At 41.2% G+C, this 72,089-nt stretch overlaps 1 protein-coding gene across 1 annotated transcript; it reads right to left on the bottom strand.

Moving 5' to 3' along the window:
• Window positions 1-24,132: 24,132 nt before the first annotated feature.
• Window positions 24,133-47,864, bottom strand: LOC149279847 (protein Wnt-11). The gene is made up of 5 exons (XM_089500844.1): window positions 47,788-47,864; window positions 37,938-38,173; window positions 32,786-33,063; window positions 32,054-32,346; window positions 24,133-24,307 (listed from the first exon to the last, which is right to left on the bottom strand). The coding sequence occupies exons 1-5, from the start codon at window positions 47,862-47,864 to the stop codon at window positions 24,133-24,135; spliced, it is 1,059 nt and encodes a 352-aa protein (XP_089356970.1).
• Window positions 47,865-72,089: the final 24,225 nt, after the last annotated feature.

The raw sequence follows: 72,089 nt of genomic DNA, 5'->3' as shown, positions 1-72,089 counted from the left end.
TATTCGGTAACCTTGATTATGAGGGTGGATTCCATTGTGAAGAGATCATTGTGTCCTCTGAGAGAGATAATGAAAAGTTTGACTTTATAGTCCAAAAAACAACCTATCTGAAGCATTCTATCCCCCAAAAATACGACGGTAATTTAACTAAATGTCCAGGGTCTTTAAATTATGGTTAAATCACGTCCCCACTCTTGCTTTCTATTGGTCCTCGGAACTGTCCAATGGAAACTATCCCTCAAAATCCCAGTAGTGATTATTTATGCCATCGATTTTATTTTAAAATCTCGTAAAAACGAATTTATTGAAACTACAGTCCGTTCATTTTTAGCTTTTCGGTGTAGGAGTTTTAGAGACGCATGGACGCAGAGGTCTGTGGAAAAGGTGGCAAAGTTAACAATTTGGGGAAGTTCACTCTCCTCCCTCCCCCCCATCCTTACAAAGGCTGCCTGAACCAATCAACAACAATCAGCAACTTAACAATATGGAAGAGATAACTTACTGGGGAGTATAATGCAGATCCTGGGAAGAGGTAATTAAAGGGATCCCGGAGCTATTGGTGGAGGGTCACATGACCAGGCCTGAGTCTGAGGTTGGGATATCTCCTCTGTGGGGGTTTGCCAGGGCCAGGGGATGGTGGTTCTTGGGTCTGAGGGCAATGAACTTTTTAAGGGTTGTGTTGCCTGTGGTTCCCCCTCCTTTGTTCGCTAACAGCGACAGAAGAAGACTATTGTTAGAAGAAAGTGTAAGCTAACCCTTTCAAATTGGGGGCTAAAAGTTTGGGTTAGAGTTAAAAGTTAAAATAAACTGTTTGGGGGGGACGTTTTTTTATTATGTTTTCATTAAGTTTATTTTGTGCAAAAACAAATAAAGATGCGTCACGATGTTTGTTCTATTTTTCAATAGGATTTAAACACAAAAAAAAACAATTTCAATTTTATATTTTGGATCTCAACTTATTCTCTTATCTGCTAAAATAGATTTCTCTAATATTCTATTAATTGTTAACTTCTTATTTAACTTTCAATAACAGAACATTATCTAAAAATCCAGAAATATAAAGCAGTTAATTTTTTAGCATTTTTTTTACATTAAATTAAAAAAAAATTTTATGGACATTAAAATTAATAATTAATGAATTATTTATTTATTTATTTGAAAGGGTAAATTTAAATACCAAATACTAACAAATATAATATTGTTTTATTATAGTTTCAATGAGGTTTGGCTTACATTTTGAAAAAAAAAACATTGAAAAATATTTTATAATTTTTTTATTTTTTTGCTTTTTGTATTTTCATTGTAAATTTTCAATGTTATCGCTACATGTCTGAAACCTTTTGAAAAATGGGACACAATTTAATTGTAAGGGTGCAGCTAATTCATCTGGCTTCTGTTATCTGATTCACTTTAAGTGAGAATGGTGGGATGCCATCTACAAATTTGCTCTGGCTGACAAGATATATCAGTCAAGCCCCAAAAAAATACTAAGCAGACGCAGTCCATGGGAAAAGACGCAATCAGTCCATCCTCTTCAAATAATCTTCCTTTAAAATGCCCGTGGCCATTCAACATTTTAAGATGGTATTTTCCCTTTAAATCCCAAAGGGGAGTAATGACACATACAGAAGCCTGGTATCCTTAAAAAAAAAAAGAAAGAAAAAAGAAAGAAAAAAAAAAGTCTTAATGCTTTCAAACACTTTGCTAATGTTTCTTCTCGGATTCCCGGAATATTTATCGCTTGTCACTGGGGTAAAAATATTTTTCTCCTTTTCATTATATGATAATGATTTCAGAAAAAAAATTGTGCCCCCTGCTCCTGTTCTAATAAAAACTCCAGAGGGGATATTTTCTGTTTTTGTCCCAAAAAATATTTACTGGAAAACATACCAAATTTTTTTTGGAAATGTAACTTTATTTTAGGAGAATGAGCTCGCTTAGAAGTTATCTTGCGACAACAATCAGAGAGCTAAACTGACCTTATTATAGAAGCTGGACAGCCATTTTTGTCTCTTGAGGAAGAGCGTTTGCATAGGTTATTGAGATAGCGCGATAGGTTACGCCAGCTGGGTTAAGGATTCTGGAATAGACATTCGGGGAAGACCATGTTTCTTGCAACAATGTCACCAGTGGAGGTCAGGATAGGCCTTAGACCCCAAGGAGTGTCCCTCTGGCTCTTCTGGAGTACCCTGTCCAGGAGAGAGCTGCCTGTGTTGTGGATGGGCAGCCTAAAGGTTGGAACGAACAGCACTGTTGGAAAACCAGAAAGCTTTCATACCAAGTTCCAAGAGACCACATAACAGGCACATAGGTAGCTTGACTAATGGGAAGTAGGTGCACATCGTTAGCAATCATGGGCAACATGAACCGTCCCAGCCGAGACAATCCTAGATACACAATTCTCATCAGTGGCTGACCTTGGAGATCAAAGCAGAAGGACCCAGGGTTCTAGATCAGCAACATAGATAGGATTGCATACTTACTGACCGGACGTGCCACCATCATGGTATGGTTGACCTCTTCCAGAGTTGACTTGGTTTGTGACCAGTTCATAAATAACTGGGAGACCACCCATGGAGATATTGGGGAGACCTTATGATCAGATGAACATTAGTGTTAGGTTTCCAGAAATATATTGTTCATCGTACCCTGAGTTGTTGACCAAAACTCGTCGACGGGAGCTGGAAGCAAGTTCCTTCAGAGTTCCGACGCTGGATAGAACTAGAAAGTTTTATAAGGTGTTCGGGGGATCCCAGGATGATAGACTTGAGCTCAAAATAAGTAAATATTTAAGAGTGGAATAAATTCTGGGTTAGCTGAGAAGGATTTCAGGTCATTCCGCACCTCACGGGATTTTACCAGCCTTTGTAGTCCGTTCAGTTCCATCTGCATTCCCGTGACGAGGTCATCACGGAGATTTCCCCTCGTCTAATCCTCATCTATTGGAAAATTAGCCTTTTAAATTTTCCTAATTGCGTGCACCTGCTTGTGAGTTTGACCGACCTTGAACGCGAGTACCTCTTACGGTAATTTGATGATATCACTCTATAAACAGATGCCTTTTTTTTTTTTTTTACATTACATAACCGTTTGGAAAGAAAACAAAAACGATAACAAAAAAAAGGATATTTCAGACAAAAAAAAAAGAAGAAAAAAGGACCTTGTTACCAAAGTAAAACTTTTAAACCAGAATAATCTGCATCGATAGAAAAATAAGTGATGTGAGCAAAAAATTTTCCTTTCTCACAAACTTCTAACCACGGCCCGATGCACACAGTATATTCTCAAAGGTCTCTAACTTAAAATTCCGGGGCAATTTGACCAAATTCTTCCGTTGCCATTGATTATAGAACGCTGACAGCACTTCAAACGGCCCAAAGAGGAGCACTTTAAGGGAGGGGGGTATTTAAGTGTGGCAAAATGTGTCAGGTCTCAGGAAATAATGAAATTGACTCCGGGGGGGCTCTGACCCCACCACCAGTGTGACCGTGATTTAAAAAAAATGAGCAAATACATACATTTACAGCTCTAATTTTGTTCTTGCCCTAAGGGGTGGCAATGGCATATTCTGGCGGCTAAGTCTTCGGGATAAAAAGACGAAGGGCTGTTAAAGAAATGTTTACATTTCTAATTAATAGAGTCTCCGCGGATACATCTGTGCCGTATTTTCGCCCCTCTTTTGCCTCTCTTGTTGATTTTTGTAAATCTCGCTGGCTGTTTTCACAGCGGTGCGGCCTGAGCGAGGAATGCGCCGAATTATTTTCCTCAATAAGGAGCAGCGGGAGGCTTATTTGGCCGGGGTCCACTTCAGAAGCCGATTCGGAGATCAGAGGCGTAAATATACTCCGGTTACTATACGTCGGAAATCAACGGAACCGAGACACCTACAGCTCAGTAAATGTGATGGAATGTCGTCCCCCCCCCCGCGCGTGAAAATAAAGTCTCCGAAAACACTGCTGGCTTTTTACCCCTAGATTATGTTTATTGCCAAAAAGCATGGCCCGTTTTGGTTTATGAAACTATCCAAATATTTCCCGTCTTCCCATCGACGCCCAAGATTTAATCCTGTAATCTTGCTTTAAAAATGGGGAATTTCGCTTATATTTACCAAAATCATAGTATTTCCATCGTACTCAGCAAGATTCCAGAAGCCGGGGGGTCTCCGCCATATTCAGTTGTCGGGTCTTCGGCTAACTAGCCTTTGGATCATTGAAGAATTTAATACATTTTACCCAAATCAATAACCAGAGACCAAAAAATGGGTTTTCTGAAAGGAACAGTCCAGGTTGGTCCCTCTGTGAGCCCTAAATACCTTTTGCCTCCTCCCCTGATGCCCCTCTCTCCTCCACTGATGCCCCTCTTTTCTAGGAGGTCAGAATGTTTGCTGGGTATGAGGGGATCGCAGGGTTCTACGGCCCTAAAAGCCCCGATAATGTGTATAGAAACAGCAGGAAACGGCTTATTAAATGAAACTGGCCCTTTAAGGCCGGTGGCCTCTAAATTATGTAGCCAAAGGTTAGAAACGAGAGAAGTTCTTATGCCACATGCTGCACCACCTGATCTGGCACTAGGGTGCCACCCGACTACCAGGAGTTAAGGACTGGCACAAAGTCACATAAAAAATGTTTAGGGAAAAGCCCCCCCCCTAGCCCCACCTCTCACCACACCCCCTTATAAAAGTGTCCCTCAGAAATGCGAGAAGTTTGGGATACAAATCGGAAATCTATAAATCAGGGGTCATTGATGTTGCTGCCGACCTGATTTGAGAAAAAAAAATTAAATAATAAAGTTAAATAATACATGAAAATAAAAATGCTAATAAACACAATAATAAATGATAATAAAAATGATAATAAATGATAATAAAAATGATAATAAACACGATAATAAATGATAATAAATGAAAATAAAAATGATAATAAACACGATAATAAAAATGATAATAAAAATTATAATAAAATGATAATACATGAAAATAAAAATGATAATAAACACAATAATAAATGATAATAAATGAAATTAAAAATGATAATAAACACGATAATAAAAATGATAATAAAATGATAATAAATGAAAATAAAAATGATAATAAACACGATAATAAATGATAATAAAATGATAATAAATGATAATAAAATGATAATAAACACGATAATAAAATTGATAATAAATGAAAATAAAAATGATAATAAATGATAATAACCATTTAAATAATAATTAATTATAAGAATAAAAAATTAAACATTTCTGTATCTAGAAAACTATTTCTTTGAATTACTTATGGATTGGCCATTATGCTGGATTTTTTTTTAACCAACCAGAGCTTTCTTTGCAAATGAACCTTATGTTTTCACGTCTCGCACTAATTCCACATAACGCACTGACTGCTATTTGACGAGTATATTTAAAGCAAACCTTCTTTTCTGTAAAATGGGTTCTAAAGCAGACATTCTAGAAATGTGGCGGCGAAGGTTAATTTATCAAAGTAATTGTCTTCCCTTCAGCCTGGTGTATCTCACAATTTGATTTTTTTTGGAGGGGGGGTGGCAAGGAAGCGTTTGTTGTCAATATGAGATGAGTGATTCATGTAGCGTCTGAGCTGGGAGTCGGGATGAAGGACCTTTCACTTTGTCTACTGTTTGTCTGGATACATTGTATCCGCTGATTCACGAAATAACAAGAATTATCATTGCAACCTGAAAAATAATGCAATAAAAAATGTAAAAAAACTAAAACTGGTTACAGTCCTATGCAAAATAAAATAATGCATAGTGTTTACAGGTTCAAAGAAACAATATATATGTATTAACCCCCCCTTATGTGTATCCCATGGGAGCAGTCATCTTTATTTCCCGTTTTCAGCATCCGTATCATTATTCCTCCCCATTAAGTTATCTCTCCCCTGTTGTTAAGTTGCTGATTGGTTCAGGTCATGAGAGGCGAAGGGAGAGAACTTCAGGATAAAATATTAGTAAGTAGACAGTATTGGCAGGAACCCTTTACACCGTGGGGTAATTGGCACTTCACACGTCCTGATGTTGGAAAAGTCCGAAAGGAACTTCTTTAGAGGGTGTGGTTAGGGGCGTGGCTGTGGGTGGGGCTTTACCCAGACTTTTTATGTGACTTTGTGCCATTTTGTGGGATATTTGTGAGCGCGGCATTTAGAAGAAGAATAATGGGTTTTATTTGCCCCGTTTAATGTATAACGCCGTTTCCTGATGTTTCTGTACACATTATCGGGGCTTTTAGGGCTGTAGAACCCTGCGATCCCCTCATACCCAGCAAACACTCTGACGTCCTAGAAAAGAGGGGGAGGAGTGAGGGGTATCAGGGGAGGAGAGAGGGGGCATCAGGGGAGGAGAGAGGGGCATCCAGGCAGGAGAGAGGGGGGCATCAGGGGAGGAGAGAGGGGCATCAGGGGAGGAGAGAGGGGTAACAGGGGAGGAGAGAGGGGTAACAAGGGAGGAGAGAGGGGCATCAGGTATTTGAGGTACTGGCTAAGCTAAATAGGGACATGAGACTGATATCTGATGGCCATCCCGGTTACCGTTTGGTTATATGTATCATATGGCTTCCAGTTCCCAGATTTGTGACCATTATTACTACTTTCTTTTATTTATATAGCGCCAACAGTTTCCATTGCGCCTCCTACGATACATCTATTCAAGGGGTCTGAAAAACCTAGAACTGACAGACTAAGACCACCCGGTACATTAGGTGAAGAGGGCACGGCTCCTACGCTTACAATCTAAAGTAGGTAGCCATACGCGGTTAAAAGACACACCGGAACTCATATATAATAATATCAGATTAATCTAATTTACTAATGTGATCTGGTATAGGCCCGGTGCACTGGGGCGCTGGCCTTAAAGTGAAAGTGCGGCCTGACCACCATCCCCTATCTTAATACCCAGATCCCCTTCGAGCAGAGGTAGCCAACATCTGCCCCATCATTTGCCACATACACTTACTCACATCACCTCAGCCAACCGCCAATGGAGGTTCCCGCCACAGGCTAAAATATTTTTCCTTATATATATATATATATATATTTTCATATTATTCTAGGCCAATATATATATATATATATAATATATTATTATATCTAGGCCAATATCTATGTAATATGTACAATTTAAAAGCAAATTGTTTTAGACGTATTTAAATGAGGCGCGCTTAGGCCCAGATAACGGTATTTACTATTTATATCGGGAGAAATATATTCACAGATAATAGGAATTGTGCCTTTAATTACCTGCAAATCCTCTTTTTTTATAGACACTTCAAAAAAAAAAAAAAACACAAAAAAAAAGAAGAAATTCTGGGCTTTAACACCGAGACATGTGGGTTTAATAAAGGATTTTGTAATGACTGGGCTTTCGGCCCCTGTATATTGTTATGCATGATGGATCTTTTCAGACTGTCATCTTTGTCTAAAATTGGGAATATAACGGGACGGATTTTTAAACAGCACCATATGCACCGTACATTAACGCGGGACGCAGGAAGCAATTATGGGACAGATTTAAAACCATTCTTTTTTACATTAAGAGTATCGCTTCCCAAAGCTTTTCTGCACGTATCCAATAAAAAAAAAAATAATAATAAAAAAAAAAATATATATATATATATATAAAAAATATATAAAATAGGCATCTAAGAGACTCAACTCATTAGCGAACCGTGCTATGGCGGTACTTGGCCCTCTAGTCAAATTATTTAGTGACAGTTACAGCTATTTACTATAAAACCCCCAAATTCCATCTCATTTCCTGGGGTATTGTCAGCCTCGTGGATCTTATCCAATGGGAACGCTTCGTCTCCGCGAAACGGTTGATTTCGCCGTTTCCTTCGCGCCCGTTCGCAACAAAACCCCCTTTTTGTTATTGTTAGAGAAACAATAAATCCTCAAGAGTTGGCGAAATGCTCCCTATAGACATCGCGGATTTCTGTAACGACATGGCTTCGAATAAAGGAGAAGGGGAGGGAAAAAAAGGAGCAAAAAAAACGTTAGGGAAAAAAAAATGGTAGATCAGTCGTAAAATCTGTTTTTTTCTTCTAACAAGCAATGTCTGACTAACGAATACATTGTAACACGAGCTACCCACCCAAGCTTTAGACGTGGCTTCCTAAAAATACATTGAAGGGGTGCATTGTTATACGACTAAGTCACCGTGTAGAAGTTTAATATCATTTTGGATACATAGTAGCCTTTTTTGCCTTTTTTTTCCGGCAATCTAGCTCCTTCCCAGAATCTTCCGACCTCTCTACGTCTCATTAATATCATGTAAAGCCCAATTGTTGGGTTTTTTTTGTTTTTTTTTGGCATACTCAATTCTATGGACTCATTTTATTTTTTTTTAAGTTAAAAAACATACTTTTTCTCCCGAGATCAGGAGATGCGTACCAATTTTTCAACATATTTAGATTACACCGTGAATTAAAGGTGCGACCGTCAACGCTTGAAATCCCGTAGTAATTAATTCTTTTCTTTTTTTTATGCCAGTTGAATTGAAAACCCGGGTTTTGGGCCAAGAAATTGTAATCCGCTCACCATGTCCCACCTTAACTACTGTGACCTCTGTCTCGTTGGCTTAATTCAGTCCATCCAAGATATTGCTGCCAGACAAAATTAGCTCACTTCGTATTCCTTTTCTGCCAAACCACTATTTGGATTCCTAAGCTGACGATAAAATAAATACCCCACAATGTAACCGGTTCCCACTTTATAATAGCCTTTGACTTAAATGCCCTTTTTTGACTTTTTTTCCGCAGTTCTACTGCTGCCATCACATTTCTCACGAAACGCATTCACTGCTGCTATGTAAAGCTTGCGGGGGGGGGGGGGGGGGGTCTGTTTGGCCGGTGTAACTATTTTGGAGATAATTCGTCTAATGAATCAGTGGCAGTCTGTGGCAGAGCCAGTATTATTTAATCAATGTCCTGTCCTTAACTTATCTATGTTCTCCTGTCCACCTACACAAAGTCTGAACGATCAGCCACACGTGTCAGTTACACGTACACATCATTGTTTTATGGCGTTTAATCAATCCATCTTTGACCTCTCTTTGTGCTCTTTGTGCACATGCGCAGGATTCCTTCTAAGCCCCCAGCACACATTGGTTGAAGGTGCAACATGATGCCCCATTTCAGTTCCTCTAAGAGTCACCATTAAAAGGGGAGGTTTGGTAAAGGGTTAACAGGGTTACTCCTGCAGGAACATATTTCCACTTTTTGACCCATTTCTAGTGGCAGGGAAAGCAAAATTCTGACGGATCCACTTTGTTGTGCGCAGGAGTGTTGAGGGGCTGCCAAATAGCATTGTGTGCGCAGGGTGAGGAGGGTGAATCAATAAAACAGATACAGAGAGAGAGAGAGTAGAGAGAGCAAGAAGAAAGAAGGGACAGGGGGGACAAAGGGAAAAAATAAACCGGGAGAGAGAGAGAGAGAGAGAGAGAAGAAAGAGGCAAGGAGGGATAAAAGGAAAATAAAGGAAAAGTAAAGAGAAGGGAAAAGAGAGAGACCTAGAGAGAAAGATAAATGATAGAGGGAGAGAAGAAAGAGAGAAATAATGAGAGCGGGATATAAAGAAGATAGAGAAAATTGTGTTTACGCGATGAGGGCCAGTGAAGGGATGCTGGAGAGTGTTGCGTGTGAGGGAAGAAGAAGGGCTGTTGGCTACTGTTATGTGCGGATGGAGGAGAGGGGATGCTGCATAGTGTTGTGTGTGAGGCGGGGGGGGGATAAAAATGAGACAGAGAGAGAGAAGAAAGAGTTAAAGAGGGGGAATAGAAAATAAATAGGGATGGTAGAAAAAGAAAGACAGAAATAGAGGGAGCAAGAGAGAGAGAAATGCAGAGGGTGAAAGAAGTGACAGAGAAGAAAAAAGATAGAGAGGGGGAGATTATATAAAATATATACTTTGTATAAACATAAAAAAAGCAGAAATTTACAGAAAATCTGGTACACAGGTTTTCCCAATCAAGTGTAATTATTATTATTATTATTATTCAGATATTATTCGTTATAATATTTTTATAGTACAATCATACCTGGGAACTCTGACCTGGAGTCTCCGGGTAAAGCTCAGATTCTCCATGTCTCTGAGTCAGTTTCTTCTTTCTGTGGGCCTGGACCAGTTTTTTTGGCTACAGCCACTCACCACCCATGTCCCGCCTACTCCCTGCCCACTTTCCTTGCCAGGCTCCCTCCCTCTAAATTCTTCTTGAGGCCACTCCCACATTTAAAGAGCTAGCCACGCCAATACACAAACCCAGAATACGGGCTCCAGGTAGTTCACCCTGTGAAGTTCCAAGGAATGCACATAACAACTATGTCCAAAGTGTTAAAGCTGCTGTCCCACCATTAGACAAAACCATTAGTATGCACTCCATGTAGTCACATGAAACAACAACGTTTAAGACATCCTATCAGTGCCTTCTTCTGTGTCACATGACAATCAAGCGTGTTCCCTATCATTAAAGAACCCGATCTATATTGCATTACATCATCAGTTTGATGGTATACGGCCCCCAGTGAAAGGCATTGCCGTTATTCAATCATAAAAAAGATGACTGAGGATTTAATTAACCCCTCAGCTGCCAGTGGAGGAGCTGGCCGCTTTGGCATCCGTTCCGTCTGACTCTCCTGCCAACGGACATTCTTATTTCGGGAGTATTTTTTTTTATCAGCCCATAAATTCATCTTTAGTTCACCCGAGTTAATGATTAAAATTTGGCAACATCCACATGAACTGAACTAATTGTTTTCCTCCCTCTTTATTGTGTCGTGACCTGCTTGTCAAACTCTTACTGCTCATCTGTTCTACACATTCCAACGCAGGTTTTAATAAAAAGACATTATGAGTCATTTTTACCACCGTGAAGAGCGAGGGTTAGACTTTCCCCTCAAAAATCTGACAAATTTCCTTTGATATTTTACTTTTTTCCTGTTTTCCCTTTTTTCTCTCTCCTTTTTGTGGCTTCAGTGTCTCTCTACCACTAGTTCCCTCTCCTCTTTATCTTGTCTCTACCTTGTTGTCCCGTAGAAAGGTTGGAGACCAAGCCTTGTCCTGGGATCCTGGTCAGTAGCGTCGTCCGATGGGACCGCAAGAGGTTCTAGATCAAGAGGCGTCAATCAAGAACAATAGATGATGATAAAGCTGGAAGCAGGAGGAGAAGTGGATGCAGCCGACAGCTGGATGTGAGATGCCGTATGTCTTTATGCTCATATAGTGTGTGGCCAGCAATTTCTAGCCGGTACTTGCCCGGTGTGTGACATATGGCCCACCCTGGTCTCCTAGAATTATAGAAGAAATGTCCTTATAGAGTAAAGAAGAATGACAATGAAAACGATACTCTATTTCTTTTATTTGTGCTTTTCTCCTTCGACCTCTTTCTCTCTCTCCCTAACTTAAAAGTATATCGATGGAACAAAGTGCTAACTCTCCGTAGTAGTGATGAACATACCCGGAAACTTCCTAGGTCTCCCTATACCAGGAGAGTAGTTTCAAAGGAGGCAGGGCTAGTTGCACCCATGGGCGGGGCTATCCCTAGATAGTCTGACGTGGGCTGGGAGTAGGAGTGAAAGTGGGTGGGGAATGAGGATGGCCACTCCCCTGCCCAGAGAAACTGAAATGTTATCTGGAGACCCAGGGAAGCAGGGCTTCACCCATAGACTCCAGGTCAGACCCGGAGAGACTTCCCAGGTGATAAACCGACGTCACAAGGGTGTGAATCTCCATGACAACCCTTTGGTTATTTTACATTGTGGAATATGAGAAATGTGGCAAAAGGTGCCAAAACTTTCAGTTTCTAGTCCTGTCCAGTTTTTTGTTCTTTTCCTTCCTTCTTGAGCCAAACAACTTCCAGTAACATAAAGGGGAGGAATAATGAGACAGAGAGTGATTTGGTGGTTTAAGCGTATGGACTTAGTTCAGGCGGGAGCCGTGAAGTGGATCGTTCCCATAGAAACAGCAGTGTCAGACTACTTCGGATGTGTCAGACTACGTGAGAAATGTGAGGTTTGTCCTTAATTCATCACTCAGATGGCTTTCAGCCCCTAAAGAATGACTCCCAGCCCCCCTTCTGGTAGCTTCAGAGGGAGCGCCATTTAATAAATAATGCCCGCTGTCATTAGCCGGTGTCGTCCCCCCCCCCCCATTCATCCCTATTGTAGTGAAAATCATGGCCTGAAACTGAAAACTGAACGCTGAGCCCCGCTTCCAGCTCCGATCCGGAGGACTCCATGACTGATTCCATAAGAAACGAAGGACGGTTTCCTGAGCTACGGGCGGGGGGGGGGGGCACCGAAAAAATAAAAATAAGAGACCCTGTGGATTATTGCGTCGGACCAGCAGATAACTTTTCTCATAAAAAATTATCTTTAAAGGTTATTTCTAATTATAAAAACATCTACTTTTTGAATTAACGCTGAAATATGAAAGGATACATTTGTCATCTACCTGATTTATCTATACATTATACAGGGGGCCGGTCACTGATTTATCTATACATTATACAGGGGCCGGTCACTGATTTATCTATACATTATACAGGGGCCGGTCACGTATTTATCTATACATTATACAGGGGGCCGGCTCGCTGATTTATCTATACATTATACAGGGGGCTGGTCACTGATTTATCCATACATTATACAGGGGCCGGTCACTGATTTATCTATACATTATACAGGGGGCTGGTCACTGATTTATCCATACATGATACAGGGGCCGGTCACTGATTTATCTATACATTATACAGGGGGCCGGTCACTGATTTATCTATACATTATACAGGGGCCGGTCACTGATTTATCTATACATTATACAGGGGCCGGTCACTGATTTATCTATACATTATACATTATGGTTTCTAGTATTAATAATATGGATGTGAGTGCGTCGGGGGCCAGCAGGCAGCTCTCCTTCGGCCTCGAAACACAAAACCCTTCCTCCATTCCATTAATATTTCAGCACAAAATGAAATGCAGCTTTAATGCAAAGAAAAAACCCAGCGTTTAGAGGATCTTCGTCATATAACGGCGTTTTCTCGTCACTGAGGAACATTAGTGCGTTTTTACTTTAATTTCACAAACTGGCTATAAATTTAGCGAAGGCGTCGGGGACATCGGAGAGTCATCAGAACCCGAATGTACGCGGAATGAACCCGGCCGGGCTAAACCTCCGCATAAATTATAACCGCAAACAATAAAGGAAATCTCTGGAGGGCGGATAATGTGAGGAGGAATAAATACAAATAAATAAGTGAATCACACAGTATCAAATTGCTTTTAATTAGATGCAGCGGAGAATATAATAAAGTGCAAAAAAGTGAATATTAAAAGTGTTGAAATTAATTGTTCAATGGGGCAGCAGCATATTTCCCAAAATTCCAAATGACCAAATAAGGGCATTTTTGTTGCAGGTAGCTGGGGGGGACTTTCTAAGCGACTGAATGAGGCATTAAGTTGGCTTTTTGGACCTCATTCACCCGTTAAAGCCTTCATGACGTTCCAGGCCAACAAATGTGCCGGAAAACCTACCACGAAGGCTTGGTACGCGCCCATGCGCGCCGCTACTCTCACCCAAAGCAGCCCCCGGGAACCGGCATTCACCCCTCGCAACAAGATGTGGGTATCCACCGAGGGTTAATTTATGAACGGAAGCCTTGCGTATAACATGAATGTGATGCTCCTTTCATGGGGAGTGAGTGCTGCTGATCGGTCGCCGACTGATCAGCAGCCTCAGAAATGTTTTTATTTATTTATTTTTTATTATTGGTGCCTGAAAGATAAAACGGCTGCCTGCTATCATGTAATAAAAAGTTCAAAAAATAATAATAAAAAAATAAAATGCTGATCTGTAGTTAAATTGTCATGCAGGGCATCAGACATCATGCCACCGCCAGCCACCTCTCCGCTAATTTCATCAATCAATCAAAATCAATCACAAATAAAATCAATAAAACTAAGAAAAAAGTACCCAAGGCCCACACTTTATAAAAAAAAAATTTTATTATTACGATTTTTTATTTTTTTTTAGATATGGTCTGCATGTCTGCATTTGTGAAAAATAACAAAAGGGCCAATATTGCGCCCATAATCCACTTGCAACCCCCCGATTAGTCAAACAGAAATAACACGGGTTATCCGAACGAAGAAAGGCCTCCTAGACGGGTTTTTATTTAATTTTTTATTTTTATCGCTCTAAAAAAAAATAATAAACAGAATTAATATCCAATTAAACAGTAAAAAAAGAATATTCTAGAATTTCTCAACTTATTGTGTAAAACACAATCGTGAAATTTAAACTATTCAGTTCTATAAGTAAACATTAGAAAATATCTTCGGACAACAAAAAAATATTCCATTCCTTATCTATAGAAAGAAAAAAAAAATCGTATTTTTATGATTTTTTTTAAATTCATTTAAGGCTTTTTTTTCCTGAATATATTTTGTTACATTTATCCGAAAAACCATTTCCCGGAGTGTTTTTTTTCGGCGATACAAATTCCAGCGAAATGTTTGGCAAACAGTGAACGACCTTTAACAGTTAGCATGAGATAGTCGGCCGCTATCTGGAATCCGTTTCCTTGCAGGAAACAATGATGAGCCTTCAGAGACTCTTTCATCATATCTCTGACATAGGCATTTTTAATTGGTTTTAGGGGGGTTTTTTTGTATTTTTTTTCTTTTTCTTCTTTCATGGCTGCTTAAACGTGATTGCTTTCCACCCAGCAAGTCTGTATAAACAGAACTACCCGCTACAACGAATGTCTTCCGCAAACGCAAGAACCCTACCGCATTTCAGCCATTTTTAACCCCTCTGTGCTTCCTCCGCGAGCCGTGAGAATGTTTTTTATTATTTATATATATTTATTTATATTCTTCTCTACGTAATACGGGTAAAATTATTAAAATTAAGCAATTGATAAAAAAAAATAAAAAAATAAAAAAAAGGAAATGGTAGGACTTGGGTAGCATTTTAAAAAATTCTGTTAAAAGTTAATAAAATTCGATTTTTTTCATGATATGTCATTGTACAGCGTACCAGAATATGATGGCGCTACAAAAATCAATAATATTATACTTTGAACTTTTCATGCCCTAATTTTACCCAGGGTGCCATAGTTTGGTTTTTTTTTTGGGGGGGGCGATCCATCCGGCCCCCGTCTAGTCGCCCGTTGCTCCTGCTGTAAAGATTCAAACCTTAATCAGTCGTCGGCCTCGTCTTAGATTCAGGAGCCGTATGTCTATCCCATGCATGTTTAATACCCTCACTGTATTACCCTCTACCACTTCTGCTGGGAGGCTGTTCCATTTATCCACCACCCTCTCAGTAAAGTATTATATTACATCTAAACAACTGGGAATTCCTACTTTGCTCATCCCGATGAATATGGAGTTCCCTTAAAGAGAATTCCCCTTTGAACCGCCGAATTATATTAACTCAGGCCCTGGGCTGCCCAGGGGCAGGAAAGATGCCCAAAACAATGCGTTTTGATCATGATCACACCGGGGAACTTTTTAGCTCTGGCTACCATCAGTGGGTGGTCTTGCTGACATCGCCGGTGGTCTACTGAAGTCCATGGGCGGTCCCGCTGACATTGATGGACACCCAGTTGTTGAAGTGGGAAATGCGCAGGGAGTGGAGTGGGAGTGGGAGTGGGAGTTGGCGACCTGGTGGCGACCCGGAGTAGTCTCCGGGTTTCCCAGGCATGAGCATCATGCAGCCGACTTGCGTTACTTCATTTCCCCAATTGGGCCCAAAAACATACATTCCGTTGCTTTACTTAGTGGTATCTGTTAGTCCATGTAAAGGGTTTGTGAACAGACATTCTTAAATGACATCATAATACTTAAATGACATCATAGAGTGAGAATTTTCAATCTTCATGTTTAGAGTGCTTTTTATTTAGATTTTTGTTTTAATTATGTCCAGATTCGTTTATTTTTTTGTTCTAATTAATTCCAATGTATTTTTATTTGCCAACCAAGCATTTTAAAATTTACCCAAATTCACCTTTAAAAAAAAAAAAGGTTAAACTTTTCCTGGTTACTTGTATCTTTCGCATAACTTTCCTGTTAATAATTGAAGTTTAAAATAAGGGGTTTGGAGATTCCATTCTCTTGAGATAATTAACGCTGAGTTATGGTCAGTAATGAAAAACAAAAAAAATAAAAATGATTTTCAATTTTTTAGGTTTTTTGGCGTGTTTTCATCCAGATGTTTTTGCCCTTTCTACGCTTGGCATCACATCACATCGTCATTTGGCAGGATCTGGGGAGATGTGAAGCCTTCCTCGCCTCTTCTCCATCACTATGACAATAACGATACGTCACTGGGGGCCGAGAGACACTTATTTGTCATTGGGATTTTATTTTATTGGCATCAGACTGTTTGCTGTTTGGATTTCTGGAGAAAAATAACTGAAGAAAACTTCAGAAATCTTGAATTTGCCGGCGTATCGGCCCCATTCGGCCCCTCTAGTCTGCTTGTTTTTCCTGAAGACATACGTTTCTATCTTTACATACGACATTGTCCCGTCTCCCCGCATGTATTTATATATTATGTATAATGCTGATAGTTTAGTGAATGAAGACGATGTAGTTTTAGTTTATATGATAAGATCGGTGTTCGGAGAGATGAAGCCCATAGAGCAGCGCAGCTTAGTGGAGCGGGCCTTTGACAGAGCTAGTGGGCGGGCTTAAAGGAGTAGTTTGATTTAATTGGTATAGGTTGTTGTGGGTGGGGTTAAGGGTGATAGGTGTATAAAGGGGGACCATTTGTATGAGGTTTTTCCTGACCTGGGTTGTCCCACCGGCCCTCCATTTATTTTACGGTGGTTTTTTGTGGTTTGTTACCCCCGTTGTGTCTCAGCAGTGCTGATAGGTTGGTAACGGTCGCTTGGTGGAGCGGGTTTTGGTTTGGAATAACTCATTTGACTCGGTTCAGGTTGTTGTTGGTAGGTTTGGAGCTGGCCTGTGGCTCAGAACCCGGGGGGGGGGGTTTGGGAAGCCCCTGCGTTGGTTCTTTGGTTAGGTTGGTGGCGCTTTGTATGTGGTGGGGGTGCCAATAATGTTAATATTGTTCATAATATTGGGGTTAAATGTTATTGTTGTTCAGTTGAATGTCTGTTTTGACAATGACTTTGGAAAATTGTTAATAAAACTCCCAAGAGGATCCCCGCATTAATGAAATAAATAAACGGAGATTCACGATAATTATGTTGAGTTTTATGCCTTTTACAAGATACGTGAAAAAAAAAACTCTTAGTACAGGGGCGTCCAAGTTTTTTCTGCAGTGGGCCACTTCATCAGAATCGTATCCGTGCGCGGGCCGCACTCATTTTTCACTGTGAGAAAATATGGCCTTTAATAAAATATGCATAAAGTAAATGACACAAAACCTTTACTTTTCCTCTCACTGATTTCTGGGCCTACAAAGTTTTGTGACTACAAATTCAGGATTCTGGATAATTAAAAATGAAATAGTTCTATTTATTTTAGGGATGCACTAAAATGAAAATTCTGGACCAAAACCAAAAATTCAGGGTTCACTTAGCCGAAACTGAAAGTGACCCCCACACTTTTAATAAAAGTAAGTTACACACCAAAATTGTACAAAAAATTATATATTATGATTGTTAACAGCAATCTCAGGCATACCCAGATTCCAGCATGCACTGGTTGGCTGGGCATTGTACCGGTAATTTTTGTCCAATTTTAGTGTGTAACCATGCTTTTATTAAAAGTAACACACCACAATTGGACAAAAAAAAATCAACAATATGACTTGGCATGATAGGAGTGGGATTGCTAACAGCAAACACACTCTTTTCATACCCAGGCAACCAGTGAATGCTGGAACCTAGGCATGATGGGACTTTGATTGCTGTTAGCAGATTGCTGTTAGCTGTTACACTCCTATCATCCCAAGTCAGCCAGTACATGCTGGTACAGGGTGGCTGTAAGTGCAGACCTCATACTGCTGGCAGCATCAATACACAAGGGGGGCAGCTAGCCAGGTTTCAGCATGTACTGGCTGACTTAGCATGATAGGAGTGTGATAGCTAACAGCAATCACAGTCCCATCATGCCTAGGTTCCAGCACTTACACATCGGTGCTCCCTTACGAAAAAATTACTGCAGTTTTTCTGAAGTTTTACTGCAGTTATTTTTGTACGGAAGTACAAATGCAATAAAGCTGCAGTACATTGAAGCACAACTGTAGGTTTGCAGTATAAAAAAAAAAGTGCACTAAATGTGCAGTAATATTCCAGTACAACTGCAGTACAGTGAAGTACAAATGCAGTAAAAGTGCAGTATTGCAGTTTTTTCATGTCCAAAAAACTGCAGTATTACTTCAGAAAAACTGCAGTAATTTTTTGTAAGGGTATCACACACACACAAATTCATTCATTCAGATTCATTCCCTCACAGGCATACTCATTCAAACAACCTCCCCCACCCCCTTACCTACGATGCTGCTCACAGACTTCAGCAGGGGGCGCGGCCTCCCTCATTTTTCCCACATTGGAGGCGGGACTGGAGCAGAGAATAGCCCCTCCCACAAGTAAGCAGCAGGGCTCTTGTGATCCTGGCTGCCGATCTCACGCGGGCCGCACCTCGAGGTCACGCATGTTGGATGCCCCTGTCTTAGTAGGTTCTTGGGGTGAGTTTTGTGTTTATTTGTGATCAGAGGTACGCGATCAAGACCCCCAGCACTGTATACAGTAATATACCCCCCAGCGCTATATACAGTAATATAACCCCCCAGCGCTGTATACAGTAATATAACCCCCAGCGCTGTATACAGTAATATAACCCCCAGTGCTGTATACCGTAATATAACCCCCAGCGCTGTATACAGTAATATAACCCCCAGCGCTGTATACAGTAATATACCCCCCAGCACTGTATACAGTAATATACCCCCCAGCGCTGTATACAGTAATATAACCCCCCAGCGCTGTATACAGTAATATAACCCCCCAGCGCTATATGCGGTAAAGGGCCTCCCCGACAGTAGGAAAAGGGGAATATGACTGCCGGGCCGCTTTAAAGGATCCCAGCAGTTTAGTGATTGGTGCCGGTAACATTGTTTCAGGGTTTTAAGGGTTCATAAAGGCGGTGCGGTCAGGGTTTTACCTTTTTCCCGCCTGGATCCTCCCTGGACAGGTTAATGTGTTGTAGATTTTGTTGCTGTTTTCTTGTTCTTTCTGATTATTTGTGGTCTCAGCAGCGGAAGAGTCTCCCCCGTTGGCCAGCGTGGAAGTTCTGGTACCTGAAGAGGTGCCCAAACTGGGCTCATGGCACCCCCTGGACTAGGACTCTTTGCAAGTTGGGGTGAGAACCGCGAGTCCCTGCAGCTGGCGGGTTGTTGGTTAATGTTTGCGTTCGTTGTTTTTGCTGGCATGGGACAATAAAGCTGTGGCTAACGCCCTACCCACATATTGGTGTCTGTCTTTATTTAAGGGGTTTTATCTCATTTTCTCCCAATAAACCCCATTTATCTACAGACCTGGAGCCGCCATTGCTGTCAGTCATGTGATATTTTGGGTGACTTTCCCGGCTCAAACCCCACACTGAGCCGATGCTTTATGGCGATGCTAATGAAGTCCGTCCCTCCGTAGACTTTCATTAGTCAGAGAGTCTGACTGGGTGATTAAGACTGAGCCATTCTATTGTTCCCCACAGGCAGTATGATATGGAATCGGGGTGTTTAGTACATCGGGGGTCAGGTAACAGAGCGAGAACAAATGGCTAATATGCAGCTGCCTGAAAACATTATATTGTGGGGCAAAAACTAGATCTGGTTTAAAAAAGAAAACAATAATAATAATATTCTTGGAAACGTATTTTTGATCTGATACCAGGAACAAGAAAAAATAACTGTTAGGAGTTCCCTTTTAAAGAATGACCTCTTGTCACACGCCAAAGCCAATTCATCAAGTGAATAAAAAGACACATAGCGATTGTTTCCCCTTAGATCTCGTTTCCGCGTACAATGCTCCTTTCTTTACCCGAACAGCTGCCCCAGACACCGACCGCCGCTGTGTTGATTTTAAATTAAACGCTTGATGACATTATTAACAATTTTCTGGAGTTAAAAAAGAAAAAACCCTCTCACATGCGCGTCTTACGTTTCATACTTAAACATACGCCGTTTAAGGGAACATTCCAGGAGATTCCCAGAAAATAACCGGTTAATATAAAAAATATAAAGCCATATGTTTCTTATCGTCTAAACACCAAAAGCCAGCCTCGCGGAATTTCAGCGTTGGAAAGGATTCCGTACGACAAGAAAGCACAAGGTTGAACAAACTTTTCAAGCTCAACCAAGGTTATAAAAATTTTTCCGGAATTTGCCATCCAGGAATTTATTTTATTCTTTTTTTTTTTTTTTTTACATTTTTATTTATTTATTTATTTATTTTTTTGACAATTCACATTTTTTTTTTACATATCCCGGTGATGTAGAAGTCAGTTATTTTTTTTATTTTTATTTTTATTTTTTTTTAAATCCTTTTGGAAAGAGCAGCAGGAGGTTTCTAAGCGACTAAAGATAGTTTTACAGCCTGCGTACGAAAGAAATAATGATTTATTTTGCGTGTTCGGTCTGGTGCCATGAATGAAATAGCGTCCGACAACAAAAATTTGTATTTCCATTTAAATTCAGCGGCTAGATTTTTTTAACATTTTTGTTTAAGGTCTATATATGTCCCTGTTTTTATTCAAGTCTGTGTTTTGACTGCTATGTTATTGGAACTGGGGATCCGAGTGTCCGTGAAACAGAGGAGTTCTTAGTAAAAATGCCAAAAGTGCACTCTGGATGCCATTGTGGTTTCGTGGAAATTACCCAAAATCTTACTTTTTCAGTTTGATGAGAAACTCAAAAAAAATCCAAAAGTCATGGATAATTAAATGCTTGGCTGTATGGGGGGGGTCATTCTATAGCCAGGGGAGTTTTTAATATCATCTGACGCGGAGAGTTGGTCAAAACATCTTCTCTGGAGTGAATTTCTAAGACAGTTGTAGTCTTTTGTAGAAGTCGATTCCTTTTTATGGGTCCAAAGGGAAAAAGACGTAGTCACATAAGCATACCTGGGAACTCTCCTGGGTTTAGCGCCACTTCTCTGGATCTCCGGGTCAACACCCGACTCCTCTGGGTCACAGGAGAGGGGTCTTGGCACGCCCCACTCCCCGCCCATTTCCCCCTTAAATGACGGGTTTCCTGCGATGTCAGCGGCACCGCCCACTGTTGTCAGTAAGCACTACTCGCCGCGTCCCGCAAGGGTAGGCTCCGGGTAGCTGGAGCCTACAAGCTTCCGGGTATGCACAAGACCTTTGGGGACCCCAGATAATGGCGTATTTACCATCGGCCTGCCCTAACCCAGGGCTGCACCACTGTTCTTACTACTGGGCGTCAGGATATGATGTCATATCCTGGATCTCCACTTTTAAAGGAAACGCAGCACGGAAGGAAACTATGGAGCACACCGTGCCGACCTGACGTAGCCCTCCATGGTATTAATGGGCCAGTTGGGAAGATCCATAATCTCCATTTTAACTGTTCCATTCAGTAGATGGTGTTATGAGGAGCCTGATCACCCCCGCCTGGACCTGCTACCCTACACCACCTAAGTCAGCGTACACCACCTACCCCAAAGGTCTCTTTTTCAGATGGACATCTAAAGAAAAGACCAATAAAAGGCATCGACTTCTAATATAAGCTGTTGTTCTATGAATCAGGGACTAACGGGGTTAATTGGGTGTTGAAATTGTTGCATTGCCCTTGTGTCAATTTAAATGAAGCGTCAGAACTTTAACCTTCTCCTCCCTCTCACTCCCACCGGAGGGGTGAAGCCTGACGTACGCCCAGAGGCTCCGATCAAAGACTGATTAAGATCCGAGCTCCAATAGGAAACGACATTTGCTTCTTACCCAACATAGACGTAAAGCAGACCCCCTAACATCCCATAAGCTTAATGTTCCTGTAACGGAACCTCACGGGGCGTATATAGAGGGCTAACAATTCCTATATATGTCATGATCTAAAACTAGAGGGTCAGAGGCTTAGTACGTTTACTTAGCACCTTTCCGAGAAGGTAGTAGGTAAGTGGAACAGCCTCCCAGCAGAATCAGCAGAGGTTAATACAGTGAGGGGCTGTTGAGCAGTCCCTTGGCTAAGTCAAGCTAATTCTCCTGGCGTTGAATGATCCGTCAAACGAATTCCGTGCCTGGCTGTCGCTTTAAATAAAACCTAACACTGGATCGAAATTAGTTATTTTCACTAAACTATTCCAAAGCGAGCCTCGATAGTTAACCTTTCTTTTTAATCACCGTCACTAAGCAACCGTTTTCTAACAAAAAAACGGTTACTTTCTGAAATTTAACAGGCTCCGCCGTACCTTTCCCCGGCCCCATTAGTAACCCCCCCCCCCCCCCCCCGGGGTGAAGGCGTAAAGCAGATTGACAAATTCTGCTTTATTTTAGTTAAATCGGGGTACTTTTCTCAGTAAAGCAGGAACAGAGTCTTCGTGACAATTCTAAAAGTGGGCAACCGCCATCATCTTTCATCATGGACGCTCCAGACCATCAGCCCTCTTTCCCAAACCCACCCACTAATACTACGGGGGCTTCCATAGTTGACTTCAGGTGAGCGTAGGGGACAAAGTACTTTAATATCAGTGTTTTGCCAAAATCTATGACTCTCCGCACCTGACCCCCCCAAGAAGTAAAAACATTTGTGTCTGTAGATCCCAATTACATGACGCGCTACTTGTTATGTCTCGTTAAACAGCCCCGCAGAATGCGACGGCGCTATATAAATAACGAACGTAAAAATACGGTGTCCACCAAAAAAACACAACATTATTTTATTGACATTTTCACCTCTGGGAAGAGTAAACCTGACGCGTCAGGAGCGTACATTTCGAACAATGGAAGGTCATACAATGGTCCGTCTTTTATGAACAATGGACGTTCGACCCGCTGACACCGGAAAGGTGACCGGTTGATCATTAGTCGTCCAAAAATGATCTTCCAGGAGCGGATCTCCTTTGGAATTCAGCCGTTTACGTTAAAAAAAAAAAAAACAACTGCATTTCAGTGACACCCCCAAGAACTAATTTTTTTTTTTAACCAAAGTGAACACCTCATAAAATATTTACAAAGCTTCATAAAATATTATAGAAAATTAATATAAAAATATATCGTAAAAACCGTTTTATATATTTACCTTTAGCAATTTTTTTCTTACAAATTTTGAAGCTATATACTTACACTTTTAATTATATATATATAAAAAAAGGTAAAGTAACAGAAAAACAAATAAAATAAAATAAAAAAAAAGCAAATGCTATATTTATAAATATCTCTGCATGTTATGCATACAAAAGAAAAATTTGTACATCCGCCGACAGTGGGTCTACGCCGTCGTCAGGACAACCGTCTGCTTGGAACTTGGCTGTTCACAAATAAAGTCTTCTTCTGTGGCATTCCGAAGGTCGTAGAGGACCCCCCTGGTAACGTGAGACTGAAAGGGATTGATTGCACCTTTCCTTCATCGCTGCTATTCCCCGTGTCTCTTTTCGAAGTCGTATCTCCAATTTCCAACCCCCCCCCCCCGAACACCCATCTTAAAAATATCATCTTTTTTTTTTGTATTGGTGCTGAAAGTGAGTGGTTTCTAGGTGACTATTTACAATGTTGGGTACGTTTTCCGTAATCTAGAGCAGCTACAAGTCTATCCGTCCTTAAAAACCAGAGTCCTTTGGCGTTCATGTAAAGAATGTTCTTAAAATCTAAGCATTTTTTCCCCCCATCTATTCAGCATTTTTGGCACATATATAGTTTTCCTTTTTAGTTCTGCGTCCATTAAAGTTGGTCGAGGAGAAGTCCTTTCCGGTTCTGCTTTTCCATTGATTTTTCTAGAGCCCAGGACTCAGTACAAGAACCTCCTTTGGCACATTTAGTTTTCTTTTTTTTTAGGTATTCTTCCTTGAAAGTTGGTCAAAGAGAAGTCCACGAGAAAGTCCTTTCCGGATCTGGAGAGCGCTTTATGGATTTTATTCTTTTATTCTTTTTTTGTTGTTGTTGGCGATTCTGGAGTCAGGAGCAGACGCTTCATTTGCAGACATAGCGCTCGACAGTCCTCTCGCATTTTTTGCAGGTCACGTAGCAGCACCAATGGTATTTGCAGTGACACCTTTCCACTACTTTGTCCGTGTACGGATTGTATCCGCGACCGCAGCACATTAGATCGCAACTGTCGCTGCCGTTGGATGTTTTATTGCATTGTCTGGAAGAAAAAAGAGAAAAGAGAACGTTAATCGTTTGAGCTTCAACATGTGGCGTTATTTGTGCACAAAAGAGGGGCTCGGAAGAAAGCTGGCAGGAGATGTATCAACGTATCAAATAAAACAACCACATCAGGACGTATAAAATACATTGTGTGTGGCTTAAATGTCCTTGCGTGCCATCGGAATAAAGAATGCGCATGTCCAGAATACAGCGGGATTTCAGCACCAGATGGAACATGGGGGGGGTACCATAAATGTATTTTTTTTTTTAACTTCCAATGGCACTGATACTAATGTGCTCCTAAAATCTCAAGTAAATTAAGGTTTTTAAATGTAAATATTTAAATACAATCGCAAAATCTCACTCTAAAAAAAAAATCCCCCGAATTATTACACTGAAAAACAAATAAAAAATCCACGAAACTTTTAAAGATAGTTGGTTGTTTTCTTTTTTAAACCGGTTGAAGTTCTTGCCCCATAATGTTTTCAGGCAGCTGCCTTTTAGACATTTGTATGTCCCAGCAAGCTTGGTTATCAGAGAGTCCGACTGGGTGATTAAGACTGAGCAATTCTATTGTTTCCCACAGGCAGTATGATAAGGAGTCGGGGGGGGGTTGTCTAGTAGATTGGGGATCAGATAACAGAGCGAGAAACATACAAACGGCTGATATGGGTATATTATGGGGCAAAAATTACAACTGGTTTTATTTTTATATTTTTTTAACCTGATACTAGAAATAACTCAAAAGTGAACAAAATTAGAGGTTTACTAGATTTATTTCAAAACAGAAGTTGGATCATAGCTTCCTAGAATTGATGAATTTTATTTTCTGATCTAATGACCCGCAGTATGAGACAAGAAGAAGAATTCCTCGCATGAAGCCAACAGTTAATGTTCCATGCTATCTCTTAAAGTCTAAGAGTCCAATTTTTTTTTTACATCTAGATAATGACCCAAAACATGCAATAATAGCAGTAATTTGCAAAAGAAAAATGTAAAATTAGGTCTTCAGTACAAGAACAGCTACGTTAAAAAAAACAAAAAAACAGATCTCGCTAATCCCGAAAAGCGGTCTGGAATTCTTTGGATGGAAAAATATGAGAAAAGACTCCAAACAATTCAGATGATCTGTGGAATATTTTGGAAAGAAATCCTGAATTGAATTCCGCGAGGTTTCATTACAAAATTGTTTAGAAGAATTTGTTATGGTTTATGAAGTGAAGGGGAAAAATAATCACAATTAAAGCAAAGCATATTTTGTTTAATTTTGGTTTTTTGAATAGAGCTTATTTTCCATAAATATGCAGTTTTGCGGCACATAATTTTAGTTCCTTTATGCTCCAGCAAACACGACTTAAATGAACTCTTAAGGGCATGCATATTCATGTCTGTATTATTCTAGCCTGAGATCTTACAAATGAATACTGTATATTCATGGATTTAAGATTTGATATGTTTTCTGGAATGCCAAAAAATGCAAACTTCTTTTATTCCAAAGAGTATGATAACTCATAACAAGCGATTAAAAGTTAATGTAAGGCTACTGGGATAACTGGTCTGATATTTGTTTTAAATTTTTTACAGTCATAATATATAATAATATTTAGGGTTGCCACCTGGACAGTATTTTACCCGTGCAGCCAGTAATCGTTTTTTTTTTTTGAGTGAGTAAGAGTGAGTGAAAAGATGAGTTGGGAGTTACGCTGTAGCACCATCAAAGTCTGGCTTAGTAATGGAAACTATGCTGTACCACCATCAATGCCTGGTTCAGTATATAGTAATGGGAGTTATGCTCTACCACCATCAATGTCTGGTTTGATATGTAATGATAGGAGTCACACTGTACCACCGTCAATGTCTGGCTCAGTATATAGCGTTAGGACTCATACTCTACAACTGTCAGTGCAAGGCTCATTATATAGTCATGAGACTTGCTGTACGTTGTACTGCTGTCTGCCTTGCTATATAATAGGAGTCATGCTGTACTACCGTCTGTGTCTGGACTGCTGTACAATGATAGGGGTTATATTGTACACGGTCTGTGTCTGGCTCACAATATAATAAGAGTTGTGCTGTACCACTGTCAGGCTGTACCTGAACCAAGGAGCCTGAAGGTTTACCCTCACCAATTTACAACTATGGCTGGTATTTTTTTAGGAAAAGGTGGCAAACCTTGCTATCATTATCTCAACTGAAATGGACATTTTGGGAGTAGAACAGACAAAAATGCCAAAATTCTTTCAAGTAGTATAATAAAGGAAGGAAAAAAATATCTTTCTCCTTGAGTATAACCCCCAGCGCTGTATACGGTAATGACCCCCAGCGCTGTATACAGCAATATAACCCCCCAGCGCTGTATACAGTAATATAACCCCCCAGCGCTGTATACAGTAATAACCCCCCCAGAGCTGTATACAGCAATATAACCCCCCAGCGCTGTATACAGTAATATAACCCCCAGCGCTGTATACAGTAATAACCCCCCAGCGCTGTATACAGTAATATAACCCCCCAGCGCTGTATACAGTAATATAACACCCCAGCGCTGTATACAGTAATATAACTCCCAGCGCTGTATACAGTAATATAACCTCCAGTGCTGTATACAGTAATATAACCCCCCAGCGCTGTATACAGTAATATAACCCCCCAGCGCTGTATACAGTAATAACCCCCCCAGAGCTGTATACAGCAATATAACCCCCCAGCGCTGTATACAGTAATAACCCCCCAGCGCTGTATACAGTAATATAACCCCCCAGCGCTGTATACAGTAATATAACCCCCCAGCGCTGTATACAGTAATATAACTCCCAGCGCTGTATACAGTAATATAACCTCCAGTGCTGTATACAGTAATATAACCCCCAGCGCTGTATACAGTAATATAACCCCCAGCGCTGTATACAGTAATATAACCCCCCAGCGCTGTATCCAGTAATAACCCCCCAGAGCTGTATACAGCAATATAACCCCCCCCCAGCGCTGTATACAGTAATATAACCCCCAGCGCTGTATACAGTAATATAACCCCAGCGCTGTATGCAGTAATATAACCCCCCAGCGCTGTATACAGTATTATAAACCCCAGCAATGGGGGGTCTGACATCAGCAGCCTGTGCACTCAGAGGGAACCAAGAAGCGAAGATACCCGTCACAATTTTCACACGGGCTAAACTAACACTAGCCAGCTAAGCACACAACATTATGTACCCTACGAGCTACGCAGCCATACTAACAAAACAAAATGGTGAGTGCCCCCCCCCCCATAAGGAACGGGAACAACAGCAGAGAATGAGCTAAAAAATTACAAGATTCTATTTGGTTTTACTGGTTTTTAGGATTTAAATGTCTGTATTTTTGTTACCCAGCATGATTTGCCAATCTCATGCCATAAAGGTAACCGGTCCAAAACATGCTCTATATTTTCCATTCCGGTAGAGGACTGAAAACCAGATACAGCTCTGGAAAAAAACAGAAAAAAAGAAATGTCTCCCTTTTTTTATTACTTTTTTTTTTTTAAATAAATATAACCGAGGCAGCTGTTTTGAAAGCTAGAAGTTTTGACAAGCACTTCACGTATATTTTATGATAATGTTAATCATATCGTGTAATATCGCGCACATGTCTCCCGTGTAATATGTTGGGGTCGTAAAAAAAAAATAAAGGCTTGTCAAATCAAAGGCTCTCTGTAAGATGAAACGCAGACCTATATACATATATATATATATAACAGATTTACAATTCACTTATATAAGTGGGCAGGGTGGGAGATAAGTGCTTCAATCTCTCAAGCCGTGTTCACAACCGCGATAACAAGATGTTGGCTGCGGACGTCCGAGTCGTACAAGAAAAGCGAGGACATCCATCTTGATAAACGCCGTCCAAAAGCGCAGATGATATTTGAGAAACCGAGAGAGACGGCAAACCCGGCTTTACTCTCACGTCAAGTATTTACAGCTCCTTCCTGCCGCGGGAGGAAAACAGAGACAGGTTGACGTGTCTTTCGCCTGCGCGATGTCTGGAGAGTCCATTCCAGAGTTGGCAATCATCGAGCCCGAGCGGTTAGCGGACCGGGGGGTTAACGTATCCAAAAGACGAGATCATTAATCACGCCGACCGAGCTCAGATCGGTGCATCCATAATGGCCGCTTCGCCTATACACGTGCTAGAAGTTTACTTTGTTTAATAGTTTAATTAATTATAAGCCTTTGATTTTTTGGGGGGGAAAAAAACTAATTCTACTTTTTTTTTTTAATTAAATAAATTATATAATTTGGGGAGCCGGAGGTAGAAACCGATAGTGGGGAGAGCTGTGCTCATAGGTTGCATAGCCCTCTGGCACCATTGCTCTGCACAGCTAACTGGGGGGTAGTAGGGACCGATGATCCATTTGGGGTCTTGTTAAAAAAAATCACTCTTTTCACTTTGATCCCCACTGTAACCCCAGAAGTCTGGGCATTTATCACTATTAAAACTTATTTGGAGCTTGCGACAAATTCTAAACTGTCTTATTTCACCCTAAATTCCCACGTACCGGCGGAGAAACGTCCTTGACGGTGCAAATACCTTAGGACGTACAATTACATCATCTGGGTCATCTAGCACACGATCTAGATCCCAATAATTGTACATCCTAAGCTTAAAGTACTTCTCGTAGACAAGAAAGTTCTAAATCTTTGAAATAACATTAAATTCTCAAATTTCAACATTCTTCAGCTGCGCTTATGAACTAAAGTTTGCTTTCCGGACTAAAATCTCTACCCATTTCAACCCCTCTCCTTACAGGAAGAACAGGAATGTTACAGTCCATACATTCAAAGGGTCTGACAAACCTAGAACCGGCAAAGAGCAATACAAAGGGCAATTAATTCCGACTCCCAAAGGCCGTGTCCCTATCAAGAGTGTACCTTTTAATCACCAAAGACACCAAAACAGTTTGGATCTATCAACGTTTTTTTGAGCTTCAGATTGCCGTACACTAGAACATTATAAATCAAAAGTGCCGTCAGATCTAGAAAACGCGCTTTTCCCAAACTGAATAAGTAAAAATATTTAACGACGTTACAATGTATCTCCCAGATTCCGTTCTAATGAAACAAGACACGTCACCAACGTTCCTCGAGAGCAACGTCCAAATCCACAGCCATTATTTTACTTTTTAGCAAACCTGATAATGTGTTTTGCAGGCGAGGGGGAGCTCTAGAACCTCATTAAAGGTAAGTTATGGGGTGTTTTCCTTCAAAGGTGCCCAAACATTAGCGTATAAACCATCTCCTACAGCAGTAAGATGTACTTTAAGTGTTGACCAGCATAAATCCAGAAGGGTCTTTCAACGTACAAATCCTTTGGGTTCTGCTCAAGATCGGTTTTCAGAAGAAAATACAATTCCAGAAAAAGTTAAATATCTTGATAAATTTGGCTCACTACGGCCAGAAACAAAGTTGCAGTTTTAATTGTCCAATTTTGAAATCATAGACACAAAATCTAGAAAACGTTATTTTAGAAAACAATATTAAATTGTTGGTGTTTTTTTCTTTTAGAAGCAATTTAAATTAAATGAGCTTGTGAAAATAAAAATCTATTTATAACATTTATAACACTTAATAAAGTGCAATGTCGGGAATAGGAAATTATTTAGCTCAAATTTAAAAAAAAAATACAGAATAAAAAGAAAAAATAATAATTTCCAACTGCAAAATATTTTTTAAAATTAGCAAAACTTTTTTTGTAAAAAAAATAGTTTGTCTAATTAGCCTGAAACACTTATAAGAAATTCCAAGGAATTTTTTGAGTTGGGAATGTGGAAAAACCCATCTGAATAATAACACAGAGTGGATGTTCCAGGCCAGGGCACGTGCACTCAAATATGGTGCATAGAAATAAGATGGATCAATTTTGACGATTACCCGATCATTTATGGGATTTATTTACTAAACTGAGACGTTCTCTTATTTCATTAGGCATTATAGAGTTCTGATCCCAGGTAGTGTCTTCTGCAGAAAGGGCTGTGTCGGCCCCATATAACGTAAACTACAGATTTGTGAGATGACTTTAGTGATCTCTCTTCATATTAACTACATATCACTCATTGTTATGTTGCTGATTACTTCTGATTGGTTCAGGGTTGGGGGAGGGGAGGCAAAGGGAGAGACCCTCAGGTAAGGATAATGCTGGCTTTGCTACAGGCTGCTGCCAATATCAACATCATAATAACATCGTCATTTAGGTTAAAAAGAGACACAAGTCCATCAAGTTCAACCTTTCTGTTGATCCAGAACAGTTTCCCCCACGGGGAAATTTTCTCTAAAACTATGTTAAAACATTAAAAGTTGTGTAAGCAAAAATTCTACTTTAAGAAGAACCCTGGTATGTTCACAAAAAAAAACAATAATTATCCAATATCGTGCTGTACTTTGTGTTTTTGTATTAACGTGTTAACAACTCTATTCTAGACTTTGAAATTAATTCTAGAATTTATATTAACATGTTAACTATTCTATTCTAGACTTTGAAATTAATGAATTCTAGAATTTATATTAACATGTTAACTATTCTATTCTAGACTTTAAAATTAATTAATTCTAGAATGTATTAACATGTTAACAACTCTATTCTAGGCTTTATTATTATTATTATTATTATTATCCTTTATTTATATAGCTTTGAAATTAATTAATTCTAGAATGTATTAACATGTTAAAAACTCTATTCTAGGCTTTGAAATTAATTAATTCTAGAATGTATTAACATGTTTACAACTCTATTCTAGGCTTTATTATTATTATTATCCTTTATTTATATAGCTTTGAAATTAATTCTAGAATGTATTACCATGTTAACAACTCTATTCTAGACTTTGAAATTAATTCTAGACTTTGTATTAACATGTTAACAACTCTACTTCTGAAATCTATTTTACACTAACCCTGTTAATGTAAGCATGAATCATACGAGTTCTAGAATGTTATTGCTTTCTCAGGCCGATGAAAATGTTCATTAGCATAATGTATAGCCACAAATCACTGGATCTGATTACGTTAGACACTGTTTACACATTTCAGAACGCAGAGAAATATACATGTCTTTAACTCACAAAATAAAGAGAACCTCTCTATAGCAACGTAAATCGATCTGTCAACCGTATCCCAAGAAAAGAAAAAAACAAACACATTTTTCTAGAACAGATCCACAAAAACCATAACAAAGACGACAACAAAGGGTATTCGGAAGTTCTAAAATACGTCGGCTGTATAACAAAACAAAACAAAACAAAAAAATGTCCAGTTTTTCTTAAAAACAAGAAAAAAAAACCCTGCCAGTGTACAAAAAAATCTTGGAAATCTAAAAGGAACCCAAGATGGGAAAACACAACCAAGAATCGCATTGCAAGCGATGAGTCCAACATTTTTAACATATATTTATGTTGATCTATACAATCACTAGCCGTTTGGTTAGCATAATGCATAGATTGTTTAATGTGTCCTCAGGCTACACTATTACATTTCCTTTAGAAGCCTATTAAGACTGTTTAAAAATCTAAAATGTTTGTGTTTTTGATAAAATAATCTTTTGATGGATACATTTGATCTATGCGGACAGCATAATTCATCGATCAAATAGCCAATTGAAGTGTTCCTATGCCCTAATGATTTTTTTTTTTTCTTTGAAAGTCATGGAGTTATTGTGAATAAATCATAGGACATTGTGACAGCGATAAGGACCATCTGAATGTTTTTCTCACCTGTCATGCGTTCCTGGCGACCCCAGCTTTTCGTTCTTCAAGCAAAAATCGGGTGAGCTCTGAAGGTATACAAGTTCTGTTTCCTGCACTGGACGTATGTCGATATCCTTTGGAACCAGCTGCTTTCGTGTGCCCATTGGCCGGTGGACAACCTTCGTCGCGGACAGATACTTTGTTTTGAGGTCCATAGCGATTTCCCGGAGTTCCTGGAGTCCTCTCCAGCAGGTCTTGATAGAACATGATCCAGAAACGCCATGGCACTTACACTTCATCTCTAGGGAGGCTTTCAACACCTATATAAAAGGAGGAGACATGTTCATATCCACTTATTGAAGCAATTATAACAAGTCTGTTGTGTAGAGCAGAACTTTTCAGTGTTGCCCATGGTCATGCCCAATGGATCCACAAGTGGCTCTTGATGTGTGCTCTTTAGTGGTTGTACCAGTAGATTAAGAAACCATGGACAGTTAGAGGGTATGAGAGAAAACACTACGGAAATCTGATCTTAAACCAATAAAAGCTTCATGTTATATAAATAACAGATCCAAAAATTAATTGTATAAAAAAGTGGCCGCCTACAAATGTTGAGGCTGTCAAGACCCAAGACTTAAACATGACAAGATGTGACAAAAATGATGAAAAATATTAAACATGGTTATATCGAGAAGAAGACAATTTTTTTGTTCAAAGACATGATTCGAAGACTTCGTTTAGATGGCGCAAGGAGTTTACCTGTCTTCCGACTTCACTGTTGTGAAGATGCATGAGCTTATTGGCCTGCGATCCTGACTTTTTCATCTTCATCGGCGCATCGGAGAACTTGGATCCCATCAGAAGACCGTAGTTAAGGTTATCTGCACAGCCTCCCCACCGATAACCAGGGCCAGGTGACTCTCCAGGGATGGGTCCGCAGGAACATCCTGGGATGTCCCCCGTGGTGCAGGCCCTCGCGATAGTGTGGCTGATGGTGGCAGCGGACATGGCATAGACAAACGCAGACTCTCTCGTACCTAGAACCCACACAGAAATACCCCAACTGTTAATATGGTCTGTTGGTCCTAGAGTTAAAGAGGAACTTTCTCAGTCCCAACTCTTACAGTAATTAAACTTATAGGAAGCTACCTATAACGTTGGTCAATCAGTGCCATTTGGGGGGGGCATTGAGTTTAAAAGGTCAACTCGTGAATCAGTGGCAACCTGTGGCAGAGTCAGCATTATCTAATTAATTGAATGTCCTGAAGTTCTCTTCCTTCTCCTCCCCAGACTTAATGAACCAAGGCACATGTTTAATTACATTGTACATGCATCAACTAATTCTGAGTTTCTATTGATTGGAACACCGACCAATCAACACAAATTTCCAAAGATACATTTCTTAGTTCATGTAACCAAGGAAGGAGTTGGTTTTTTGTTGTTTTTTTTAGCAAAAATAGGTTTCTGTCCTAAAGTCATCTTCTGACAAAGTGAGGAGCAACAAAATTTAATGGGGAGGAAAAATCATGCCGATCACAAGAACAGGAAGTTAATGGCTGTAGGGTACAGGCATGAAAAAAAAATAAAAAAAAATAAAAACATTAAAATAAAAAATAAAAATGTATAATACAAATTTAAAATAAAAATTTAAAATACATTTTTTCAAAATAAAAAATAGAAACGAAAAATAAATTGTAGTCCCCACCAGTGCCGTATACAGGAAATGATACCAGCAATACCAGGTATGTTACTTTAGTGCTGAAATTATAAATATTATAAAAAAGCACAAAAAGGAGGTGCTGATATTTTTGTGTTCCCTCCACAGGAAATGTTACTATTTCCTTGTGATGTTTAACTCCTGTTAACCACATAATGAGGAGGAATAACAGAAAACGTTATGTTCGGGCCTCGTTTTCTTCATTTTTTTATTTAATGCTAATGAATGGCCGCTTCCTCAGAAAGCTCATTCATTACTAATTTCCTTTAAACCCCGGCTTTTATGTCCCCGTTTCTCACATTTCCAGCAGTTAAGAGCACAGAGAGGCATTCAGAGGTTTTTTTTTTTCCGGCGAATGCCGTCTCCATTTCTTACGGAATGTCGGTGATCTCTTTGTTTTTACATCTTTTCTCGCTTTCGTTTTAAAATTTGTTCCATTTGTATTATTTATCGATTAGACCATCACATGGAGTAGATCAGCCGGAATCGAAAGTTAAGAAATTCCCATCTTTAAAAAAATAAAAACTTTTAATAAATCTACTGACAGCTTTCCCTTTTCAAATATTTTATAGAAATATAAGATTTTTAGCCAAAACTAGCACAATATTCAGCTTCCTGTTATAAAGTCCTCATTATAAACAGCTGTAACTTATAAGGAGAGATAACTCAATGGGGAGGAATAATCATGCAGGAAATAAAGATGGCTGCTCCCATGGTATACACATAAGGGAGGTTTGCCCAGATTCAGCCTTTCCCCTCGCTTTTTGGGCTAGATTCCACGAATCAACCCATTTGTTCTGACACTACCCATTCACCCCCAAAAATTGCCCATTCACCCCCCAATACCCTGCGATCTAACAGTCTTTTATCGGCATTGCTGGAAACTTTATGGCTCCGGCAACCTGGAGCTCCCCTTGTGGGACGAGGGCAGGAAGTCCTGCTAACGTCAGTGGGCGGTCCCTCCGACGTTGCTGGGCGGTCCCGTTGATGTGACGGGCTGTTTAAGGGGGAAATGGGAGGAAAGTGGGACGTGTCACCGCTCCGCTCCGGCGACCCTGTGTCGTCCCGGAGACCCAGAGAAGTGTCGCTTCCCCCCCCGGAGTCTCCGGGCAAAACCCGGAGAGTTCCCAGCTGTGGTTATCGGTGGATCAGGCACAGAAAAAGACTTCATGAATGTTAAAGCCGTATGCCCACCCCATGCATGTTTAATACCCTCGCTGTATTAACCCCTGCTGCTTCTGGAAGACATTAGTAAGAACGTAGCTGCTCTCCCACCCTCCGTCTTTGGGACTCGCGACATTCGCTGAGGTCCCACCGAGCTGTTTACATGGACGCGGCTCATATATCCAGCGTAAGCCGCACAGGAGGCTCCAGTAAAGAATCCGCAGAATTCGGCGACCGTGCGCCGGCTTCTCATCTGAAAAGTTCACCGCCGCATGCTGGGAGGGTCATGTGACTGCCGTCCAACTCCCTCATTCTTGGCTTTCCTTCTGAAGCTCTCTGTGTGCCCACCTGGAACGCCTGTCACTCTTAAAACACACTCGCAAGCTAATGCCATTTGGCACCGACGCACGCGTGTCCTGTGCTGCTTAACCCCTTCCGAGACATAGGGAGGGACAGATCCATCTAGACACAGAGTTTGTAGAAGGGGCTCAAAGAAGCATCTGTCTGGCGTTGTCATGGTTACAGGGCAAACCTTTGTTTCAAAAATCCCAAATATCAAATATTAATGTATATGATATAATTCAAAGACCAACGTTCCAAGAACAATGACCTACGAGGTAGATACAGAAATGGTGGGTTTGGGGGCTTTACCCAGACTTTTTATGTGACTTTGTGCCCTATCGTGGGGTATTTGTGTAACTGAGTGGGGCATTTAGAAGAATAATAATGGTTCTTTTTTACCCCGTCTAATTTATAAAGCCGTTCCCTGCTGTTTCTATACACATTATTGGGGCTTTTAGGGCCGTAGAACCCTGCGATCCCCTCATACCCAGCAAACATTCTGACCTCCTAGAAAAGAGGGGCATCGGGGGAGGAGAGAGGGGCATCAGGGGAGGAGAGAGGGGCATCAGGGGAGGAGAGAGGGGTAACATGGGAGGAGAGAGTAGAGAGCATCAGAGGAGGAAAGAGGGGCATTGGGAGGGGAGAGGGGCAGCAGAGGAGGAAAGAGAGGCACAGGGGAGAGGAGAGGGGCATTAGGGGAGGAAAGATGGGTTATCCGGGCAGGAAAGAGGGGCACATGAGTTTGGAAACCAAAGAGGGACTGGACAAACTAAACAAGGACACTTGGGACTCCCGGACCTGCCCTGTCGGATGATCCCTTGGCACCCAACAGGGGTAAATGTTTACGGCCGACATCAATACAGCCTCCGCTGTTTAATCGTCGATCGCCTGTTTGATGTCACAAAATCCCCATGCACCGGGTCAGGAGTTCACCGCGTGCGCCGCCAGCTATCGGTTTGGAAAACGCTGGTTTAATAAAGCGCGCCAACGATAAATAACCCCGAGCAAACCACATTATTTTCTGTTTCTTATCGAAGGAATGTTATTCTGATAAAAACAACCAGATTAGAAAAAATGCAAAAATTGTAATTTCATTTTTAAAAAAAACCAAAAAAAAACGGGGAGAAGGCGGTACCTGCTATCAGTTATGGGTGAAATCCATGCTGATTAACCCTTATTGCCCCTGATGTATGTGAAATGTATTTCAAATATGTATAGCGCGTAAATGGTTAATTTATAAAATCCTTTTTTTAAACATTTGTGGTATAGCTTATATATATATATATATAAATATATATTGCTCAGTTAAAATCACTTTCAATTTGATCTATACCACTTAACCCCATCAGTGCCATGGGGTAAAAAAAAATTATCGCTGGATTAAAAGTACACTTTTGCTCCCGCGAGAGTTATTGAGATTATTGCATAATTTTGCTTTTCGATGTGACCATTAGGGCAAAACTAGTAAGAAAACAGGAAAATATAAATTTTATGATGTCACAACCTACCTATTTTCTGACATTTTTAGAATATGGATGATCATTTTATATGATTTTATGTTTATACTTCAAAGTAAAAAAAAAGAAAAAAGAAAAAAATACTAAAATAAAAAAAAAAGAGTTTTCATCAAAACAGCGACACTCGGGTGGGTTGTTAACTCTTTAAGTCCTGGGGGTGGTTTATATTACGTCTTTGCATTGCTTCAAAGTACCGTATTACACCGAAAGCACGCCAGCCAGCCGAGCGATGCCTTTGAAGTTGGGACGCGTTAGGATTCTATTCTTAGAATCTGTTGGACTCTCCGCTTCTCGGAAGCCAAATTTCAAGCAGGAATCACCCCCCCCCCCTTGCTGCCTTTAATCAGCCAATTACACGACCGTCACTTTAAATCTTTATGCGTAAAGAAGAATCTTATCGCGTTATAAATGTTCCCATTTCAGAGAAAGTATCACACAGCATCATTCTTTTTTTTCATTTACGATTTTTTCAGACGACATTTAGAAATATCGGCCCTGCATGGAATGGGTTTATGGAATTGGGGGCAATGGTGCCGAGCCGTGACCCATAATTACCTAGGGTGGCAGGTGCAAGGAGGGTAAGGTGGCCTATTTATACCATGAATGTAGAGAATCGGTCCCTCTCCCAGAGTCTCCGGGTGAGGGTTTCCAGTTATGGATATGACAACATATGACATCATATCTGAGCACTCTGAGCACATGTAGTGCAAGTTACAAAGTATTATGGGGGGTTTCCAGCTAGTTACAGACGTCCATTGTGTAAAGCAGATGGTTACGAGGGAGATCTTTTATCTTCACAGCTGGTCCATTGAAAAGCACACCCCGAACACCTCCCACCTTAGCCCCCCATTTCTTAGCACCCCCATTTATGTGGCGACTAAGAAAAACATCAGAGTAAAATTATCATGATTTTAAAAAATCTGATATTTTAATTAATAAAAAAAATAAAAATATTATGGAATTTGCACAAATTCAAATTCCATTTAGTATTCAGACCAACAGCCGGCATGTGGCATATTTTGGCCAATTTTCCCGCACGATACCCCCAAACTCCTATTATTACATCTTCTGGGAGCCGTACAACTGGAGGGTCCTCGGCTGCATTATAGCGTTAGGGGATTTCAAACCGAAATAAGTGGGGGGGGGTTAATATTTAATTGCTGGGTTTTACCTCTCTCTAGATCCTGTTGGAAGTTTGGTGCCAGCTCGATGGTGGAGCAGTTCCATCTCATGTCTGAGAAGGCCTTGACGCACGTTTTCTTCACCTCCTTGGCCGCCTGGACGATGGTCTGCATGAGCTCCAGGTTGGTACGGCACAGCTGCATTTGGGAAGAAACCAACCCTTCCAGCTGCTTGCAATGCTGGGTCTGGTTCAGGGCGAGCGACAGCGGAGTCTTCGACAGAGCTCTGCAGGAGGAAACAGTAACAATTTAACAATTCAGCTCTGAAAATTAAAAGAAAAAAATTTGAAACATAAAAAGACGAGGATGAATTTATGGAATTTTTCAATTAAACCAATCGAGGACATTTACCAATAAAATATGAATTTAAAAATAAAGAGAAAATTAAAAATGTATTTTTAGGGATTTTATTTTTTTCCCTTCCTTCATGTAGAACGTTAGCAGTTCAATCGACGCACTTTGACCCAAACCCTGCATGTCCAGGGTGCACCGAAGTGCAATAATCCAGATTAAAAAAAAAAGAAACTAGAACCCGTTTTATGCGCGTGCCGGTTCTTAACCGGTCCCTTTGGGACCCCAGGATCAACCACTTACTGGAAAAGCCTCCCAGAAGAGGTGGTAGAGGGTAATACAGTGAGGGAATGTAACCATGCATGGGATAGACATACGGCTCCTGAATCTAAGACGAGACCAACGACTGATTAAGGTTTGAGTCTTTACAGCAGGAGAAACGGGCGACTAGACGGGGGCCGGATGGGGCCGATCTGCCGGTAGGTTCTGTGTTTCCCTACAATTGTTTCAGTTTCGTCTTGGAATTTTGCCTTTTCCATTATTGCCTTTAGAACCAGTTAGAAACACAGGAATAAAACAGGAGGAATAATTGGGGTAGGAATTGTGTGCTTATTTTGGGGTAATGTCTACCAAGATTGATGGAGGTGACCGGTGGGGCACACAGACTCATGCCGGTGAGACAAAAACAATCACTTTTTTTTCCACGTCGCGTCTCACCTTTTCATTCACGCGTCAAGGTGGCGCGTATCGGGTAACAGAGAACAAAGACAGGGGCGTCTCATGAATCTTAGTCCATCATCGGGTCAGCGGGAGCTATTAAAGAGACCCACTATCCATAACCTCTCTTTGGGGCGTTGGGTTTCAAAAGTCCGTGTTGTTGTAAAAACCAAAGAGGCAACAAAAAAAAAAAAAATACAAAATAAATTCTTTTTCAAGAACAAAGAGATTGGGACAAAGCCTCCTTTTTTTTATTTTGAAACTGTGAGAACAAAATTGTAGTTATGAATCCAATACCTGTCCTATCAAACAGAAAAGAAGATGTATCAGAAATCATCTGGGAGCGCCAGATAATTTAAATATATATAGAATAAAAAGAAAGGTATGACTACCGAGCGGGGAGGGGGGGGCAAAAACACTCCCAGAACCACTAAATAAATATATATAAAATATAAAATAGTTTATATAGATTAGAATATTCAGTTTTTTATTTATTAAAAATCCTCAATTTATGTATACCATGGGAGCAGCCATGCTCTAATGATCTGCACGATTATTCCTCCCCATTAGATATAATGTAATTCTTATTATTATTATTATTATTTCTGTGTGGATGTAACACAAAGCTTGTAATTCACATCGAAGCCACACAAATACCACCGTATTGGTCCTCGAGATGCTCTAAAGACACCTGGGATACTTTTTAATGCACCCTTCATAGGGTAAGAGGTCACTTGAGCGTCCAAGACCTTCTTCAGACGTCTTCTTCGTTACATCTGAAGAAAGGACACCTGAGGTCTTGAAAGCTTACATGACCCTGCTATTACCCTGTTGACCTTGGCCCGCTGAAAGGTATCGATTGCCAGAGCTGCAATCACACAACAGATCACCGGGGGGAAAAAAGAATCATCACTCCAGCTCCATGAAGATGGTCATACATCACTGGACGTCCTTCCACCAGGACCGCCGCCATTAATGTCCTACGATGACAGACGTCTCCTGCCTTTTCTTGCCAACGAAGGCTGACGCTCAGCGCCCAAAAGCAGACATCAGGTCACAATATCTGAATACCACGACCTGTCCACGCTATTTACTGATACATTGTAACTCAGTGTCTTCTTTTCCTACGCGTTATCCCGTAATCCGTCATCGAGAGACCCCTCCCCCCACACAAGTGTTTTAAGGATCCTCTTGTCGAAAGGTCTCACCCACCTGTGAGGGAAATAAACTGAGTTTATGGAATCATTTACTAAAATGTTCCAATGGTTTACAAGACCTTTTTTGAGTTTTTAACGTTACTTTGCTCCTTAGAAAGGTCTTTTTACTGAACGGAATCCTTCGGTTGGTTGTTATTATATCGCCTTGCTTACTGTAGCTGAATTTTGGGGAGCCCGATGTTGGCTACTGATTTTTCTAACACGATTACAGTTTACCTTCCAAATTATCCCCATTTTTCTATTAGTTCTATTGAGATCTGTAGATAATTTGGCTCATTTGTTTAATTCGACCCAAGCCGCCCCCCCCCCCCAGGATGTGGGCGAAATGTAGAAGATTTTTACATCATATCCCTTCGTCAGTGTGTAGCACCATTATTAGAACCAGACTATACCAGGCTGAGGATTTCATGCAAATTCTCCTCCGTTTCCCATGATCCCTCAGTGCAGACCATATCGGAATCCTCCCGTCAGCCCAATCGGGAAGTTGTAAGCCGCTTCCTGTTCTCTCTCGTCCGCCCGAGCAGGAAGTTGTGAGCCGCTTCCTGTTCTCTCCCTCCCGTCAGCCCGAGCAGGAAGTTGAAAGCCACTTCCTGTTCTCTCCCCACGTTGTTTTAGCGGACAGTGTATGAGTCTCTAGCGCTAGAGATTGTTTCCAGCCACGCAGGTCCCTCCGTAACGCTATTATCACAGATATCTCAGGGCGGCGGGCGATTTATACCCCGTGACGGGGCAGGGAGATGGCTGTTTATGAAAATGAAGCACAATTAGTAAGTGCGGTCTGAGCCTATTTGGCCGGTTGGGACCCTTTTAAGGATTAACCGGCGCACACTAAGGATATCAAGAAGCTTCATTTCTCAGATGTGTCGTCTGTATTCACGTCGCTTGAAGAATAGCCGATTTAGAAGACAAGGACCTATTCACATGCGCAGAGTGAGACCATTATGCTGAGAGTTTAAATATTAACCTTTAATTGTGGTAACCGGCAACTATCAATCTAACAACTCTCAGGTCAGCAAAAGCACAATCCCCGAATCAGATAATAATGACAAAGCCCGAAAGCCCGCGCCCTCGGCGTTTAATAAGAAGGATTTCCATGACGGGAGAGGGGAGCTCAAATACTAACACGGCTTACAATAAACACCGGGGAAGAAAAAAATTCATACCCAGATTAAATATTACCGAGATGGAAGCTAATTAAAAGAGCATGACGACGTCAAAGGGTTATAGATGCCTGGAGCGGACTACCAGTGGAAGCCGTAAAAGGGACTGAAGGAAGAATTAAAAAGTAAAAAGTGAAATTCAAAATTCTGCTGGCCGCCGTTGGTCAGGGGGCAGAAGCCAATGTTTTGCGGATAATGTACCTGTTTGGAAAGGGTTAACAATGAAGGAGTATTCTGTTGATAGATGTTATTCGTCCTAAAAAATAACATTTGGGAAGGAAGTGAGTTATGGGGAGGAAAAAGAATGAGTGTCACAGAGAACTGATCTCCAGAAGCCCCCACACAGGTGTTATTCTGGGAGTTTTACATCTGGCTCATACCTCAAATACCATTTTAATCATTACTGTCATCTGCCCCAAAACGCATTAACCCACCAAATGCCAACGCCCATGCAATGCCTCAGGGGCAGATCATCCCATATCCATAGTAGAAATGCCCCTATGGGCCCCCAATATCTTCGAGGTGAGGCCTCACAGTACAAGAATGGCTGCTCCTACTGGGTGGGAACACAAGCCATGTGCTCATGAAGATATATTGTGTATGTGTGCATGCATTTGTGTATGAGTGTGTATATGTGTGTGTATAGGTGTGTGTGTATGAGTATGCTGGTGTATGTATGTATGTGTGTTATGTGTGTGTATGTGTATGTCTGTGTGTGTATGTGTGTAAGTGTGTGTGTGTATGTGTGTGTACGTGTAAGTGTGTGTATGTGCGTGTAAGTGTGTATGTGTGTGTAAGTGTGTGTGTGTATGTATGTGTGTAAGTGTGTGTATGTATGAGTGCGTGTAAGTGTGTGTATGCGTGTAAGTGTGTGTATGTGTGTGTAAGTGTCTATGTGTGTAAGTGTATGTATGAGTGTGTGTGTATGAGTGTGTGTGTATGCGTGTAAGTGTGTGTGTAAGTGTGTGTGTGTGTGTGTACACACCAAAGGCATCAGGAGTGGCTATGAAAAAGGGTCATCAGTGGAGGACAGAGGGGTATCAGAGATTTGGGGACTGGTATGATAAATGGATAGCGTCTCCGATGGGCAGATTTAATTGACTACTCTTCAAAGTATTAAAGTTGATTTATTTTAATTAATTTTTTTAAGAAAACGACTTCTTTACGAAATATCCAATAATAATTCAGCCGTAAACACGAGGCGTAGGGGGGATCCAGTGTGGATAATCGCATCGTCTTCATTGGGTGCCCTTTAGAGCCGCGTAAAGGCAGCCGCAATCATCTTGATTTGTTTAACAAGTAAATGTATATTAAAAAGTATCTCGGAAGAAAATAAACTCGTTCACGGAAACGTTCCGGTAATTATCTGCATGATCGACGCTCAATTGTGTGTCTGCCGTGTTTTCAAAGCATGACCGTTTATATGTAAGGATCACACACGCTGCCGTGACTAACGCGCATTGTGCGAAAGCGATCGCCCGGATCATCCCATTTAACGTTCATCCCGCGCACAATTCCCTGCGCAGGACGGGGTTCCTTTTGTGTCTGACGAGAAGTCGCCCGAATAACAGAATTTATTTATAGGATATTTAAAAGTCCTGGAAGTAGGAAAGGGCATAAAAAAAATAGCACGTGGCCGACACGTAATGATCCCAAATAATAATAATAATAATAATAATAGTAGCAATAACGATAATAATAATACAATTATTATTAATTGTATTATTATTATTATTATTTATTAGCACGTTATAATACATCCGGTGTTATTAACTGAACATTTTAAATCATTTTTAAGGAAGTTCATGCAATTTTTTCTCCGTCAAGTTAATGGATTTTTTTGTCAATTTTGTCAACATTTGGTAAAAAAAATAATTATACATATATATATTATTATTATATATTAATTATATATTATATATTTAAAAAAATGATGGTATTATTATTTTTTAAAATTTTATTCTAAATTGTTATTACTTAGCCAAAATGTATTATAACTCCAAATGTATTGATTCATTAACTTATTCATAAAAAGAAGCTTTTTTAAAGTTATAAATAAATTAAATATTGATAAAAATCTTTCCATGTGCGGGAAAAATGCATAATTTTATACTTGGTGATAAAGAGTCTAGAAAATGCTTCATTTGGTAAATTTGGTTCTTTTAATACAACAGCAACAAAAAAGAAGAATAAAACAGAAAATGTTTAACCCAAGTGAAGGAGAATTCTAAAGCGCTTCTGGAGAGCCGCATAAATCAGGCTTCAAATAAAAGAAATGAAAAGCCGTAATGAAAAGACGGAGACAATAGACGCTCCCGACAAGGAACCTTTACTGTCTGACGCAACGAATAACATCCAGGGCAGGGTCATCCTCTCTACAAACCCACCAAACTCCTCTCTACAAACCCACCGAGCTCCTCTCTACAAACCCACCAAACTCCTCTCTACAAACCCAACATACTCCTCTCTACAAACCCACCGAGCTCCTCTCTACAAACCCAACATACTCCTCTCTACAAACCCACCAAACTCCTCTCTACAAACCCACCGAGCTCCTCTCTACAAACCCACCAAACTCCTCTCTACAAACCCAACATACTCCTCTCTACAAACCCACCGAGCTCCTCTCTACAAACCCAACATACTCCTCTCTACAAACCCACCAAACTCCTCTCTACAAACCCACCGAGCTCCTCTCTACAAACCCACCGAGCTCCTCTCTACAAACCCAACATACTCCTCTCTACAAACCCACCAAACTCCTCTCTACAAACCCACCAAACTCCTCTCTACAAACCCAACATACTCCTCTCTACAAACCCACCAAACTCCTCTCTACAAACCCACCAAACTCCTCACTACAAACCCAACGAGCTCCTCTCTACAAACCCACCGAGCTCCTCTCTACAAACCCAACATACTCCTCTCTACAAACCCACCAAACTCCTCTCTACAAACCTACCGAGCTCCTCTCTACAAACCCAACATACTCCTCTCTACAAACCCACCAAACTCCTCTCTACAAACCCACCAAACTCCTCACTACAAACCCAACGAGCTCCTCTCTACAAACCCACCGAGCTCCTCTCTACAAACCCAACATACTCCTCTCTACAAACCCACCAAACTCCTCTCTACAAACCCACCAAACTCCTCTCTACAAACCCACCGAACTCCTCTCTACAAACCCACCAAACTCCTCTCTACAAACCCACCAAACGCCTCTCTACAAACCCACCAAACTCCTCTCTACAAACCCACCAAACTCCTCACTACAAACCCACCGAACTCCTCTCTACAAACCCACCCAACTCCTCTCTACAAACCCACCAAACTCCTCTCTACAAACTCACCAAACGCCTCTCTACAAACCCACCGAACTCCTCTCTACAAACCCACCAAACTCCTCTCTACAAACTCACCAAACGCCTCTCTACAAACCCAACATACTCCTCTCTACAAACCCACCAAACATTCTGGAGAGAGGTCAGCGGAGGGCGACTCAAATGGGGAACGGTTTGCGGGATAATAAATGATCAGGAAAGACTAAGAAATCTCAATATGTACGGCTTGGAGAGGAGAAGAGAGAGAGGGGACGGGAGAGAAGGGAGCGAGGGGATGGGAGAGAAGAGAGCGAGGGGATAGGAGAGAAGGGAGCGAGGGGATAGGAGAAAAGGGAGCGGGGGGATAGGAGAGAAGGGAGCGAGGGGACAGGAGAGAAGGGAACGAGGGGATAGGAGAGAAGAGAGCGAATGGGTGGGAGATAAGGGAGCGAGGGGATAGGAGAGAAGGGAGCGAGGGGATAGGAGAGAAGAGAGCGAGGGGATAGGAGAGAAGGGAGCGAGGGGATAGGAGAGAAGAGAGCGAGGAGATAGGAGAGAAGGGAGCGAGGGGATGGGAGAGAAGATGGGAGAGAAGGGAGCGAGGGTATGAGAGAGAAGAGAGCAAGGGGATAGGAGCAGTGGCGTCGCTACAGGGGGGCAAGGGGGGGCAATTTCCCCCCCCTAGGTTATTCCTTGCCCCCCCTGTTGCCCCCCCGCCGAATTTGTAACCACCCAGGACAGTCCCAGTCAGGTGCTAACGATGGCACCATGCCGTCACTAGCACTGCCTTACCTTGATGGAGGTCTGTGGACCTCCATCACCACCTACCCCGGCGATCTGCCCCTCAAACTGAAGGGCATCACCGGGGCCACCCGATCCGCCCGGTGCCGTCTCGCGCAATGACTCCCTTTTTAAAAATGGCCGATACTAATTTTAAATCCTATGATCCCTTTGATCATGGGGTTAAATTTAGCCAACGGTAGAGGGAGGCAATTTTTGAAATCCTGATGAACTGCAAATATTATTAAAATCAGCCATTTAGCCTGTGCGGTACGTGAGTAACCATCTCATCCCTGGAGCGCCTTGCATTTTTACTGCAAAACTTATTTTTGCTGTAAAAGTGATTTTTTTTTCTCCCTTTACCATCATGTCTTTGGGATTGTAAGGGGAAAGAATGGTGTGTGTGCTACTGTGAGTAAATGTATGGAAAGAATGGCGTGTGCTTCTGTGAGTGAATGTATGTAAAGTATGGTATGTGCTTCTGCGAGTGAATGGAGATATGAAAGGCGTGTGAATGGTCAGTAATTAGGGTTGAAGCCTTGACGTGGCATTACTGCTCACGTAGGAGGTTCAATTATGGCACAAAAAGTACACATTTGCAAAAACGACATCCCTTGGCGCATCAAATGAGGGGCTGCATGTGTTTCTAGTACAAACCTGGAGTGCGCAAGACACAAATGAACATGTCGCTATGGTTAGAAAAAACATATTTTCAAGCCAAAGCGACATATTCCATCATTATTTGTGCACTCAGCTTTTGTCCTAGAAATACATGCAGCCCCTCATTTGAAGCTCCAAGGGGTGTAGTTTCTTAAAATGGATGAATTGTCTGAATGAGGTAGAGCATGAGTTAATATGTGGATGATTTGTCTGAATGAGGGAGAGCATGAGTTAATATGTGGATGAATTGTCTGAATGAGGGAGAGCATGAGTTAATATGTGGATGAATTGCCTGAATGAGGGAGAGCATGAGTTAATGTGTTTGTGTGTATCATACATGTATAATTGTGGAAGGGCAAAGATGGCACTAGCAGGATGTTTGAGCCTTGGGGACCAAGATGGCACAGGCAGGGTGTATATGGGACAAAGATGGCAAATCTTATGTGTGTTTTCTGGGTGCCGGCCAGGTTCTATGTGGGCAGTGTGGACGCCAGGGCTGGCTTTGGGGTGCAACCTGTGATCTATCCCTGTAATTTAGGGGGTTTTAAATATACCTTTAATGCCGTGTTTTTATGTGAATTCCAATTGATCTTTACCTGCAAAGCTGGGTTTGTGTGTTCTTCTGTAGATCCATATCTGCTATGCTATGTTTCCATACATTATTTATGTATACCTGCCAATACAGGGTTTGTATGTCTGGTTCTGTTTATTTGATATATACCTTCAGTGCTGAGATCACAAGTGAATTTCAATTGATCTATACATGCAAAGCTGGGTTTGTGTGTTAATGTGTTGATCTATACCTGCTATCGGCAGCAGGGTCTAATATTTATATATATATTTATATATATATATCGGCAGCAGGATCTAATATTTATATACAAATATTTATATATATATATCGTCAGCAGGGACTAATATTTATATATATATTTATATATATATCGGCAGCAGGGACTAATATTAATATATATGGGCAGCAGGGGCTAATATATATATATATATCAGCAGCAGGATCTAATATTTATATATATCAGCAGCAGGATCTAATATTAGGCCCTGAAATCATTTAGTGGAAAAGTTAAGTTATTGTGTTGTTTAAAGGATTTCAAGGATTAGTCGTACTAAATTGTGGCTTCAGGCTTCCCATGTCGAATGATCAAGTATTGTATTGGCCAATAAGAAAAGTATCATTCCATAGCACATTACTTTTGGTAATATATATATATATATATATGTGTGTGTGTGTTTTTTCAGTGGTATGATTTAATGGTGGAAATTATTAATGCCCCCCAGTTTGACTGTGGTATCTTGTGTGCCCCCCCTATATATTGTTTCTAGAGTCACCACTGGATAGGAGAGAAGGGAGCGAGGGGATGAGAGAGAAGAGAGCGAGGGGATAGGAGAGAAGGGAGCGAGGGGATGGGAGTTACATTTAAATACATAAAGGGGTTTAATAAAGGACAGGAGGGAATTTATTTCAAAGCAGGAGAAAAGTTACAACCAGAGACCGGAATCTAACACTAGAGGGTCAGAGACTGGGGGGGTGGTAGATGAGTGGAACAGCCTCCCAGTAGTAAAGTGGTAGAGGGACTTTACATACGTCTTATACAATAATTCAGGCACCAACATGGCGTCCTTATTCTAACATCATGGAATGTAAATAATGTTACAGTTTAGCTAAATACTTACAGCCATTTGATTCCCCGGCAAACTCTCGTATCCAAGACGAAGGCGAAGAAAGCGACAACCAAAAAATGGACCCTCATCCTCAGAGTTGATAATCCCCCGAATTATATCGGCTGCGCTGTTAATTTCCTCGATTTCTTTTGTTCCCTTAAGATTCCTCTTTGGAGAAGTGAACCTGCCAAAAAAAAAAAAAAAAAAAAGGTTTTAAAATAAAAATTTTTACTATTTATATTAACCATTCGATGTCAAAATACACGTGATCAAAAAAAAAAGAAAAAATATTTATAATTCCGATCATCCAATCACGGGATTCTGGCTTTGGAATTTTGTTACATTGTTTCTTTAACAAATTTTTTTTTTGGTAAAGATTTAAAATAAGGACGAGACGCAACGTATGGCTTGAATTATTTTCTGATTGCTTGTTTTTTTTTATTTTTTGCCTTTTAACTTTAACCCCTTGCATATGGTACAATTCAAATTTCTGTTTATTTTCTTTTTTTATATAGGTTTACGTGCCAGGGAAGTGAATTATACAGAAAACGTCCCGGCCTCCTACAGGCTGACATATGGCTGATACAGTAACGTGTAACATGTAACGTATAGCATGATTACCATTAGCGTTATTACCACCTCATTAACTTCCTCACTCCGATACACAAACACAGGAGGCTGCGTGCATTACATGCAGCAAATAGAGAGCGGAGACCCACATCAAAGGGTTTCTTTCGGCTATACTGCGGTATATGATCATTCCAGATGGCTAAGGATTTACTTTACTGAGAGGGTGGTAGATAAGTGGAACAGCCTCCCAGCAGAGGTGGTAGAGGGTAATACAGTGAGGGGTATTAAACAAGCATGGGATAGACATACGGCTCCTGAATCTAAGACGAGACCAACGACTGATTAAGGTTTGAGTCTTTACAGCAGGAAAAACTAGAAAGGCAAAATGGGCCTGATTTGCCCGAAAATTTGTAAAAAAAAATTAAATTAAGAAACATAAACTCCACGGGGTTCTGGGGTTCTCCGTATACCAAGTTCTAGTGAGACTTTGGGTTGATCCACAAACTTTTGGAATGCGGCAAACCGCTAAATGATCGTCATCGTTTTGTTTGGATCACGTGTTTGCGTTATATTTAGGACGTGCGACGCTCTGCAACAGTCAAAGGCACCTGAAACCTGCCAAAAAAACTAAAAACTAATAGAATGTCTCCGGGGATTTCCCCAAATCAAGCCTTTTCCATCCAAAACTGATGGATGAATTTCCTTCCATGCACTGCATGGATCCTCATTGATCCTCGGGGGTGGAGCACAAACCTCCACGCGGGATTGGATGGATGGGAATGTCATTAAAAGCCAGCCACTAAACCATATCTCCCAAGTGTCCCGATACTCGGCCATCAACAACATAGACAATCCCTGGCACCCAAGATCCACAGAACACGGAAGACCCGAACCTCTTGTGTTGCATCGTCTGGTATAACACGAGGGAACGATATTATATACGGCTCATTCTAATGTTCTCTTAAAACCAGAACCGACTGAGAGTTCTGGGAGTTAGAGTGCATTTACATATTAAAATAACCTATGTTATGAGTATCCCGTGGGGCAGCCATTCAGCGCTGTATACAGTAATAACCCCCAGCACTGTATACAGTAATATAACCCCCCAGCGCTGTATACAGTAATATAACCCCCCCAGCGCTGTATACAGTAATATAACCCCCCCAGCGCTGTATACAGTAATATAACCCCCCCAGCGCTGTATACAGTAATATAACCCCCCCAGCACTGTATACAGTAATATAACCCCCAGCGCTGTATACAGTAATATAACCCCCCCAGCACTGTATACAGTAATATAACCCCCCAGCGCTGTATACAGTAATATAAACCCCCAGCGCTGTATACAGTAATATAACCCCCAGCGCTGTATACAGTAATAACCTGCTTTTATATCATTTTATCTGCAGCCCTGGAGCCGCCGTTGCTGTCAGTCATGTGATATTTTGGGTGACTTTTCCGGCTCAAACCCCACACTTTATATTAATAAACGTAATGATAATTTAGAAATGGGGGGGGGGCATAAAGAATCTGCCCATCCAAACCAAGACCAAAAGAACCCAAAAAACCGCGCGGGTCTCACTGCAGACGCGTTACATATTCCACGGAATCATCAGAAACCCCCAATAACCCCGCCGCGCTCCGATAGGTCCCACTGACTGCGTCGGATGTCGGCCGACGGCGTTAAAGGAGCCGACCCATCCCCGGCAGCCGGGTTTTCTTCAGGGATCAGGGAGCAACAAACTAGAACCCCTTCCCGGATTAAAGGATTGCCGTCCGAGCCGAGCCTGCATTCCACAGCCTATACCTCAACGTATACCTGTAATATGTCATGGACTACAACTCCCATCATGCACAGCCAGTCCCAGCTGGAGGGCCAAAAGTCAATCAGCCCAAACGGAGCTCTTGTTTTGTTGTATTAGTATCAGTCCGGACACTCCACCTGCTGTCATCACTCTCGTCTTAGATTCAGGAGCCGTATGTCTATCCCGTGCGTGTTTAATACCCTCACTGTATTACCCTCTACCACTTCTGCTGGGAGGCTGTTCCACTTATCTACCACCCTGTCAGTACCTCTGATCTAGTATTTTGTAACATTTCTTCTCCTTTGAAATAAACTTCCCTCCTGTACTTTTCTTCTCCCCCATCTCTCTCTCCTCCGCCTCTCTCTCCCATCACTTCTCTTCTCTCTCCCGTCTCTGCCACCTTCTTTCTCCCATCCCCTCTCTCCCTCTCTTCTCTCTCCCATCTCTCCCTCTCTTCTCTTCCCCATCTCTCTCTTCTCTCCCCCGTCTCTCCCTCTCTTCTCTCCACCGTCTCTCCCTCTCTTCCCTCCACCGTCTCTCCATCTCTTCTCTCCCCCGTCTCTCCCTCTCTTCTCTCCACCGTCTCTCCCTCTCTTCTCTCCCCGTCTCTCCCTTCTCTCCACCAAGCTGTATATATGGATGTGTAGGAGATCCCCAAACAGTTTGATAGAATAGTTTTTTATTATTAAGCCAACTCCACTCCACTAACTTCATGAGATGCTTCATAAGTCACCTGGGGACGCTCACAACTGTTCAAGGCGGCTGATTTAAATTAGTTACAGCGTATCCAGGGAGAACAGGACCTTCTTTACTGGGAGGGCGGTATATCCGTGGAAAAGCCTCCCAGCAGAGGTGGTAGATTAACATTAAACATGCATGGGATAGACATACGGCTCCTGAATCTAAGACGGGACCAACGACTGATTAAGGTTTGAGTCTTTACAGCAGGAGAAACGGGCGACTAGACGGGGGCCGGATGGGGCCAATCCGCTGGTGTTTCCTAACAGACTTTACAAGAAAAAAAAGTTACCAAACTACAAAAGAAGACGTGACCATATTACAGATAATCTTTTAACTCTTTAAAGGCTGGCGGCGTGGGCTTTTGCATTGTACGCACGCACAGGGTTAAATGACAGCTGAGAAGGATAATCCTTTGGAACAATGACCGAGAGACTCATGTGACGCGCGACACGTTTAAGAGTCCCTGTGCTTGGTGTCACAGACGCCGGAGCCTCTTTTCCTACCTGAGTCCGCTAACAATTTCGTTTTTAATGCTGGAAGCTTTTTTCTTTTTTTTGGGGGGGGGGGGATTACCGTCTGGGCGGAAAAGCCATTAGAACGGCCGCCTAGAGAGCCTCGCTGAAAAGATTTAATCTCCGCGGGGTCCCGGCTTTGTTACATTGGAGCCAAAGTGATAGCCGTCGCTCCTCATCGGGGCACTTAATACACTCGCAGCTATTTTAAGGACATTTATCTCCCGAGGACCTCCTCTGTAGAGGCATTTAGAAGTCCCGGGCCCTCCGTCTGTTAGCGCGGCCGTGGTGTGGCGCGATGCTTTGCATAGACGTTAATTACGTTGGCTTTTCTTTGTTAATTGGGGTGGAATTACTGGGTCGGCTACATACAGAAGTGCCCTGGACATTTTTCACAGCAGTGTTAGAGATCTCATTATGTCCGGCTCGGGGGGGGGGGGAGAGGACGGGAGAGACATTTAAATACATAAAGGGGTTAATAAAGGACGGGAGGGAATTTATTCCAAAGGAGAAAAATTACAACAAGAGACTGGAATCTAACACTAGAGAGTCAGAGACTGAGATGGAACGGAAGGAAGTTTTACTTTACTGAGAGGGTGGTAGATAAGAGGAACAGCCACCCAGCAGAAGTGGTAGAGGGTAATACAGTGAGGGTATAGCATGGGATAGACAGACGAGACCAACGACCGATTAAGGTAACAGACAGACTGGATGGTCGGCCGGTAAACTCTGGGTTTCTGTGATTGGCTCGCGGATCTGTGCAGTGCACTAAGGGGTTAAACCTAAATGTTAGAGTAAAATAGATGTCATTTTGTGAGGCGCTCCGTCTGGGTTCACAATGACTCTTCTATTCCGCGGCGTCCGGATCCTTGGAGCGAGGGCCGCGCTTTAAATCGACCTGATTAAAGCGATGGTGAGTCTGGCGCTAATAATACGAGGCGTATTTAGGAGAGGTGAGGATTTGGGTCACGGCTCAGGCTGCTATCAAGTGCACTTCCACCCAAATCAGGCGCCGCTATCCCTGTGCTTAGCGTGATGGGAGTTCGTCTCCCCGGGACCGGCACCCAGGAGCAGACACAGAACGGCCTGGATTAGAAGAAAATCCAGAAAAAAATCCCTAAACATGGGGGAAAAAAAGGCCGGGATCTCCCATATTCTTCCGCTGTACCCATATATTATATTATAACCCCTTACAAATATAAAAAAATAAAAAAGTATCTAAAAATAACAAAACATTTTATCTATAATGTCTGTATTCTATACATCTACATATATAATTACACAAATCCATAATAAATATATAGGGACACGTATCCTGTAGATAATATGTATATCACTGTATATGACATGTCTGCTGTTATGTATATATAACGAGAGATCTATATATACAGACACATATATTGTATATAATAAGTAATTACTGTATACAGTACATCTATTATCATGTATATATTTATGCATACATAGCAAGACACCATTACATATAAAGACTCGCATCATGTATATAATATGTGTATTACTGTATATATTACACTCTATTATGTATATATTTATGTATATATAGCAAGAGACCTTTATATATAGTTACACTTATAATGTAGAACTCACTAATATGTATATCACTATATACAGTACATATATTATATATATATTTATGTATATATATAATGAGAGACCTCCATAAATATGTAATATATATTAGTATTTTTTTTTTTAAATCGCCATCGTATTCTGTAGCGCTGTGCAATAGGTAAATGTCTATTACTGAATACAGTATGTCTATTATGTATATATTTATCCATATATAGTGAGAGACTTATAATTTAGTAAAATATGTATATTGTTGTATATATATATATAATGTATATCATATGTAAATTACTGTATATAGTAATATAATATATATATATACCTTTATGTATATATATACACTTACAATCTAGTAAAATATGTATAATATTGTATATATATATATATATATATAGTATATATAATATAAATATATATCTATATACCTTTATATAAATATACACTTACAATCTAGTAAAATAGGTATATTATTGTATATGAAGGAACCCCTCTCTCTATATGTATATATAAATATATATATATATATATATATATATATATAATGTATATCACACGTTTATTACTGTATATAGTAGGTCCTCACAATGTAAAAGAATCCCCCCATTTATCTCTCAGGTTCTGCCCATGTTTATGTCTTAAGGAATCACACAGTTTCTTGTATCAACAGTCAGCAGCTTGAGACAGCAGATATTTCACTTTTCGGTAAATAAAAAGCTTTTGTTGGAGAATTCTAATAAATAACCTGATGATCCGGGCAGCTGCAAGTTTCCCATCTAAATGTCACTTTTTTTTTTCCTCCTTCAGTTCTTTTTCTGCCTTTTTTCACAATCCCCTTAGAACTCCCCTTTCTTTATTTGCAACAAAAGTCCTTCTTCTGTAGGGATTCCCCTCTAAGGAATTCTGTTTATTGTTCTATCCCTATTGTTTTCCCCATTATCTGTTTTTTTTCCCCCTTTTTAAGCTTTTCTTTAACTGATTTGCCATTTCCCACCCCCCAAACCCCTTACTTTCACTGCCTATTAATGAATACACACTCATTAAATGAACCTTACTATTGCAAAAAAGATATACTTATCTACCAGGAAAAACACACAAATCAGCTATAAACCTAAATTTAAATACCCCTAAAACAACACAATGCAAAAAAAAATAAATCCCAATCCCATGTATACAATGTAACAAAACTATAACCTATTTAAAAAAACAACAGAACGTTGCTATTTAAAGTTACAATGTAGCAAGTAATGCCAAACTCCTGTTATTAAGACATTTTCCAGAATCCCCCCCCCCAAAAAAAACCCAAACTTGTAATCTGTCAAATTGACCCAGACTTCAGAAAGCAAGGGGTTAATGAAGTATTTTTGGGGGGTAAAATATCTCTGTATAGGATGATCACAGGGAAAAAATAATGTGTGTGTTGAACAGTTTTTGTGCTTGTAAAATAAATAAATAAATCAAGAATTTTAGTTTTTTGGGGGTTTAAAAAAAATGCTAAAACTGCTAAAATCCCCAGTAAGTTTTTTGGGTTTTTTTTTTTCTTTACTTTCTCTGTCTGGAGCTGGGTTTTACTCACCCGGTGTAAGGAATCCCAGCAAGTTCTCCCAGTTGAGTCTGTTAGGAGTGCAGCTCCTTCCAGTTTTGTTCTCCCAGCTGAAGGAAGGGTTGTGAGTCCTCAATGCCCTCTTTTCCAAAGGATCTTCACAAAGTGTGGACACAGATCCATAGCACAAGGAGGTCGAACTTCTCTGAGGAGAGGCAGATCATGGTATCTGCAGGGAGAAGTGGCAGGGAGAGAAGGAAGGTGAAGCTCTCCCTCTCTGGAAGTGAAGTTGTGTGGAGGATCTGATGTTCTCTTAGAAGATACTGCCAGCTACAGGCTGTAGGAGTCCCCTGTGCTCAGGCAACCTGCTTATATCTCCTTATATATGACGCTCAGGGCTTTCATCTCAAGGAGTGATGTCAGACACCATTACCATAACAAAGCAATCTGGATTTACTGCCCCAAACAGGACAAATGAATGTTTGATCTATTGAGAGGGTTTGCAGGGATCTGCTCCCTTCCATCACCAAGAGGTGTACTGATCCTGCTGCAGGTCAGGTACCTCTGCTATGGGGGCAGTACAGGAATGGGGTGGGAGGGTAGGAGGGACACTGGTGTAAGTGTGTGTAGGAGTAAGCATGGGGTCCAGTGCCGGATTGGGGGGGGGGGTGCAGTGTACTGGAAGCTTGATCCTGTAAGTGGGTTTCAGCTTTCTTCACACATATATGATGTCTGAAACCTCCCACTATTAAAAATGAATGGAAATCAGGGAATTCAAAAGGAAATGTTTTTTTGTTTTTTTAAAATATTCCTGCTGGACCAATTCATTCATAAATATACACTTTAAGTTTGATTGATAGTTTGTGCAGGTATGTATATGTAATAATTTACATAAATACCGTATGATTAATGTAATATAATACATTATGTATAATATTATATTATTATAAAAAATATAAAATATGTATCAACTAATATATATATAAAAAATAATATACATATATAAAATATAATATGTATATATAATATATAGATATAATATATATATAAAAATGTATTGATTTTTTTTCTAGCGCTATCATATTCTGCAGCGCTGTAAAATATATAACAATTAGTTAATTAGTTTCCAATAATCATGAGATTCATTCAGAAAAAATGCTTACCAGAATTCTCCCCACACAAAGGATTATTTTTCTAGTTTTCTAGTAAAGAAGGGACCCATGTTGCGGTGGGAAAATTCCTTCAAATGACAAAAAAAAATAAAAAATAACGCGTAGCCCTAGCGTACACCTGTTCATAACAAAAGGAAAATAAAAAAGAAGAAAATGTAATCAAAGCCAAAAAAGCCAAGAAAAATCAATTGCGACCACTGAAAGAAATCACTACATAAAGCCACCTTCTATCTCCCAGATAAAAATACTAAAACGGGGCAGAATGGAAAGTTACCCCCAATGCCTCTGGCCGTAAAAAAAACTAAATGTTTTTTGTGGTTTTCGACGCCGTACAAACCCAACCGACAAAGCTTTGTTTGTTAACTTGGACAAAGCTGACACTACAAGCAAGTCGAGCGCCACGGAGCGGTGGGGCCAAGGACACGTGGTAACTATACATTTCCATTTCACTATATTTATGTCGGTTGGGGGTGTTATGGAATTGCCCCAGGGCCCCACCTGTTCTTAATCTACCCCTGAAGAAGGAATGAATAGCTGCAAGCAACAAATATCTCTCACTAAATTGAATTTATTATCCAATAGCCATTGCTGGTTTCCATCCTCAAAAGAACTGGCGGAAGCCACTTACGTTCCTTCGCCTATATAATTAAAAGTGCGATAACCGGCGAAAGATATCGCCAAAAAGATTTTTATCACAAACCCAAACATTTTAAAAAGAAAACTTCCCGTGTATTTTGGCGAGTGGTACGCCATGTGACCACAGCCATATTTACCGACGATGGAAATAATAATACAATGGCCAAAATATATATATTTTTTAATTATTTATTTAAATCTCTGGCCGGGACTCAAAAAAAAAAAAATATTTTAAGAATTTTTATTTTTTTTTATAAATTCTACACAAGGCCCGAGTTTTTAATAGAAAATCTGTAAAAAAAAATATATTTTTTGGAAAAGAAGGTAAAATTTTAAATTAAATTTTAGTGCCAGGTTTATTTTTCAACTATAGTAGTAAAAAGGTATAATATATTTTACTTTATTTTTTTTAAATTAAAATAAACATAAAATAAACTGGGGTGAACGGTAAAATTATTGCAATATTTTATTTTTAGTGCTTACGTTATCCGATATGCAATAAGTACAAAATCATTAAAAAATATATATATATTTTTTTTTTTTTAAATATAAATCTTTAATGTTATTAGAATTGTAAACAGTAGTTTTTATAGTTTTATTATCTGTCTTATTGGTGATAAGAACTAAATCAATATTTGTGCCGAATGATCTGATTTTTATGAGACATATTATTGTATTTCCTTTAATAAGATCAATAGAGATCACGCCAAGTATGTTTAGGGCATTGTATGAGGCTGTGCTATAGGGGTTACCCAGAGAGAACAATACAAAGGCATAGAGGGGAATATTTAAGGAGAGGAAAGCAAATTTAAAGTTTTAAATCATTATATTTGGGGTTTTTAAAAAAATATATTATATTATATTTTAAATTGCTTACGGGATTTGTGCATTTCAACATATAGCCTAAAAATGAAGGTATAATATGCACCGTTTCCTTAGAATTCTAGAAATGAGATCATTTTAAAGGTGATTTTTGCAGTTTTTGTTAGAAACATAAAATCTGTTGTCAGATCGGCCCCGGCGGCCCCCGTCTAGTCGCCCGTTTCTCCTGCTGTAAAGACTCTTAATCAGGCGTTGGTCTCGTCTTAGATTCAGGAGCCGTATGTCTATCCCATGCATGTTTAATACCCTCACTGTATTACCCACTACCACTTCTACTGGGAGGCTGTTCCATTTATCTACCACCCTCTCAGTAAAGTAAAACTGCCTTACATTACACCTATGCCTCTCTAAATAGTTATAAAAAAAAATAGTTATAAAAAAAAAATTAACGTGGGTGTAAAAATCTTCCTTAAGCAGTAGATCTTACCAAATTTTTTGGGACGCCACCATCTGAAGCGGAACTTAAGGAGTCCGATTTGACTGCTGCGTCTTCAGTCTTTCTCTGACCTTTGTATTTTTCAGAGGGGGGGGTGATAAACAGGCGAAGTGTCATATTCTAATTAGCGGTTAATGATTTTCTATTTGCATTTGAAAAGCACCCGGTTATAGGGTATTAAGTGGCAATGGGATCTCAACAGATTTTTTTTTTCTTTTTTCACCCCAGAAAAGAGATTATGGATGAAAAGGAACTGTGACCATTAGCGGCCGAGACTCACTCTATTTTGTCAAAATGATTCTTGGAGAAAGAAAGAATCCAAATGCTGTTTTTTTTTTTCACGTTAACACCTTCACAGTCAGAAACAACTGCAGCTTTTCCCCAAACCTTTTGATGTTGACAAAATTAAAGGGCAAGTGTTGCTGAATTGTTCTCGGGAGGAGGAGGAAGCAGCGCGTGGCCAGAGAAGTACGCGAAGGGCCGACGTGAAAACCACGGACGGCATGGGAATGGTTTAAAAAATGATCAGGAAAGACTAGGAGATCTCAATATGCCCGGCTTGGGGGAGAGAAGGGGACGGGAGAGACAACTAAATACATGAAGGGATTTAACAAGGTACAGGAGGGACGTTTATTTCAAAGGAGTTACAACAAGAGGCCAGAATCTTGAGGGTCGGAGGCTGAGATGGAATGTAAGGAAGTTTACTTTACTGAGATGGTGGTAGATAAGTGGAACAGCCTCCCAGCAGAAGTGGTAGAGGGTAATACAGTGAGGGTATTAAACATGCATGGGATAGACATACGGCTCCTGAATCTAAGACGAGACCAACGACTGATTACTACGGCCGATCTGCCAGCAAATCCAGATTTATGTAAGATCCGTTCTTACCATTTCATGAGGATTTATCCTAATTTATGGTCTCCCGGTTACCTAAAGAGTCTTCACGATGATTTTTTATTCCCGTCAAACTAAAATCAGGGCATATTCTGCAAATGGGACAGGGAATGCGACCCTCTCTGAGAATGCCTGTGTTTTAATGCTACTTGCATGTAATTTCACATCATGGCCACAAGGGGCAGCAGAACACAACACAGTCAGAGCTGATACTTCGGATTCTATAACGGAGCTTCTAGTTGAAGTTGATAACTTTTATTAGCTCGACACAGAAAAAGCACGTTACAAAAGCTTTTTGGACCTCAGAGGTCTTGAAACAATATATATATATATATATATATATACACACTTTTCTTATTAGGAGCCCACAAATGATCCTTTGTATGTTCTCTCTATGAGGTTTGTAGGTCACTGATGCTGCCTGACTCTTAATTCTTGATGCATTAAAGTCTGAAGTTTATCACAGAATAAGGATCTGTTAAAATTGTAATCATTATGATCTTGCCCGGCCTGATATTTCCCCAAAATTTTTGGTATCATCCCACGTGTAGCAAAGCATCGCTTGGATCTGCAAACCATCTGCTTCGTCATTGGACTATTTGTCGAGTTACGGTAATTAAATCTAGGTTACAAAAGTTCATTATTATTAATACGCAAAGCCGATGTGTTCGTTCCCATAAGTCCTACTTAAGCCCTACCTTCCGACAGAAGGACATTGCTTTGATAATGCTGGCTCTGCCACAGGCTGCCACCGATCTCAGCTTCCACGAGGTTTAAACACAAGTTACGGGTGGTTTCATCAAATGGGTTTTGCTAAAAGCTGTTGTCGACACAGCTACTCTTTAACTTGACGCCCCCGAGTGTACACGAAAAGGTTTCACCTTGAGCGTCCCAGGTTATCTTTAGTCGACAGAATTGTCTGGTAGGCCTACCATGTTAAGCACATCCTTATCACTGTTGTTGTCACAGAAGATGTGATGTAAGTCAGATACAGGCTGACACGGCTCTTTCTCTTGTATATTTTGGTAAATAGCTCTCAAATTGTCATCACACACAAGCTGAGTGACTCCTGCCTGCGATGACATTTCTTGCGATGGTCACCAAGACTGAAGATGACTCCATGCAAGCCTGCTGAGCATCTCCTGATCTGGCCAAGTTGCCTGAAATCAGCTGAGGAAGAAGATGGGTAGGTTGCCGAAGTTGAGCCGGCAAAAATGGCGAGGAGTTGTGATATCTAGAATGTGAGTAAGGCTTGGCTTGCTTGCGACTGCATGAGTCAAGGCTGGGTTTCCGTCATGGCCCTCGGATCAGTAGCTGGGGCCGGTCAAGGTCTGACTCAACTGCTCAAGAACCAGCTCAACTTTCTCCTTCTGAGACACGGCAGCCGGATCTGGAAGACGGTGCTTCTGGAGATGAATATCTCATGGGTTCTTCTTCTCGTGGGTTCTCATGGGTTTGGGAAGACCTGGAGAGCTGTAGAGCCTGAAGAAGGTTTGGTCCACCTAGAAGAATGGTGGCCTCTAGCAAAATACCCCAAAAGAATGTACGTTATTATACATTTATTACATTTTTCTATTACCCTCCAATTTTCCAAATGTTACAGAAGAAGGATGATGACACGCTTTCATAATTAGCAACTTCCACAACACATCTTAATGAGTTAATTGACCAATTTTCCTCCCACCCCACAGGGCAAAAAGGAAAGAGGATGGGGGGGAAGGGGTATTAATAAATCATCTAACATTCAGGGTGTAAGTCCTCTCCCAACCCTCTGGGCAGGGGTATAATTAGTTACAATTATTTTTTTACTCACTCAAATAGTTTAATTATACGTATAAACACATTCGTTTCTGGCTCGGAAAAGTGTCAGCTGTTACCACCCGGTTTCTGCCTTGTGATTGGATGAAGTTTATTTAAAGCCCCCCTTGGGAATTCACCTTTACCTGCCTTCCCAGAATTTTGTAACCTTCTGGAAATTACATGGTTCGTTTAAAAATCATCAAGCCAGGATTTCGAAAGTGTACTTTTCTATGATTATTTTGACATGAGCAGCCACGTAGTACGAAAAGGCAAAAACATAAAAAAATGCTTCCGCTTCTAACTTTACTGAGGGGGGTTGTAGATAGGTTGAACAGCCACCCAGCAGAAGCAGTAGAGGTTAATACACTACATACTTCTTTGCCCCCTTGATGCCCCACTCTACTCTCCTGGTGCACCTTTTTCCTCCCCTGATGCCCCTCTCTCCTCCCCCAATGCCCCCCAAATCTTTGCTGGGTATGAGGGTATCGCAGGGTTCTACAGCCGTAAAATCCCCGATAATGTGTATAGAAACAGCAGGAAACGGCTTTATACATTAAACGGGGTTAATAAACCCCATTATTCTTCTAAATACCCCACTCAGTTACACAAATACCCCCCAGCCACTCCTCTAACCACACCCACAAAACTTGAGCGCCCCTCTTTGGCTGTTTGAGGTATTGGAAAGTTTAGCTGTTTTAACACTTTTGCGCTGCTCGTGTTTAGCTGCAATTTTATTCCCTCTCACTTACTGAAACCACGCAAGTTTTATATTGTGGGGTTTCAGGGCATGAAGGGTTTTCTTAGGATACAATTATTTTGATCATATCATCTAATTTACTATAAAACAATTATATAGTTAAAAAAAGGCACTTTTTCTCACTTTTATTTGAAAAATATTTTACTCATCTACAAAAGCAAATGAAAAAAATAGGTTTTCTTATTTTTGTGCTTTTGGGGCCAAGAAAGGGTTTTTTAATTGATATTTTTGGGAGAGAGTGGCATTAAATGTTTGGGCACATATTTTTGTTTAAAAAAAATGCTTATTATTTTTTTCATTTTTTTTAAGTTTTCTTAAGGTCCTGGTGACATCACTGGAGTCTTTATTATTTATACATTTTAATACATTTTTATTTATTCTCTAACAATTTTTTATATTTTATACTTGCAGGGCTCTATTTCCCTGCATTGCTGATCGCAGTAGCTGTGATCAGCCTGCAGGGCGAGCTCAGAGGTCTCGTGAGAGACCCTCTTGGAACTTTTTCACTGTCATTTTATCCAGCCGGCAGCAGAGCGCCGCCACCTTGCAAAGGCATGCTGCCCTCCAAATGACGCTTGTGATTGCTTTGGCGCCCCCTGTTTTTTTTTTGTTGAATGCCTCGAAATCAAGAAAAAAAAGTCTGAGCGCTTCCTAAGTTCTCTGCAGCAGCAGCAGGGCTCCTCCAATATCTGATCCGTAGAGCGATCACACGGTGACCCTGCAAAGCTTTTAGGTGTCGATGGTCCATTGTTGTTAATTGCATGTTTGTTCCGCGACGGGCTTGGCACGTCGCTGGTCATTAAGGGGTTAAACGTAGCTTTCTTTTGGTGAAAATGACGGTCTGTCACCCCTGTGATTGCAGGACCCGGTGGGATCGGATGGGAACGAGGACTCAGACCTTTCCACGGGCACTAATCACTGCGGCAGATTCCGGAATTCCATTACATACAGGTTTCCAATCCCACTTAATCCCTTTATCTGCGTAATGCACTTAACTATTTTATAACACTTTATCATTCTTCCCCCATTTCATTCCCATCCTTCTTTTTACCGACATTATGTATCATTCCTCACCGTCCTTATGAAGGTTATGAGACTTAACGCGTCTTGTGATATGCAATAAAATCACTTACAATCATCACAGGTTCAGAATTCCAGAAATAACCGGCAATTCTACAATCTAAATTACTTTTAAACCCAAGTGGTGCTTCGCAAAGCGTGAGAGGTCTCCAGCAGCGAGCATTACGTGACGTGTTATTCAATAAATAAGTCTCTCCTAAGCTTTTAGTCTGGCTCAAAGTATCACTTAAGTCTCATGTCAACGGCCAGAACGCGGAGGTCTTGCTCGTCACATCTCTGAAAGCCATTTATGTGTTGGACAGGACAGCAGGACAGTCCCCAAAACCGAGACTCATGGCATGTATGTGCCAAATAAGTTGGCTCACCTACCTCTACAAATGCTACAAAAATTTTTTTTCTAATATATATTTATTTATTATTTTATATATTAATTAAATAATTAAATAATATTTTATATATATATAATTTATGTATTAATTTTCTGTCGGGATTTCTTTTTTGGGGGGGGGTGGAGGTCATTCTTCTTTACTGTCTTCATACTCACCTTCATTATTTTCTGGAACGTTATTTTTCAATCCAATCCAAAGCTTTACGAGGGAGTGGAAAAGCACGTCGTAGAGAATGAGTGGAAGAGAAAGATAAGGACGAGTGTAAAGACGAGTGAAAGGCGGAGCGTGGGAGAGAACCCTGTTTGGGAATTCTAGTTTTGTCTCGTTTTATGTAGGAACAAAAAAAAAAAAGGAGATTTTAATAAATTGGAGCCGACGCGTTATCCATCGTCCTATCAGCTGAAAAATTCCACAAATCACGTTAAAAACATTCTCATATATAATATGCATCAACTCCGCTGGTTCTAGTTACAGTAGTGGTCGATTTATCTTCGACCCTGTCCTAGGCCTAAGCTCCCTTTTGCGCGGCGTCCTTCTTCTATGATGTCATATTCCAACTCTCTGCACCGTTTAACGCATCCTATGGAGTATTGCGTCTGTTTGGACACGTTTGGGGAAGTCACAGGTTTCCTTATTAACCGGCCCGTTGAGATGTAGCTCTACAGGGGGTCTGATCACCCAATAGGGCCACCAGGCTCCTCGTTATGTGGCAGAGGAGCGGCTTCCCCACCCTGGACCTGCTCTACGACTAATTGGCCCAGGCCAGAACACGCCGTTGAGTTACAGAAGTCATTATTACCATACCTGAGTGCTCTTTGGCTCCGGCTACCTGGAGCCCCCCCTTTGCGGGATGCGGGTAGGAGGTCCTGTTGATGGTTGGGGGCGATCCCGCTGACGGCGCTGGGCCTTCACGCACCATTTTTGGTCCTACAAGCCATACTTTCCCCGCTGAGCCCCGGAGAATCAGCCCTTTACCCCCAGTTTCCCAGGTACGGTTACATGAAAGAACATGAAAAGGGTTAATAATAATACATATCGTGCCGGAATATTCTCTCCCGTCCCACCCTGCTTTGCCATTGTGTCAGACATGAAAAGCCGCAATCAATCAAGGCGTACAGTGCCGCGCTTCACACCTCCATACTCGTTTTTCTCCCCCCGACGTGTTTATGCAGCTGGGCAAACACCACGTTGTTGACTCATCGGCGTATCTCGGAAAATTCATCTTTCTGATTCAGGGCTTCAGAGGGGAAAACGCGTCGGTGGCAGCTTCACGGACCTCAGGTGGCCCCAGGAGCCACATCTCGCTTCTCTGTCATCCGCAAACCTCTGATCGAGACCAAACTTGTCTAATCAAGAAGAAAAAAGAGACACGAATTCCAGGATCCTTAATATTAATATTTGGATTATTATCGTCATTAATTATTCTTTATTTGCCAAAAAAAGCCCCAAACCATTAGGATATTAGCATCCCGGAGAGAGTTCAGACGAGGGCAGGAGAGAGGCGTTTAAATACACGAAGAGGTGAAAGGAGGAGAAAAGTTACAACAAGAGACCGGAATCTAACACTAGAGGGTCAGAGGTTTAGATCAGAGGCGTATATAGGGTATGGCAGCCATGGCACGTGCCATGGGCGCCATCTCAAGGGGGCGCCGGTGAGCGGCTTTTAAATGCCGTTTTTTTTTTTGATGCGGAGGAGAGAGAGGGGCGCCTAGCAACCGCTCGGCTCCCCTCATTCTCCTCCACGAGCCCTCTTCCCCCGTCCCGGTGCCGGCATTTCATGCAGAGCGCCACAATATGCCGGCATATTGCGGCGCTCAGCATGAAATGCCGGCACCAGCGAGCGGCTTTTAAACACTGATGCGGAGGAGAGAGAGGGGCGCCTAGAAACCGCTCGGCGCCCCTCGTTCTCCCCCGCATCAAAAAAAAGAAGACCGCGTTTAAAAGCCGCTCGCTGGTGCCCGCTGCTTCACTGCTGGGCGCCGAAATATGATGTCATATTACGGCGCTCAGCAGTGAAGCAGCGGGCACCAGCGAGCGGTGCAGGAAGACAGCAGCATCGTGCTCCCGTCGCTGGACTTCAAGGTGAGAGAGGGGGGGGATATATAGTGGCTAAGGGGGGGAGAGGGGTTAGAAAGTGATAAGGGAGGGAGAGGGGGTTAGAAAGTGATAAGGGAGGGAGAGGGGGGTAAAAAGTGATAAGGGAGGGAGAGGGGGTAAAAAGTGATAAGGGAGGCAGAGGGGTAAAAAGTGATAAGGGAGGGAGAGGGGGGTAAAAAGTGATAAGGGAGGGAGAGGGGGGTAAAAAGTGATGAGGGAGAGGGGGGTAAAAAGTGATAAGGGAGGGAGAGGGGGTAGAAAGTAATAAGGGAGGGAGAGGGGGGTAGAAAGTGATAAGGGAGGGAGATGGGGGGGTAGAAAGTGATAGGGGAGGGAGAGGGGGTAGATATAAGTAAAGAGTGTGCATTAATGTGTGGATGCATTGAGTGAATGAGGGAGAGCATGAGTTAATGTGTGGATGCATTGAGTGAATGAGAGAGAGCATGAGTTAATGTGTGGATGCATTGAGTGAATGAGGGAGAGCATGAGTTAATGTGTGGATGAGTTCTCTGAATTAAAGTGTGAATTAGTGAGTGACTGTAAAAGTGTTTGTGTGTATCATAGATGTATAATTGTGGAAGGGCAAAGATGGCACTAGCAGGAGGTTTGAGCCTTGGGGACCAAGATGGCACAGGCAGGGTGTATATAGGACAAAGATGGCACTGGCCGGACTGTTTGGGGACAAAGTTGACTTGTGGTGGGCTATTTGGGGACAAAGATTGCAAATCTTATGTGTGTTTTCTGGGTGCCGGCCAGGTTCTATGTGGGCAGTGTGGACGCCAGGGCTGGCTTTGCGGTGCAACCTGTGATCTATGCCTGTAATTTAGGGGGTTTTAAATATTCCTTTAATGCCGAGTTTTTATGTGAATTCCAATTGATCTTTACCTGCAAAGCTGGGTTTTTGTGTTATTCTGTAGATCCATATCTGCTATGCTATGTTTCCATACATTATTTATGTGTACCTGCAAATACAGGGTTAATATGTCTTATTCAGTTGATCTATACCTGCGATGCTACGTTTCATATATTATTATTGTATACCTGCAAATACAGGACTTGTATGTCTGATTCTGTTTATTTGATATATACCTTCAGTGCTGAGATCACAAGTGAATTTCAATTGATCTGGGTTTGCGTGTTGATCTATACCTGCTATCGGCAGCAGGGACTAATATATATATATATATATATATATAGGCAGCAGGGGCTAGTAAATGGGTTTTAGATATTTGGACAGGGGCGCAATTTCAGTGCTTGCAATAGGCGGTATTTTCAATAGATATGCCTCTGGTTTAGATGGTAGATAAGTGGAACAGCCTCCCAGTAGAAGTGGTAGAGGGTAATACAGCGAGGGTATTAAACATGCATGGGATAGGGATACGGCTCCTGAATCTAAGACGAGACCAGCGACTGATTAAGGTTTGAGTCTCTTCAGCAGGAGCAACGGGCGACTATACGGGGGCCGCATGGGGCCGATCCGCCATTAAATTCTAGGTTTCAGAGTTAAATTCTAAACGAGTTACATCCAGCAGGGTAGGCGGAATAGGATCTTTTAAGTATAAGCTCTTTGTACAGCACTACCGCGTCTGTTGGCGTTATAAAACTATATTGTTATCATAGCAGTCATGTTCCGTGGATGACGTGGCAGCCGACCGCTCCAGTTATCCAAAATCAGGATTTCTAAGACTAAAAAACTAAATGTTAACCAAAAAAAAAAAGTTTTTTCAGAGTCCATCTGTTACTTTGGGAAGTAAATGCCCTTCCTGACAGATCCGCCACATCTTTTTATCAGCGATGAATCCGAAGCGTCTGATTGGGGAGGAAGCGGGCGGCCGTTTCCGGTTGAGGCGCTCTGGGTTTCCCCGATTAGTTTTTTTCTTCATGCGACGGAATTTTTTTTCACTTCCCGGCTTAATTCCAGCGACCGCCGCCATTGTTTGAGGAACGCTAACCGCCTGCCCTCAGCGTTCCCAGCCGGGGAGCCCTTTCTCTCGCTCGCTCGCACTTCTGACCTCACTAATCTCCTCAATTGGCTTCCTTAACCCGGAATAATTTATGGGTTTTTTTTTTTATAAATGTAGGCCTGAAACACGCGAGACTTCAATACCAACCAACGTCCTTGACGAGGTCAAACTCGGGACAGATGGCACGCCATTCTCTTCAAACTAATTTTCCTCATAAGTTCACACATTTTAGGCATGCGCCAACTCACGTATATGTTCCATTTATATCTATTTTTATGTATTTGATGTAAAATATATATATTTATAGGGTTTATCTGTTGGCAAGCTATGATGGGGTTAAATGATTGGCCTATAGCATGATAATGTCTCCTGCATGTATAGATGACACTGACATCATCAGCGCCCACCGGCCTTAAAGCGCCAGGGCCCAAGTCCGGCCCCGGACAGCGTTTGGTGGGCCGACATTCATAACGTAAGATGCAACTCTTGGAAGCCTCAGAGGTCTTCTCTACCCTCTACGGGATTTTTAAGGATAAAATTTAAAAAAATTGGGTAGTTGGAGGTTTTTTTTATGCTCCGATTTAAATGCATTGAATGCAAAAAAGAAACAAACCCATGAGACACGGTACCTTTAGTCTTAAAGTCTCATCGAGGGACTGTCCTTTGAAAACAGGGGCATGTGGCACGGCTAGTTCAATGGCAACCGACGGAATCTTCACGTTTATTGTTATTTATTGATTTATATAGCACCATCCTATTCCGTAGCGCTGTACGAGAGGTTAGTAGGACATAAGCCGCGGCGCAGCGCTGGGGAGTATGATGACGCCAATAAATAATAATCCGGACTATGTTTTTGGTTGCTATAGTGAAAAGTCTGCTTCGGGTTATTATTCTGAAAGCTTGTACAGCGCTACAGAATACACGGCGCTATATGAATCAAGAGATAGTTTCAGGAAAAAGGTGCACTGATGTCTCTTTATGGATCGCTGGTGAGACCGCATTTAGAAGGCCGTGCCCAGATCAAGAGACCGTGGCTTCAGAGAGACATGAGTGTGACATGGTCTTAATAACCAAACATACTAGTTAAGACTAGCTAAGCGTGAGAAAATTCTACTTTACAGAAAGGGCAGTGAATGCCCGGAACAGACTTCCCGCGGAAGCGGTAAGGGCAAACCGAATTAAAGAATTCAAGAAAGCATGAAGCAGTCGTCTCTCTCTCCGCGTAACATTAGAAGCCAGGATTTGTGGACGTAGCGGCGCATGAACACTGATTTTTATGAGTGGAAGGAGACCGTTCATATTTTTCTGTCCTTCTTTAAATCTTCTAGACAACTTTGTTTGTGAAGCCGGGACGCAAGTGACCTCCTGTGGTCACGTTACATTCCTGCCTCAGTCAGTGTCCAGCTTGGCCCATCTGCTGCTCGGGTCAAAGTTATTAATTCCCCGCCGACAGGATGCCTCGTCCCCCCTAACGGCTTCACCAGGTACCCATAAATCACCTCCACGGCCCGCGGATGAACGGAATAACTGCCCCATTTTTCAGAAACAATTATTGATTTTTAACTTTACCCCCCCCCCCACCCCGCGTATGATCGACCCCGAGACGCGACGGACCAGGAACGAGTCCATTATTCTAATTAAAACCCAAACACAGACTTTTTTTAATTTTAAAGTGGAATTTCCACAAATTCTTTAATAATGATTCGTTTTCAAAATTATTGCACTGATTTTTTTTAATGGTTTTAGTTTTTCCATAATGTTTTCAGGCAGCTGCATATCAGCCATTTGTTCTCGCTCTGTTACCTGACCCCCGATCTCCTAAACCCCCCGACTCCTTATCATAAGCAGGAAAGTCACTCAAAATATCATATATTACTGTATACAGTGCTGGGGGTTATATTACTGTATACAGCGCTGGGGGTTATATTACTGTATACAGTGCTGGGGGTTATATTACTGTATACAGCGCTGGGGGTTATATTACTGTATACAGTGCTAGGGGGTTATATTACTGTATACAGCGCTGGGGGTTATATTACTGTATACAGCGCTGGGGGTTATATTACTGTATACAGCGCTGGGGGTTATATTACTGTATACAGCGCTGGGGGTTATATTACTGTATACAGCGCTGAGGGTTTTATTACTGTATACAGCGCTGGGGGGTTATATTACTGTATACAGCACTGGGGGGTTATATTACTGTATACAGTGCTGGGGGTTATATTACTGTATACATCTCTGGGGGTTATATTACTGTATACAGCGCTGGGCGTTATATTACTGTATACAGCGCTGGGGGGTTATATTACTGTATACAGCGCTGGGGGTTATATTACTGTATACAGCGCTGGGAGGTTATTACTGTATACAGTGCTGGGGGTTATATTACTGTATACAGCGCTGGGGGTTATATTACTGTATACAGCACTGGGAGGTTATATTACTGTATACAGCGCTGGGGGTTATATTACTGTATACAGCGCTGGGGGTGATATTACTGTATACAGCGCTGGGGGGGGTTATATTACTATATACAGCGCTGGGGGGTTATATTACTGTATACAGCGCTGGGGGGTTATATTACTGTATACAGCGCTGGGGGGGTTATATTACTATATACAGCGCTGGGGGGTTATATTACTGTATACAGCGCGGGGGGGTTATATTACTGTATACAGTGCTGGGGGTTATATTACTGTATACAGCGCTGGGGGTTATATTACTGTATACAGCACTGGGGGGTTATATTACTGTATACAGCACTGGGGGTTATATTACTGTATACAGCGCTGGGCGTTATATTACTGTATACAGCGCTGGGGGGTTATATTACTGTATACAGCGCTGGGGGTTATATTACTGTATACAGGGCTGGGGGTTATATTACTGTATACAGCGCTGGGGGTTATATTACTGTATACAGCACTGGGAGGTTATATTACTGTATACAGCGCTGGGGGGGTTATATTACTGTATACAGCGCTGGGGGGGTTATATTACTATATACAGCGCTGGGGGGTTATATTACTGTATACAGCGCTGGGGGGTTATATTACTGTATACAGCGCTGGGGGTTATATTACTGTATACAGCGCTGGGGGTTATATTACTATATACAGCGCTGGGGGGTTATATTACTGTATACAGCGCTGGGGGGGTTATATTACTGTATACAGCGCTGGGGGGGTTATATTACTATATACAGCGCTGAGGGGTTATATTACTGTATACAGCGCTGGGGGTTATATTACTATATACAGCGCTGGGGGGTTATATTACTGTATACAGCGCTGGGGGGGTTATATTACTGTATACAGCGCTGGGGGGGTTATATTACTATATACAGCGCTGGGGGGTTATATTACTGTATACAGCGCTGGGGGGTTATATTACTGTATACAGCGCTGAGGGGTTATATTACTGTATACAGTGCTGGGCGGTTATATTACTGTATACAGCGCTGGGGGGTTATATTACTGTATACAGCGCTGGGGGGTTATATTACTGTATACAGCGCTGGGGGTTATATTACTGTATACAGCGCTGGGGGTTATATTACTGTATACAGCGCTGGGGGTATGGATAAGGAGAGGAATATTTTTAATATGGGCACGATGTTCATGGAGTATATATAGCTATTATTATACATTCACTTTCCGTGCTCATTAATAGTAAGACAGGTCAGTTGGCCCCCTGGTAGAGCGCCGAACACATGGAAAATAGCCTGGGGTGGGGGATGGGGCAAATGTATATGGGGGTTAAATGTTGCAGATCTCCCCCTTACATTTAGAAGGATAACATTGTTTATATTTAAAGGGATCACCCAGCATCACAGGCATTACAGGAATAGTAATTACATTGTACAGCGCTGCGGAATATGATGGCGCTATATAACACAATAAATAATAATAAGATAATAATCAGCTGTTAGAGTTTTAGTTCCTGTCTGCATTATGGCACCGAAAGGGTTAAACGTCTAACCCCTTAAAAACAATTATTGTGGGGGGAAAAAGGCAAACCAGTATCTATGGTCCCCTTATAACCATAGTAACCAATGGAATGCCGCAATCACGAAGAACATTCTATTGCTATGGCGATAAAGACATCCCTTTTCAAACTTTGCTGCGGAATCACTTTTTACACAAAATTCCCAGTGAGAACGAGAGGCTGGAATCTAACAAGAGAGGGTCCCAGGCTGAGATGGGATGGAAGGAAGATTTACTTTACTGAGAGGGTGGTGGATGAGTGGAACAGCCTCCCAGCAGAGGTGGTAGAGGGTAATACAGTGAGGGTATTAAACATGCATGGGATAGACATACGGCTCCTGAATCTAAGACGAGACCAACGACTGATTGAGGTTTGAGTCTTTACAGCAGGAGAAACGGGCGACTAGACGGGGGCCGATCCGTAAAGTTTTGTGTTTAATGCACTGAATCTTACTTTCCTTTAAATTGCGTTGCAGGAACCTGACCGCCGGGGCAGTTGGGGGCCGACGCAGCCGACTACAGACTAAATAAACAGGACGAATTACATCGCTTTCAAGTTTCTGCCATTTTTATACCAAGACTTTGGGGGGATAATCTCTTTTCTCTGTAGAGGATTGTATGCTGGTAACCGAACGCCGGGGCTCCCTCGGTGCCGTTTCACTGGCGTAACAGCTGAAAGCTTCTTAATTCTCCGAGCCGTCGCCAAAGGTCGTGTGTAGATCAAACTTCAAAACCCAGCACAGCGGGGAAAGTATGTCATCTCTGGACGGCATCTGGAGAGAGAGGCAACGCACAGACTACTGCAACGTGGAATCTGCCGGCAGATCGGCCCCAACCGGCCTGCTTCTCCTGCTGTAAAGACTCAAACCTTAATCAGTCGTTGGTCTCGTCTTAGATTCAGGAGCCGTGTGTCTATCCCATGCATGTTTAATACCCTCACTGTATTAGCCTCTACCACTTCTGGTGGGAGGCTGTTCCAATTATCTACCACCCTCTCAGTAAAGTCAATATACTAATATAATTCAAAAGTCCCTTCTATTACTGCGCAGGTTTACATACCAACAGGTTATTTCGTTTTTTTAGCACGTTGCCAAAATATTTGATTCCCCAACACATTGGGACGTTTATTATGGTTTATTTCTGTACTTTATTTATAGTGTCAGCAGATTTTATAGAAAGAATAAAAAAAATAACAATTAACATAAAAATAACACTATAGAAAATTAACAATACCATAAATTCACAGCACGGGGAATTAAGAAGAACAGAAGCTCACATTAAGACAAACTGGTAGAGAAAGGGAAGAGGAGCCTGCCCCTGGGAGCTTACAATCTATAATTAGCCGTTAGTGGGGGAGGGGAGTTTTTTGTGATGCTGTCTTTTTAAATATATGAAATTCTTTCAAAGAAAGAGAAATATACATTTCACTAAAAAGATTCATCGCAGATGTCTGAAATTAG

This window comes from Sceloporus occidentalis, unplaced genomic scaffold (assembly GCF_023333645.1).
Source record: "Sceloporus occidentalis isolate IW3139 unplaced genomic scaffold, rSceOcc1.0.p SCAF_160, whole genome shotgun sequence".
Classification (NCBI taxonomy): Eukaryota; Metazoa; Chordata; class Lepidosauria; order Squamata; family Phrynosomatidae; genus Sceloporus; species Sceloporus occidentalis.
The sequence above is the reverse complement of the archived record's forward strand: the minus strand, read 5'-3'. Positions and strand labels throughout refer to the sequence as shown.

Bases quoted from the DNA above. Each gene is read 5' to 3' on its own strand.
- LOC149279847 (XM_089500844.1), bottom strand. From the start codon at position 47,864: ATGAGGGTCCATTTTTTGGTTGTCGCTTTCTTCGCCTTCGTCTTGGAT. The intron at 38,174-47,787 runs GTAAGTATTTAG...TTCCTCCTGCAG, and splicing joins TGCCGGGGAATCAAATGGCT to AGCTCTGTCGAAGACTCCGC. The intron at 32,347-32,785 runs GTAAACTCCTTG...CCTTTTATATAG, and splicing joins ACAGTGAAGTCGGAAGACAG to GTGTTGAAAGCCTCCCTAGA.